This window comes from Hydractinia symbiolongicarpus, chromosome 5 (genome assembly GCF_029227915.1).
Source record: "Hydractinia symbiolongicarpus strain clone_291-10 chromosome 5, HSymV2.1, whole genome shotgun sequence".
NCBI lineage: Eukaryota > Metazoa > Cnidaria > Hydrozoa > Anthoathecata > Hydractiniidae > Hydractinia > Hydractinia symbiolongicarpus.
Genome location: NC_079879.1, coordinates 13,062,055 through 13,123,002, shown reverse-complemented (window position 1 = coordinate 13,123,002; position 60,948 = coordinate 13,062,055). Strand labels below are relative to the sequence as shown.

The following is a 60,948-nucleotide window of genomic DNA, read 5'->3' as shown; positions in this document are numbered from 1 at the left end:
TTTTAAGCTCTCCTTCTCGCGGTTTTGGTATCTTCTCCGCAGATGAATTGTATTTGTAAAAAACAGTGAACGAAACTATACAAATTTTATTCCAGAGGTCACATGCTTTTACATTTTCACCTTGCTCGTGTCAATGTTAAAAATGCAAGAGCTTGGCAACAAGTTGCAGTGAACAGAATCTAAAGTTAAATCGTTGTTGATTTTGCCTGACCCTGATTTCATTTTTCTTCCACAAATATCAGCTAAGCTAAAAGATCTGATGCGTATTTATTTTTGCAGATTGTTCGGAGACGTTTCACTTCGAATCCTATTTTACTTAAACTGCATAAATACCCTAGACTAGAGTCGAGACTAAATGTCAAGCCTCGTCTCCAGTGATTTTTGCCATTAAATTAATCACAATAAGCTATGGTATCCTAGCAACAAACCCTGGAAGATCTTCTTAAATTTGTTTTAAAATATTGTTTAGAATCGCTAAAAACTCCAATAAATTTCATTTTGAAAAGGGCTTAAACTAGGTGTTTGTCTTTCTCTATCTCGAACTCACAAGAGACCTGAAAATTTGTTCGGGTTGGGTTTAGTTCGAGATAAAAAGAGTAAATTATCTTAAAAGAGACAAAATTGAACCAAAGTGCGTCTCTGAGGTACGGGAAATTTAGATTAAGGTGTTCAAGATAGGAAGAAAGTGCATGTTGCTAAATACTAATCAGCTGTTCTGGTATAGCAGATAATTCTTGTATTACGGCGGTTATGCTCTTGTGGAGGTGGTATGGAAAGAAATTTCAACTGGGTAGTCATTTGCACAGATACTATGAATAGGTCTAATCTAAATTTGCAAATAAAAATAAAAAAAAGACAAATACTTTATCTATCACCGATAAAACTCAGTTTATGTTATTCTATCTTGTGCTTAATATTTACAATATTCACTTTCTCAGTTTTTACAAGATTAACCTTCCAAATAATATATTTACGTGAACCTTTTCCAGAAAATAGTTATACTTGATTAGACGACGTGCCAAAGTAGCCGTTGGAGCATTACAGAATTTTTACATTTGAAATTTGACTTGGTGTCCTCTTATGAAGAAGGAAATGAGTGGGGGGAGAACTATACACTAACAAGGGATCACGGTTTTCTTTTGTAGGAGAGGGGGTGTGGGGGCGAAGAGATAAAAATTGATGGCATGAGGGAGAGACTTTTAACTTAAAGGACACCACATCAAAATTCTGATTTTCAAATTAACCTAAGCCAGAATCATATATAAAAATAGGTTCCTTTATCAACCGTGCTAAAAAAATTAAAAATAAGAAAAAAAGCTGTACATTTTTGAATATTTATACCGCGTGTGAATGTACACTATAAATTCCTATAAAAATAATAAATAAGTTAATATTTGATATATTAAGGTTTTATATTAAAATATATGACGTGCCACCTCGGAATTATTGCCTACGTCACACGTCCGTCAAGTCGTATCCACTTGCTATGGAAACAATAAACAACAATCACGATGTCGCGGCACGTTTTTTTTCTTTAAATTTTGAGATCCTTAGATCATAATCATAATATATCTAAGCAAGAGAAATTTTTAACTTCCGTCTTACTCTTTGCCCATCTGAAAGGCGTGCCGTAGCAAATTAAATCGCCGAAATGGGAGGTTGCCATATTTGTTTCCGCTGTGCTTTTTTGAATTTTTACTCACTTTCTATATAGATAACAATCTTTAAATGTTTGAAGGATACACTAGCGAATGATTCCACGGGTTGGCGTTGGGATCCACTCCTGTTTGTTTTCCAGTTGGAAACTGTCCTAACGTCGAAGCAAACGAACTGACGGCGACACTTTGTTGAATAACGTCATCTGGTTTAAGTGGTGCCGTTGTCATTGGAGAGCCGTAATTTAAATGATGTAAAGGCCAGGTATTGTTTTGGATACATGGGTTCATGAAGGGAGGACTAGACTCGCGATAATATGTAGGGCACCCTAACAAAAACAACAATGTCAAATAAATATAGTATTAAAAGTTTGGAATAATAAAACATAATGCCTGAACTTTATTTATTTATCAGGAAGACTAAAAAAAGGAATAATATTTTTACCTCCCATTAAATCCGGTCTTTGATACGGAGACGGGTAGGGCGACGCGCGATGGTTGCGTAGATTGTCACACCCCATCGCGCGCGTGACCGGTGACATCATAGATGGGTAATAACCGTCTAGAAAATCAAATATGCGGCGATAAAGATCATGAGTAACAAAAGGACAAAAAAAGAATAAAAAAAAACAAAAACAAAAAAGAAGTAGTCATTTTGTCATAAGTAAGTTACTCACAGCTTGAAGCTAATTGGTTCAAAGCATCCCTCTCGTACAGCAAATCCTTGTGTTCAGAACTAAAATAAATAAATAAATAAATAATAATCGAGAAGTGATCTTTCTAAGGAAATGTATATTATCAACAAAATTGTACGTTTTTTATTCTAAAATCCCTCAAAAGCCATACTAAATCTTTAAGTAAACTGCGCAAAAGAAAAAAGAAAAACTAATTTTAAGAATGGGATCTGCCAAGTTGAAGTGTAGTTGTCTATTCGTGGGCGGGTGTCCGTTAATAAGGAAGGGTGGGGCATAAGGTGGGAGCGGTAGGAGGGGTGGGTTATAGGATAGGCAGTAGGAAAAAAGATTTCTTAAATAAAGATTAAAAAATCACCAAACGCCGCCATATTTTTGGTACTATTGTATTGACAAGGTAGGATCTCTTTCAAAGAGCGAGGCGGAATTTCTTAATTTAAGTTGTAAAGGTTCAAAAACAATTTACGAACTTCATAAAAGATTTATCTTTGATGTAAAGATTGTTCGATCGCATGTGTTTCTCTGTATCAATTAGTTAGGAATGCGAACAAATTAATAAGTTAATATATAAACATATTGTAAGAAATAATAAAAAAAATATGTTCCTTTTTTTATACTTAAAAATTACAAAGTTGTTTTTTTCTCAACAAACGAAATAGCCGACGCTTTCTTACAATGAGATACAGTTAGATCAATTTCATAAAGTTCATATTTCGGAAATTCGTAAAACCCTTGCCGACAATACGTATTACTTAGAATGGTTAAAGAAAACTTTATAAGGTCTTCATGAGTTGATATAATTAATATCCCCTTTTAATATTATTAAATAAATCCTCTTGATGAATGACGGAAGCATGGATGAATTCAAATCATCATTTCGCTGACTTTAAAGAATAATACACGACTTTCATTTTGTAGAAAGAAATAAGGAAGTCGAAAAATTGACTTTCCTGAATTTTGAAATACCATAGCATTTGATATTAACTAAAGTATGTGAAAATCCAGGGGAATTCACCCCTCACTACTCCCAGCTCAAACAGGAAGGAAAGCTGGATGTTTTTAAAAATAAAAAATTGGAAAAGATGATTTTAATGTTTGCAATGTTAAATCTTAAAAGGCGCTTTTGTGTTTTTGGGAGTGTCATATAAGTTAGTCACTATATTTATTTAATAAAAAAGTTAAAATGATGATTAATAATCCGCATTTTTGTAAAGCAAGCAAAAGAACAAAACCTGCCCAAATTCGTTCACAAAACACACCGCATATCCCGAAATGTGGCAAATAAAAAAAATATGTTTCCCAGACCAATAAATAGGATAGGCGGTATTGCATTTGTAAACGAAATACGTATATACATACAAAAAAGAAAAGTTCTTTTTTTAAAGAAAGAACTTTTTACCGAAATTTCCAAAGAATAGAAACAAAAGCACTTGTAAAATCAACAAGAAAAATTGATTCAAAATAGGTCTTTTTTTTAAAAAGTTAATGAAATTTATTGACACTAAACAATTATAAAATCAACAAACACGAAAGAAACTTTTTTGTATATATTATTTTTCTTTATTTCAACGATATAAACAAATTGCTTAAAACAAAACAATGTGAAAGAATTGCCGACATTTTTTGATCGAGTTCAAAACTCTGGGAAAATGACATTTCGTTGCCATGGTGAACGCGACCAAAGCGAAATAATAATGATAATAAATCAGTCATTCTGTTTTTTGTTTTTTATTACGGAAATATCAAACGATATTATTAGCTAAACCTATGAATAAAAATAGATATTTAATAAGATGCAAATGGCCGAAAGCCTGTTTATCTTCCGTTAGGACAAGATAGATTAAAAACGTAATTACATTACAATCAGAACTCACTCAAGTTCAAAACAAAAATTTAAGGATGATTCTACACTTACCGTTCTTTGGCATCTAGGAAGGCCTTTGCAAAGGGGTTGTATTGGATCTTTAAACCTGTAATCTAAATGTGAAAAATAAAATCCTCTTTTTAGAATGTTTTGGCAAACTCGTGCAGCGATACTCAGGGATTCTAATATCAACTTGGAATTTATGTCCAATATAATGGCCAGAATTATTCAGAAATCTATAGCAAACTTGCTATATACCGACATTTAATTTTTTGAAGTTGGCAATGCAAAATGTTTCTTTTTAACTGTACTTTTAATTCGTTGATGTATTGCACGGTGGCGCTTACCTCCTCATTTTGATAAGCAGTTACAGCTATGAATTGTGTTTCTGGAAAGGTATGGGTACTAATCGTTCTCTCTCCTTCTGGTGCTCCAACTCTGATGATATGAATGCGCGGTTGATATTTATGTAGAGAATTTAGCATGACCTAAATTTAAAACAAAATTGATTAGCCATCTGAGTAAATGACGGTTTACACTTTTTATATTGAATTGTTGAAAAAACGAATATGCTCTTTTTAATGGAAATCACGTAGAAATTGCTATTTATACTTTTTATAATGGGTTGTCCCTAAAAAAAGCTACCAAATTGAGCTTGTTCTTAACGTTCCCTATTTTTTGGTCAAACGCAGTCTAATGTTCTTTAAAGCAAAGTTTAAAATCGAAATCTTTATTCAATAACAAAATATCGTTTATTGGCATTCAATAAAATGATCGTGTGACCTTTTTTATCCAAGAAATTAAAAGTCAAGCAAATAGAAATGGGCAACTCGGAAGTACACTTTAAGAAACTTGCTTCAATCCTTCACAGAAAGGAAATAGCTGATCCCCTTACTCGTGATAAAATATACTATTTCAACACTTGAAATCACAAATAATGAAATCAACTCGCCTGTCCTTCTCCATTCATTTTATTGGTCAGCTTAACCTTAGTAAACGATACAGCACTCTTCATCCAGTGTGTCCCAAAGTTTGGCGAATCAGGGTGAATGTATACAGAACTGGTCGTAGCTGGCTCCGGTTTACCACCTGCTACCCATTCCCCATTAACATACTTCCAGCGGTGATCCTCAACAGCGACGAAGTCGAGCAGTATTGAATACATGGCGTGCGGCTCCAGTCCTCGGATGTTTAATTTCAAGACCGGAAACATTCGTCTAAAATTGAATGGAGATTTGAACATTCACCCAGTCCGTATTATTTCAAGTTGGGTGATATTTTTAATTTTAAACCCTCAGAAAGAAAAAGGGAAATATCATGAAATCTTGTTATTTCTTTGACAAAATAAACAAAATGAACAAAATACATTTTTCGGACTGATTTTCCAAGGCCAAGAGAGGGTTAAATTTATTAACCGTTTTATACATAACGGGGCTCCATGACAAATTTTACGCAAATTCAGAGAACCCAAATGTGATAATGACGCAGAATGACTCATCAATCAAAATGGCGGCATTTCCTTTGAATGATTACAGTGTCATAAGACAACTAAAACAAAGTACAACACCTAACATGGATACGGATTGATTTTTAGGCTTCATTACTTATAATTCCTAATCGTTTAAAATAGATTCTTTCCAAATCTAAAAAGCGCCCTTGGAATTAGACATTTTTATGTCGAAATAAATTGTTTTTGTTGACATAGCGCGCTATACAGTTACTGCGCCGACTGAACAAGTCTTTTCATTATTAATCACACTTCGGAAAAATATTTGAACAAAATGTAATGGAGGAATAAAGAAACAAGAGAGCTTTTATATCAAACGTTATGTTATCTTTAGGATAGCTCGCTAATGCGTCAGGTCAACAAATACTTTTGTTCATATTTTTAGCCTTTACTCCCACCATTTAGAGTTTTGACTTTAAAATATAACCAAGCGTGTAAAAATAAAACAGGACCACAAAAATGTAACTTTTATTACAGCGTCTAACTTAATCTTTAGAATAAATCCCTTTTTCTCTCTCATTTACTACCTTCCCAGGAAATCTCCTCTAGCTTAGGGAACCGATAACACTTTTTTTCTTATCATTCATTCATTATTTTTTCTTCAGCCGCCACACATTAAAAGCTCGCCGCTTCACACCTGCCATAATTAGCACCGAGGACTGTAAATAGAAAGCATCACTCCCCAGGGACAAACTATCGAGTAATTATCCTTTCTGGTGTAAAAAGACGTAATTTTGCGATCCTTGTCATCTTCGTACTCTTTTGTCATCAAAGAAAAATCACAAAAGTCTGAATGACTTGGTTAAGAAAAAAACAAAAGAAATTTGCCTTTAAAAAATCCTTCATTTAATATAAATTTTATATTTTTCTAAAAAAAATCTCAGAGAATTTACCGAAGTTTATTGTTGTTGTTTTTTGTTTTACATATTATAGATATTAATTTTTTTGATCTTGGATACAAATAGCAATTTAGCTTAATCAAATTGCTAAAAAGCTTGGCCGACACTAAAAGTTACCTAAAATATTTAAAACATTCATGGTCACAAACTGTTGGGATTCTACAACGTTTTACTCTCTAACTACTTCGTCATGGCGCACTTTTTACTTTGTTCTACTCTAATATATATTAAAGAATAATATAAGATATAAAGAGAAAAGAAATAATACCTTCCATTTTTGGTGACAATCATTTCATTGGTAAGAGATTTAAACTTCTTCCAAAGTTCAGATTCCTCTAAATTGACGTGTACATGCTTCGCTTCGCTAGAAAGTTCTTCCTTTTTCGGTTTATCATCCTCAATTTTCTTCAGTTCTTCTTTTTTAACTCCACTTTGACGTGTGTCTTCTTCATTGTGTAATTTCTCGCTTTCTATCTGATTCTCAGCCAGCTTTTGTTTCTCATTTGTTAAAATCGTATTCATTGAAAACGAAGTTGGGGTCATATCAGCGTCGTCTAATTTGCAATACATCGAGTAATTGTTATTTCTTTAAATTTGTTAAGCCTTTTTAACTTGATCTAGACGATAAAAATTTGTTATATGAATGAGTTCAAACTATCAGTTGAAGTGAATGTCAGAAATTTCTAACGAAATCTTCCTGTTTGTATATTTGCACAAGTTGTCAATAAACACAAAAGCTGTCCCGGGGTCAGACTTGAATAAAACAAGATAACTTCAATCTTCACTGTCTCCGAACAGTACAAACAACAGAATACAAACCAAACACTGTAGCCGGACTCTTGTTGTTTTTATAATCCCTTCAAATTCAAGTAATGTTTTTCATGTAACCTTTGCGACACTATACAAAACGGATAGACACAGAAGCTCGATCACCTGAAAGCCTTCCAACACGTGCTTTGAACCTAAACAGTTACCAACTCCAAATGAACACTATCAAACACTATGGAATATATATATTACTTTTCTTTCTTTTTTTAATAATGTTTTTGTAATAACTTGAATAATGAAATTTTAAAAAATAAAGGGTATAATTGATTAGTATATAAAGAAAATAATAATTCAATATACTGTATTAAAATTTTTTACAAAAACAAAACAAAACAAAACAACAAAAAACAAAACACAACATAATGCACCGTAAGCAAAACTCGAACTAATAAATTTTAGCGCAGTTTCAAAAAGTCGGTATTTATTCGCGATATCCCTCTGCACTTATTAACTCGTCCGGCGCACATACGTTTAATTATTTGTTCCCAGAACAATGCTTCAATTCAACTCCTTTATCCACATTATTCATATTTCCATTGTTATACTAAAATAAGAGTAATACAGTTCATGCCGACATTTATTGGTATAAATGACGGGTTGCCCTCCTCTTTATTAATGTATTGTTCGAAAATGTAAACAAAGCTTTGTTTGATTTTGCCGACAGCCGATTTTCATGATTATATTACTAACACGAAGTTTAAGCATAGATCCTTAAGGAAGTTACTTAGGAACTGCGATTAAAAGAGAACATTAAAGTCATTAGCATATCGAGCGTAAAAAATGTGATTCATGTACACAAGCCATGATGTTTGCTCCTCGCTAACGAATTCAGTAATTGGGATGAGCCAATCTATGCGAGGATAAAATCCTGTCTAATCTACCGCGTGCTTTTTCGGCTTTATAAACTCTCATGGGAGGTAGCGTTAACGAGTGAATAAAAACTACCCTATCATTATCAGTTATGTTTATTTTATTTTATCACACCTGGCTTCATTCAAATTATTAACGGATAAACTTTCAAAAATTGATACTTCGGTTTTTAATCACGCGTTAAAAAAATAATTATCTCTCAATATTGAAGATTAGACCATATCAGTGAAATAAGGCACGTTATTCGTTCGCCTACTTGGTAGATTCGTTAGGTTTACGAGAACATATAAAAACAAATGTTTAACTTTATGCTATTAATTTCTAACAAGACGGAACATGTCACGCGTAACAAAAATGACGTAAGACAGCTGCCATTTTGTTTTGGTTGCGAATTCATTGCCGTGATAGCTTTCCAGTAGCGACGGGGGTTTAAAGCAACTATGGCAACTGTTGAGTCAGTTGCAAAACTCGAAAATAATATTTAGCAAAAATAGAAAGCGATAGTTTTTAGAATTTGCTCCAAAATATAAATTTACATTATTGAAATTGTGTAGTCAATATAGGAAATTGTACATCGTCGATTTGTTGATTATATATCAAAGAGTATAATTTTCGATATTATGTACACAAAACCAAGCTATCAATTACACCACGCCACATTCATTTTAAAAATTGTCGGTAAAAACAAGAAAAAAGTTATATTTATTTAACTTTAATATTTATTTCTGTATTTTATTTGCATATTTTCGTTCTTTGATAACGTTCTTTTATACAAAGTTTTTATGTATTCTAAAAGTTTTTTTTGTATTGTCGATTAAACACGGTCTTATTTGTACAAGCGCTTTTCATCATTTTCAAGAAAGTCAGTCGAAAGTTTCTTATCTTGAAAAGAGTTTACCGCCTTTTTTTGACCTTTTCTTTATTACGCGGTGTGTCTCAAATCAATTTATAAAATCGATTATTAATTTTTTTTACAAATTAAAACCGCTTCGATTATAGAATACAAAAAATTCTAAATTACGGATTATCTCTATTATACAGAAGTTCAGGAAAAATCAAATAGCAATGATCTTACTCAGCGAATTATTTATCTCCGATAAGTCTTAGTAGGCGGGCTGCGGAAGTAAAAAGTTATTTTGAAATGCGCACGAGAGAATTAATCTCAGATCAATCTAGATAAACTAAACAAAAATTAGATCTATCCTATTTTGAGGGATGTGTACTGATTGAACCAACTAATTGAACTAAATGTCAACAACGCACCATGTTACCCATCAAACTATGAAATTTGGATCATATTTTTCTCATGATATTTGTATTTAACTAGTCGTTAGCCCGTGTAAAATCCACGGGTTCGCCCGTCCTTTTTATACCGCATTGCGTGCTTCTCGCTATTGCGCAGCTAAGCTACCATTTTGCGTGACAGACAGACGGACAGACGTATACGGGCATTATAATATAGATTCTGTTATACTAGCTCACAAGAGGATTCACAGAGCTGCTGCGCCATCTTTGTTAAGTTGTGATTTAGCAACAACAAAGCGTGAAGCATCCCGCGGGAATAGAATTACACGTATTTTTTTATAAGGAATTTTACTTTTAACCTAACTTGCTCAAAAATGCCTAAAGGTTGTTTAAAAAGCTAATTAAAAATTACTAATAGAGCCTGCTCCAATCCGTACATTTCAGTGCAAAGCTGGACAGGATTTCAAAGTTCTGACCATAACCTATTGCACACGCCGTTTCTATCAAAGAAGCATATCTGAACCTTGTATGTCTAAAGACGACTTATCTCAGATTATTTGGTTAGATCCAAAATCTTAAATGGTACTAATTTTTCCTGACTTCAACATGCCTCAATTTCTAAAATTTTTTGCACTTTTCCGGGCCGTGGAGCTGATTGCTTTATAAGGCGGACTTTGTGGAAATTGGAGCGAGCGCATTTTTCACGTTCTTTACTTGGCCTCAGGGTCGAAACTTTGAAGTGTGTGTGAAAGAAATTGAAATCATCAGCCAAAACCAGCTACTTAAAAACTAAACTACCTTTGTTTTTAAAAAATTCAAGCAAGTATTAAATTTTTCACAGCTTCTCGTTGCGAATTTTAATTCCAACATGTTTGGTGAGTTTTTATTTCATCTTTATATAACAAAATGTGATTACTGAAAAAGTGGAGACTAGATTGAGAACAGAACCAGTACAATCCGAAGACATAAGAGTATAAACAAAGAAAAAAGTGTTTTAAAACATATTTTCTTTTTTCTTTTGAACTTATATAAAACATTTTTTTCAATATTGTATAAAAAATAACAAGTAACTGATATTATACAGGTAACTGCATAATCGGCTGCCGGTCGATTTTCTAAATCTTTACCTTCGCCAAAAATCGATCCGCGCCTAGCGATATCAAACTTTCCAGGCTCGATTTCCGTTTCTTAAAGAAAAAAACAAACATTACATTAATAAAATCAATCAATAAGTAAAAAGTATCATTAACGTATTAACTAAACGCACAGCTGATTACAGCCACGGTTAAATAGAAATGTTACAACACAGATAAATAACTTGCTAATTACAGGTTTTTGAGGCGCACCTAGATAAAAGATCAATGACTTGATTAGCACAGCTACCCTAACATTACCCATCTGAAGTTAAGCCATGAACAACGAAGCACGCAGTAAAAAGCAATTCACAAGAAGACATAACGTAATAAAAAGCCAAATGGAGAAATTGGGGCATACTGAAGTCGACAAAAATTAGTACCGTTTAAGATTTTAGATCTAATCAAATGATCTGTTATCATAAGCCGAGGGAATGAAGTATAGTTGAACATTTGCCTTTTGTTAAGGCTGAAATTTTTTTTTGAAAACAGGTCAATACCCTGTACAACTTTTTCAATCAGGTTTTTAATTTCTGTATTGTAAACTAAGAACAACCCCGATTGACTTTTAAACTGATATCGTTCTATCTTTTTGCAAGTTTATTTTTTTTATTTTAAGTACGATATATCGTAATATACCACAGAGTGCTTTCATATACATAATTTTACTTGCTTAGTTAACTCACAGAGTAAGCATTTGAAAAATTAACATATTAAAAGTTTTTTTTGAAATTAAAGAACTTTAAAATATCACTTTCTTGTATACTCAAACCTCAAATGATATTTGAAGTTGCAGCAAAGTTTTAAGAGCAAATTTACAGCTACAGTTCCTATTACAGGCGAATACAAAATGCACAAAATGCTGACCAAAAGTCCCCGTGGTTTCAGATATCCGCTCTATCATCACTATTAAACAAGCCACATCTTCAATCATTCTTATACGCTAACCAACTGAGCAATATATGTTAAACTAGTTCTTTACGAGATCAGTAAATACTTGAAAACTGTCCCATCCAAGCCTAGTAGAATTTATTTCTGGTAAATTAGCAGAAGACATGATGTTTTATCTTTGAAACATGTGTGTAATGATGAAGATATGGACTTGTTATATGCTTTGAGAAGACATTCATCATAAACCTCATCGGTCAAACACATTCCAAATGAATAACTTATTCAAGATTTAAGGTTTCTAAAATTTTTGATACCAAACAAACAAATCAGATGCTGGGTATTGATATTTTTATAGGTGCTAAAATAGCAAGTGACTTTTTCACTACGTTACACAACAGTCAACATATAGGTGGATATTTTCCACACCTTTAAATGACGGTACATATAAATACGAAATTAAGGCTCACTATAATGTATGAAAGCCTGACAATGTATAGGAGCTTTAAGGAAGCCTGATAATGTATAAGGAGCCTTGAGAAAGCTGATAATGGAGCCTTGAGGCAAACTTAAATACATTGCGCAGGTATTTTCGCAAAACGCAACAGCCATGAAATGGTCATGGCTTTGTTAGTAAGTACTTTGGATAGTTAAAGCGAAACTATAGAGAAATCACGAAATGAATAACAAAAACATACTAGTTTTTTCTTTAGTTTCGACGAATCCTAAAACAAACCAAAAAAATTGGCAAAACACATAACGTAGGCACTCGATTTTTGTTTCACCTTTTGAGCTCTTAAAACAATGATTCTTTTCTTTTTAGCACCTCCATTATATTGAATAAGCAGTACGTTATCGGGCCAAATTTTCTTCGAACCGAATTTTCACCTACTCCAAATTTCAAACACCAAATTACCTGATCTATTTTTAACTGGTTACCTTAGGACAAAATATGTTGTTCTCACACAAATATAAAACAATTAACATATCAGTTAATCAAACCTGTGAATCCGGGTGTTTTCTTTTTTTCTGTCTGTCCTTCTGTTTCTCTTGACACGAGGAATTCGTTTCTTTAATAGTTCTATCATTCAACACATTTCGTGACGTTATGCAACCACTCTCTGTATCATTACACTCCACCGTGCTCACTTTTTTATTTTCGGTAGATCCGATCAAGTCAAGTTCGTTGTCACCACTAGTGACAATAATCTCGATATTATCCTCACCTTGCGTGATTAACTTATCAATATCAATGTCTTCTTTTGTAGGGTTTAAAGTATCACTGGATGAACGAGACGACGTTTGAATGGGAGAGACTATTAAATGTGATTGATGATGTGTGTTACTACTGGTTGTATGAGACGTAATAGTCCTCGTTGTTATCGGTGTTAGGTAGCTTTCAACTGGGCTATCGTCGAAAAAATGAACATGTTTTTTTTTTGGAGATTTGAAAGGAAACTTAACTTTAAGTTCGCTTTTATTATGTTTGTTTTTCTTAGGAGACCTGAGTAGCGTATAGTTTGCTTTCTTTGGTGACAATAAAGTCTGATTTTTTCTATTGGTTGTCAATGTTTCGTTACAGTTGAGATCTTGTTGAGTTTTCGATACCGAGGACAAACTCCTCGTGAGGGACCTTCCCTTTTTTAATATCGACGATCGTTGTTGGTTTGAAAAAGTTACAGACAACTTTTTTGTCTCACTGTCTTTAAGAGCATATGACTTCGTAGTCTTTTGCGGACTGAGCGAGGCAATAGAACCACCTGCAATGCGAAACACATTGAAACTGTTATGCGGACGTGTGAGAGTGCGAGGAAGTGTTGACGAAGAATGTTTCATCGGTATAATTTGGGGTGTGGTCGAGATTTCGTTTTGCTTTAATCTTGACAAAATCTTTTGTGAGGGGGTAACTTTAGTTATTATGGGATTATTATTAATAGAAACAGGGCATATGCTGCTGTTACATGCTGCATTGTTTACGTATGGAATATAGTGAGTTGGCACTACGCCCGAAGGAATAGAAGTTTTAACAGATCCAAAGTCAAACATTTTTGTGACAACTTCTTTCTTTTTAACTTTCTTCCCAGCCCTCTTCTTCTTTGTACTTACGAAGTCACACCTTTGAGCTAACTGGTCAGCCAAGGATAAATTTTTGTGTTCGATGTAGTTCTTTGCAGAAACAGTTTCTCCTTGAGAGATACTATATTGCATATCGGGCAGTTTTACAACTGGCCTGGGAAGTATGGGTAAGGAATTAGTGATATGTTTATATGGCTGCTCAAAGAATTCTATTTTATTTTTTTCCTTGGCAACATGCTTTGTCTCGTTATCACTAGGGTACGGTATTCGAGATAGTGCATGCTCATCTGAAACTAAAATTTCTCTGGAACTAACCGCATTATCTGTCACCGTCACATTAAGACTATTTACAGTCGCATGACACTGATCGACGTTACTGACTGCAATGCTTGGTTCAATAAGTGGGTTGGTACCTTGTACATTCTGCGTATGGTTTTCACTTTCCTGCGCCGGTGAGAATGTTCTAAACACGGCTTTGCTCTCAAATTTTGCAGGACTGGTTGAAAGAAGCAAAAGAGCATCGGTAGCTATGGATACTAAACACAAATTAAAAAAACATTAAAAAGATATCAGGATTGTTCTTATAAAACAAAAGAAGTAGTATCTGGAAACTTCTTAGTTGACCTTTTTACCTAATTTTGAAAAATGTCGTAACAAAAACTACAGCGACACCAGTAAACTATTTTCTTAAGGGAGTGATTACATGATCAATTTTTTTTGTTCATCAAATTAAAACGCCAAAATAAATAGTACACTGCTTTCTTCAATTCTCCACACACAAGACATAAATAAATTGAAACGATGTGTATATTTAGAAATCTACTCACCACTGTCCTCATCTCTCTTCTCTTTTGTCTGATGAAAGTTTTCTTCATCCAGAGAAATTTTCCTAGGTGTTTTTACACAATGCGTAGACGGTGAATCTGATGAAGAAACTTGCAGGTACAAATCCTGCGTCTGAAACATGTTTTTTAGCGACCGGCAGAACTGAGATTGTTCATTTTTACTAGCTGACTGGTTTAGCTGCTCGTTTGTTACACTAACTGAATGGTTTGGTTTCTCGTTTGTTATTCTAGTTGGATGGCATAGTTGCTCGTTTATTAGACTAGCTGGAAAGCTCAGTTGCTCGGAGGGAATGCTATTAATGTTGTTTGTGTTTGACTGAAGAGTATTAATTTGGGTGCAAATACTGATTTCGTTATGCAAGTTCCTCACTACATCTTTCTTGCCATCTGAACGTATGTTAAAATGATCTGAAGTGGAGTTGCTTGGAGGAAACAAATTGCTATCATCGTTCAACAAACTCAAGAACGATCGTTGCTGATGCATAGCGTGCCCATTGGAAGTTGTAATGAGTTGAGATGGTGCAGAGAGCGTGTTACTCTCTATTTGCGTTTGAACGGCAGTCTGGACATTTTGGGATTGCATCGTTGAAACTATATGATGTGGTATGGCCTCACTTTGACCGACATGCGATACAGTTTGAACTAAATTCGCACTATCTGACATGATTTCTACTGATGTAATATTATTATTATTATTATTATTCTGTGCTGCATACGATGCAGAACTAAATAAAGAATTTTTGGTCACTGAAACATTACTATCGGCAACACCTTCCACTGGTGGTATATTACACAAGGTGGCAGGAATAGGGCTAGTTTCTATTGAGTTCGAATTGCCAGCCATAGTTTCAAGAACAGGGTTACTTTTACATAAATATTGTTTAGGGTGCGAATCAGCAGTGGTTGCATGTAGTGCAACTGCATCGATTGTTTTCATTGGTATTGAACTTTGAATAGACGAAACTGCATTTGACAGCATATCAACTGACGCAACATCTCTGTGGTAGAAGCCATCATTTATGCATGGCTGATTGCTAAATGTTAGATGAGAAGACAGCTCGTCGAAAGAATTGTTGTCGATCTTTTCACTGGCATTAAACAAACCATGTTGCTGTTGCATATGCAGTGTTTCTTTAGAAGGAAAGAAATAATTCTGTTTGTCTATGTCATCACCATGGTTTAAATCTGAAATTAAAATGAAAACTTGTAAATGAAGCAGATATAATTACTGGTGACAGGACCTTTATTTTCAAAGTTGTATGTGAGTAAACAAAACCTGTGAGCAAAATAGCATCTTCTTGTACCAACCAATTATTTATCACACGAATATGGTAACAACAAAATTTTCAAACAAAGACATTCAAGGAAATTTTTCTAATATTTTAGAGACTGTCTTGTTTCATGCCCCGTAAACAATTTTAAGAAAACGGCATTTTTTAAGTTCTGTATGGCTTGTAAAAAGCTAATTCCATTTACAAAAACTTAAATCAGCTTTATTACTTTCTAGCGTGATTCCAAAAAGTTTAAAATTGTTGTCAAAATTTGCGGATTTTTTAAAACAAACTTTTTTTTTAAAGTTTCTCAAGAAATTCCCAGGATCGTGGTCACCTTGACAAAGCAAAGTGTGAACAAACCTCCAAGCATTGCAAACAACGAGCCGAAATCAGGATCATCCGCAGTAAGTTTGACCACTTCGTTTACCTTGATTGGATCCTGTCAACACAATAGGAAAACATCGATATAAAACAAGGTAGTGTAGAGCATTTGATTTTTCCTTTTAAAAATATATGCAGGTAATAGAAGGAATGTACAAGGTAAACATTAACAACAAGAAGAAAATAGCAAATACACAAAGTTAAAAGATTCGATCCTTCGTCCTATAGCAATTCCTAACGAAAACGGGATCATCATATATTAACGGGCAATAAGTAAAACAACACTGCTAAACATCTTGGTTGACTGGCTGAGAAGATTAAAAAGTAAGATTTCACTATTTAAGAGCCCCTTCCCGTTTTTGGCATATCCTTCCCTCCCTCCAAACGTACGTACTTGTAACTTCACCCAGACCCTCTGCCGAAAATTAAAAAAGCAATGCTATTGTAAGAAAACTTGTTTTTGTATGTAATAAATTTGGGTGGTCATTATTTTGACACATCTAGCCATCAATTTAACCCAATATATGTGTCGAAAAAAATAAAAAATACAGCATAGCTATAAATAATCTTGAAATTGCAAAGGAAAATAGAATAAAAAAATACTTTTTACGAAGCAAACATAAACAAGATCCACTCTTTTCCCCTTGGTCGCATTTGTTTGTTATTACATGCCCTTCCCCCACCCCCTCTCAAGACGAACGTACTTTTTGAATACCGCCTTATTCTAACGCGGCCTTAGCTACCGAAATTGCAGTTAATATATAAGGCTACTAAATTTCCTGTTTGCAAAGGTTATTCTAATTAGATCCGACAGGATACAATTATTACTGCAAAAAAGATATAGGTACACACCTTTTCAACAATATCTGTTTGATTACCGTCACTAAATGAAAATGCATGAGCAACACTCAATATTTCACTCATAAACACAAAGTTTGTTGAACCTAAGTATGTGCCTTATTTATTGCGTACAACAGTACTAAAGTTCTATGCTTAATATTTAATGGTAATAAGCAATGATAAAAAGATTTAAAATGTCAAGGTAAGACCAAAAAGTGAATAAATCTAAAATACTGTACTCCATGGATCTTTATGTTATAGCGCAAAGAACCTGTTTTATTGTTGGTTTTTCAGACACAATGTTACAAAAAATAAAAAAAATCAACAAAAAATAAAAAAGTGCAATAGTAAAAAAAGAAATCAAGCAATAAAAAGTTATACCTTGAAACAACTTTGTTAATATTATCTGCTAACTTTTCTTGCAAAAAATGATTGCCTATTAAGGTTTCAACAATGTGCGTGAATTCTTCATTTAATAATGGCGACACACCAGCAGATCCACTATTGGGTTCGTCAGCTTGGTTTGAAGGAGTTGAATCAACTGTTTGATCTAGCCTACTATTTGATCTCCGTTTAGGATGCAACGACTTTCTTTTCGGAGACTTAAATTCTGTTATAATCGCAGTTTTTAGCTGTTCTTTTCTTGGTGTCACCATTGGATTAAACGCGCCAGGTTCAGATTTTTTAGGTGATTGCTTCTGGTGTGGTAACAAAGATGGCACGTTTACAAGTGAGGTACCATATTCTTTGCTGTTTTGTTGTGAAATGTTTTCAAATTGTTGTTGATCAATCTTTGCCAGAAAATGTTCATTGCTATTACCGTGATTTCCGAACTGCTATAATAATGAAACACTGACAAAGTATACATGAACAGAATTAGTTCAACAATAAAAATTTAAAGCACAAATACTAGGTGTTACCTTTGCTACCAAATAGAAAATAAAAAATATATCGAATGGTAAATCCCACAAAAAGCCCTCTTTCACAAGCAAAAACAAAAACAGATGATAAATTTCACTAAACAAACGACAATATGTTCCGTTTTCTAATTTTTACATAGAAAATATGCTACAAAAAACAGAAATACTATAAATCATGCATCTATTTTATACTTGCTTTTTATATAAAATTAACAAAAATTGAATTTAATTTATAAAAAGCAATAAATTTTATGCTTTTTTTGTATTTTTGTATTTTTATTTTTTAGCCTCTTTCCTGTACTCTCTGAAGCTTTTATGATTTGCTTTTACATTATTGTACTATCAGCCATTTTTAATTATTTTGATTGGACAAAAAATGTTTTTTTTTCAATTTTAAACGTGGGTTGAAATTGTGTTTCTTTCTCTCAAACAGGTAACAAAAATAAATAAAAAAATTAGGAGGAAATTGGAAATAAACAATGTGCATGCTTAAGAAGTTTTTCTCTCAAGATATTTGGGGAAAAATAGTCTGAAATAAGCCCACATTAATACACAGTAAATAATTTCGCTACATCAATTTCTTACCTCGTTTGATATTGGCTTAAATAATTCAGGAGAAGTTTTTCCATTCTCTACTTTTCTACTTGAGACAAAATTGTTAAAACCTATGAGAAAAAAAATACTTTACAACTTCATTAAAAAATTTTCATGGAAGTATAAGCATTGATTACACCTTTTTGAACTCGTAAAAATTTTTAATTGTTTTAGTTATGATGCAAACAGCTCCAAAGACACATTATTTGCCATTCTGACAATCTCTCAAAAATGCAATGCCTAATATTTATGGAGCACTTTATGGGAAGGATAACTTTAGGGTAATTTCTTAAATCATACAAAGACTGCTTAAAAATATTAGGAGAACTAGCCATACGTTAAGTTCATAAAAATAGCTATTACCGTTTTTTTTTGCTTGTGCAAATAATTTTCAAGTTTTGGTAATATATAACTATCGAATTCTTAATAATCTTCCCTACTTAAAACATTGTTTACCTTGCTTAAGATCTGAACACAAATAAAATAAACACGTGTAGGTAAACTTACCATTTCCAAATCTTCTTGCTTTTAAAAACGCTTTTGACTTTTTCTTGCCAAGTGCAATACCCCTATAAAAAATAAAGCTAAACTTCAAAGTCAATAAGAAAGGTTAGGTGACAGATTTTCCTAACGTTCCAAGAAGTTTAAACAAAGGTTATAAAATGCTGAACCTACTATCGAGTGTAAAATATTCTTGATTATCTTGAGTCAAACATCTTATTTTTTGATGTTTACTGGTAAATATATCCAAAACCTACTTATTTTCACCTTATGTAACCATGGAAATTCTATAACATTGTTGCTAGGAAGTATATAAATACTTAGCGGTAAAACAGTTATTTATTTTGTATTATAATAGTTATCTTAGTGGAATTTGGGATTTATAAAATTCTACTCCTGCCTGAAATTTAGTTTGTGGATGCCACCTTTCATTATATATGCATCCAATTTGGGATTCCAAAATAACAGAAAATATATTTTAACATGCGTAAATTGTTTTATTTCCTCTTTCTTTAATACTTTTGAGAATTTAAATTTCACAAGAAAAAAACACACTGTGAAACAAGATTTTTGTACCAACAAAGCTACACTTCTAGGAATCAATTTTTTTGCTAACATTTTGAGCTAAATCCTTTTTATTTTATCTTTCCTTATGTTTAGATTCCCCCTTACTATGCACAATTACAAATGCATGAAAAGGTCACCTAGTATTTTTTAATAAAGATATGCATAATTTTAAAAAAGAACAAGAATTTTCCACCGTAAAAATATTCTATTTAGATCCATTAGAAGTGTAACTGATCAGTAAACTAATTTTAATTAGGCTTCAGTCAAAAAACAATGGAAAAGGTAAAAGAATAACAAGCCATTTTTAACGTAAGATATTAAGCATAGACTGTAAAAAATCAAAAGATTAAAATATGAGAGAAGCTGTTCATAAAAACTATTTACATCATCAGTTTCTATGTACAACTAAATTCTTACAATAAAATCAACCTACTTTTAAACTTTTAACCATCCATAATTATTCGACTTAGAAGTACTTAAAAGCACAATTAATTATGTAAATTTAAGCAATCCCATAAACTTGTGAGTGACAAAGTTAAATGTTTAGAAGGTTTGGATTTTCACTTCGTATCCTCGTGTTCCAACCATCGAGTAGTACAGTTTCTTTCAGTTTAACCAATTTAGGTTTTAACGCAGGAACCCGCTCCTTCATAAATGACACATGATTTGTGAACAATTTTGTCCTTGAGTGGAAATAAAGATCTAATATTGTGTGTTGACCAAATTACAACAAAACGACATTTCCCTTTTGTAAAAATTTCAATTCTTTCAATGAACTTTTTTTAACATGGGATTCGTTACTAGGACAGCAAGGTAGTTTGAAAACAATTTTGAAACGATTATCGAACAACCAACCAAGAATCAAAAGCTCATTGTGCGATTTATTTTGGTAATCTCGAATAACAGAATTTATGAATCCTAACGGAAAAGCAACTTCTTGAAAACGTTGTTTGATTGCATGAATTTCGGTATCAAAGCCTGATGAAATCTCCTCAGCATGATTCAGTTCAACATTAATGGCATTCAGCTTGTAGCGTTCAGGTACTTGGAACACCAGAATGTAGGTAATTTACCAGGTTTTCGATACACTTTTGAGCTAACTGAGCCGTCATGGTTTTCTTGCAATGCAGTGTCTAAAATTTTGGTGGATTTAGTTCGGCAGTCAAATTAATGTTAGGGTGGTGAGAGTTCATTTCTCAAAAACGTATTAACTGCTTCACCCTTCTTGTGCTTAGCCATGATGTCATCGACATAACGTATGTAAAGTTGAGGATTCGTTGGCATAACTACTTCTATCTCCATCCTAGCCATATGGATTCAAGACATAATCACAGAGATTACACCATCCATTGGACAACCATTAATTTGTCTTACCAGTTCTCCATTAACACTAAATACACACCCTTTGGTTAACCTTTCCAATAAACACTTAAAAGTCAACTTTTTACACATAGGTTCAAGTACCTGTTCATCATATATTTCATCCAGGATGTATACAATAAATGGTCAATGAAAAAGGTGATTATATTATATATAGCTGTGTGTCTGATTGGACCATGTGAATTATAGCTTCAATTTCTCTCTGTCCGACATATCGTTTTCATTATAACTCTACTTATTTTTATCATGTATCTCACTTGACAGAAATGTTAAAAAAAAGAATTAATATATTATATATACAAAAACTAAAAGAAGTCAGGGTTAGCAGAGTTTTTTCATGAGATACTAGATCGGACAAATATTATCGCAAATGTCTACCTTACCGTAACTGACTGAGGATGACATCAAGCTGCTTCCACAACATGTACGTTTTGTCACTAGTAGCATCATCTAATAAGAAAACATTTAATGTTTTAAACAGGAAAAAGTCATTATTCAATATATGCAACTGTATTGTAGGTTATTCTTTAGTAATTTTGCTGTAACCTGAGTTTCAAAAAAAAAGTTTTGGTGCAGTTGATAGGCTTGGTCAATAAAACACAGAAATCCATTTAGGCCAGTAATCAATATCAGTAGCACAAGGTAAAAAAATAGTGTTTAATAGTATTTTACAACTACAAAAGAAAAAAAGGAAATGTGCTTTGCCAGCATTAAATCCAACATTCATTCATTATGACTACAATTTTTTTTTAAATAGCTGCAATGTCTTTATTATTTGCAGAAAGAGTATGTACTTTACCAAACAATGGGTGACATGCCTTTTTGTTAGGTGACAGTGGCTTTGGAAACACAAAAAGGAAAAATGTAACTGTGAATATCGGAATGGTAATATAAAAAAACATAATATTTGAGGTTAAGGACAATGGCCAAAAGAAGATTTTCCTTTCACAAATGTTGCAAATGCTACCATATGTTACATTTTACAAACATATCCTAATTACTACCTTCTGTCACAAAAAGTGTTTTTAACTGCACAAAAAGAATTGAATGTAATTGATTTTCTGTTTGCATGTTGCAAGTTAATATTTAGCTAATTTTAATGTACACACCATAAACAACAATATTCCCACGATACAGAGTTCAATCAATCAAAAAATTATGTTATATAATAGCACACCTGTTTCTTGATAGGCAAAATAGTCATCCAATATTTCTTCAAGACTTGGAAGCAGATTCTGATCCTAAGATGATTGTATTTATACTAGAAAGTTCCAGCTTTTAAAATATGATAGGTGTTTATTCAAGAGTGGTATTATTTTCCATTATAGTTGCTTTTAGCTTTTACAGAAAGAGGAAATACATTTCTATGTTGAGTATATATCGAGAAAAATTGGCAAGACTGACTATTTTCTTATAATAAAGCAGATGATGCAATACATAGTCTGTCACTACAAGGAAGTCAATATATAAGCCGCACATGCCAAAAAAGTTCTAGGCATTTTCAAGAGGGTTCCCTGTGTTAAAGAATTCAAGTATTTTCTTTAAATTTTTCACAACTTCAGGAGGTTTGGGAGAATTTAGAAGGTTTTAGTGCCAAAGTTTAGAAAAACACACTTAGGGAATTACACACTTTAGAAAAAAATATAAAACTGCTCCATATTTTAGGCAATTTTGAGAAAATCTTAGGAGGAAATAAACAGTATATGTATATGTTAATCACAATATATACACATAGCACGGGACACTGAAAGAAAATCTGGCACAGCTCAAGCTATATATATATATTCCAACAATGGAAAGCAATGAAGAGTGAATATGTATATATACAGAATACCAGAGATAAGTATAGCTGCATACAAAAAAGTCCTATTTTAAACAACACATTTTCCAACAATCCCTCTATTTTCAATCTCCACCTTTATTCTCTTCTGCCTACATGGTCCTTTTGCAGAATGCTCGAAGTAAATACAGTCAGTGCAGAGTGTGCTTTCAAAAAAAGTCTGAGAATTAGAACAGTCACACATACTCATTAAAATTAAACAAGCAAGTTCTACCTCAAGCTGATTTAAAATTCTTCCTTTGTTGTCAACAGATGTGTTGATATTAAGGGCTTCAGATTCTTTTAGAAAACAATCACTAGTTTCTTTCAATTTCCTACTTGAGAGATAACCTGAAATGAACAAATAAAGTAATAATCATGGAAGGAGGGTTATTTAGAATAATTTTACTTATTTACTGCTGTGAGGCAAACCATGTAGATACCGCTCTGTTAATTCAAATTAAAGGCATGTACCGAGCATTGTGCATGAAACAATGAAGTGAAGGGAAGTTATATAGACAGAAACTTTCAAGTTCTTTCTCCATTAAATGAGTTTAACCAACACAATACGGAAAGTTTATATGTTTCATGCAAAAGCAAATGTTTCTACATTTTCCAGTATCAATTATCTTGGATGCTTTTCCATTAGCAAGTCAAAGTTCCATAGGTAGAGCATTTTTCTGTACACACTTTGCAAAACAGTGCCAAAGCTTTTTTTAATGTAAAGTCCTAAGCTTCACTTTGCCTAAACTTTGCCTTAAAAAAAAAAATGACTTGTTAGAGACTGAGAAGGGATGTTGGAAGGAAAGTGACTTGTAGAGGCAGTTCTGGATGAAAACAGTTTAGAGTATTTCCTTTGTTGGCTAGCAGAGTTGCAACGAAAGGTTTCAGTAACTCCATATAAAAATAGGAAATATATCCATCCCTTTTACTCAACACACCTTGATTCCGGAGAAATCCTTCTTTTATTCAAGGAACATTAAAATTTTTAAACTTCCAAATAATTTAGAAACTCCTGAGACAACTGTTGCCAGCTCCCGCATGGGTATATAACTAAGGAACCCTGGGACTAAAATTACACCAGTTATCTGAGGCTGGAAAAACATAACCATTTTAAAACAAATGGGTTGATCCTGCAAGGTGGACGTCACAAATATTTGGTGTTAGAACCACCCGACAGACCCTAATTTTTGATCAAAGTTTTTGATATACTGAGTCAGAAAAACTAAAATGACAAAAAGATGTTATACACTTGTTGTCTTCCCACAGCAATTACCCACCATTATTGTTGTGCTTCACTTTAAAATGTGAAAAAGGGTTCTGAGAACGGCGAGCAGAAACTCTATTTAAACAAGGTGCCAAAGTTATCATTAAATATCTGCGATTTAATGGCACGCATTAGGCTGGATGATTGGATACTTTTTTTTGAATTTTTGAGTTATTATTCGCCGACCGACCGACCGATTCTATTTTTGGTGCTCAAATGACTCTAACACCAAATATTTGTGACATCCACCCAAATGTCAATAAATCCATACAGGTTGCCAAAATCACAGGATCCTTTATTCTATTTTGACGCCTGTTTCAAGCTCTATGCAATGGAGACAGCTTGTAAGACATTTCTAAAAAATTATTTCTGTTGACAAACCATTAACTATATACCTCATAAAACTTTGCTTTCTTAACCAAGTTTGTTTTTTTGCAGGTCATGATATTTCATTCATTCAAATGAAAAAGGAACAAGCATGAGAATTTAAGAATGTTTTAACTTGAATACAACGAAATACCTTAAGCCTATAAAGCTTAATCGTCAAGTGAATATTTTTATTATGGGTGAAGACATTGGCTAACGCAAGTGATTTATCACTCTTTCGTCAGGTGGAGGATTCTTTTCAATTCCTAAGATCGATGCAGTGTTTACATGTTTGATAAGGAATGGGTACTCCAATACACAAATATAACAGGTGCTTCCCTTTGTCTCCTGGGATTGAATTTGGATCAAATACAGACTTTGTCAGATTGTCACACCCTGACCAACCCTTGCTACAGCAATGTGGTGAAGTAGGTTAATGGTTATAACTCTCGAATTTTGTGCAAGAGACCGGGGTTCCATTCTCCTTAGTAGCAATTCAATATGGGTGAGTGAATGTTATCATAGCCTTGGGTTAACCCAAGCCATGTGAGGGAAATTGGGGAGATGGCACATTCCAGTGTAGTGAATGTTGCATGGAGTTGTGTCTGGTAGAGTGCAGATCCTAATAAGGATTGCGTAGCTAAAATGAGCATTATATATTCTAGCATTTTCCTATCTAAGCCATGGCCCCTACTGGAAATAATAGACCGGGGTATATCTCTATAATAATACGCCAGTTCTGTCTGTGACTTTTGCAAAGTGGATAAAAGTTCTTTGATAAAGTCTATAAAACATCGCCTATAAATTTGTTCTGTAAATTAGCAAACTTTGACGTTAGAGCATTATTGAAGTCAAGAGAAAGTATATTAAGATTAGTGAATCCATTGCATTGCACTTTTAAATTTAAGGCTAAGTAACTTGGAAACGGGTCAAAATAACTGACGTCATCTCCTCCGTGGGTAACTAGGGACTACCTGGGACCAATTTTGGTAAGTTTTCCAAACCTGGGTCACCGAGTCCGTTTCGGAATGGACGGATTAATGACGTCATAAAAAACCTTTAAACCCTAATATCTCTGCATCCGTTTGTCACAAGTACATGATCCTATACATTTTCTTGATCAGCGTTTCAAGATCTATACGATGAAGGCAACAGGCATACACATTTCTGAAAAAAAATTGGTGTTCTGACAGGTCTCTGCTGACGTCAGCAAAATTTAAATGACGGTTGCTTTTCTCTGTTATCCTGCCTGAACATATTTAGCTATTTATCTCTAGCTAGCATTAAAAACGGACGTTGCTAAGTCAAGAAAAGTTAAGATAACAACAAGTAAGTTTAAGAAGTAATATAATAACATAAAAAAATTAAGTTCGTAAATCTTAGCTATACCTAAAACAATTTTTGCTATCAAAATATCTGTCAAAGGAGTCATTTTGCCTTCTCATTTAGTTCCGCCACCATGTTTCCCGCGCATGTAGCGCTTGTTTACTTTCTACACAGCAGTACTCCATGTAGTACGGCACAAAAGGTATTAATAACTTCTCTCTTGCAGGATCGATATAAATTTAGGGGACACGAAACGTGAATTTTGAAAATTATTGCTCCTTATGCAAAAATATTGCTCCTTATGCAATGCAATGCAACATAAATATAAAGGACGTTAAAAAAATACTGGTTAATTTAAAACCGGCTAAATACAGTAAACTCTCGGTATAGCGAACCACGAAAGAAACCGAAGAAAAACGTTATATTGAGAGTTCGTTATACCAAAAAATAAAAAAATAAAAATAAAAAATGGAATTTTGCCTCAATTAATTGAAATCCTGTATTTTTATCACTACAAAAATTTATAGTGTTGAGACTAAAGACTCGAGTAGAACCCTACTGGAATAAAATCCAAAACCTTCCATTTCAACTTTGGCAAGTGGAAAATTGTAACAAATTTACAAACTTAGAGAAAAAAATATTTTTTTGATGATGGGGCAACAGCCAGACTTTTAAGTTGTTCTGAGTTTTAATTTTTTTGTCTGTTTTATCTTAGTCTTTTCTTGATGCAGATTTGTCAGTATATTTTCTTTTTTTTTCTTTTTTTCTTACTCAATTGGACTATGGTAATTTTTACTATACCTATTTTTCGGTTTAATTATTGGTCGTCCTTTACCTTTTTTTCTTTTTTTTTTGTCAGTATACATTTGGTTTAACTCTTGGTTGTTTCCTATTACGAATAGTAGGTTTTTTTATTTTTATTTTTACGTGACGCTTCAATTTATTCCTTAATTTGCATTATCTAGACTACCTAGCCTCCTTAGCATTAATCAATTATAATGGTTCATTTATCCTAATGTCCTTCAATACGTTTTCACAACTCAAGACTTTCGTATGATTATTTGAATGCTTCCTTCGTCTATGCTCTTTTTTTTCATGTTCATTTTGTTTTTATTTCTGATTTAATTTATATTTACGTTTGCACATACATTTAGTATTTACAAATTTCAGCATTAAGAACCATTGTAATTTATGGATGCATGAATTATATGTCGATTACGAATAATAAGAAGAAAAATTCAAAACAAATTTAAAATCCAAGCAACATTTTTAATTTTTTGGTTATTACATTACACGATATGCAACGCTCCGTAAACCTGCAAATTGGTTCTTAAAAGAGATGCGGTTATAACACTTTTTTCATCCATAGCTGATGAAAATGTAATTGACAAGATGATATCTGAAAGTTCAAAATTTGGTTTGTTCTGGTCCTCGCATATTGTACTAATGTTTCAAACTTTTCAAATTGGATGACATTGCATCCTTTTGGTTTATGAAACATAGTATTGATACCGATGCATGCATGAAACTTTAAATGAAGAAAATATTGTCATGTTTCTGTTGTGCCTTGAGCTTGTTATATCGAGTTTTTTTTTAGTTCTGGTCACGAAATATTTGCAGTTCGTTAAATTGAGAGTTTACTATATCGGGGGTTTGTTATTACAAAGAAAGGTTTTACAAGAGTATTTTGAGGCTAAATCCAAGGGTTTTTTTCACCCTGGTACGATTAACAGACCCTGGTACGATTAACAGAGATTAACAGATTAACAGACCGTTATTATAAACACTTTGAAGAAATCCACATATTTCCTGATTGCGTTTTTTAATGCTTTCTGTAAGCCGGTTAAACCAAATCGCTTTAATTAAATTCTTTTTTACCTTCGTGGTAATTTCGTGATCCTTAACTCTAAACCTCGTCCCTAGGACTCTTTACGTCGCAAACTATTATAGGCTTCGTAAAAAAAACACCGGAGACGAGGTTGAGAATGGACATCATTTATATAAAATATAGGGTGTTGATATATTATTGTCTCAACCACTAAGAAGGGGAGTTTCGCAACCTCGTCCCCAGGCCTATTCTAAGCCTATAATATTATGGCCGTCATCATATATCATAGTCGTAGAAAATCCATGCGGAGGAGGTTGATAAATTCGGTTAAAAGCTTTCTGTTGTACCAACACGATGGCATGCCTACAAGTTGCAGAACATCTTTGTCCCCAGGATTTGCTGCCTATTTCAAAACCGCTAGCGCTTGCTTGACTGGGAACGAGGTTGGTTAAAAACGTCTTATAATAGAAAACTACTTCTCGACTCAACATGTTTCATATTCTTGTGCTCGATGTATGGAATGAGATGCACATCCACTGAAATTTTAATTTTGTTTACACGTGTGCTTCACATCGTGACACTAATGTTCATGGTATTTATGAGCAATTCTCATCTTTGTTAATTTTGATTTTGATTATTAATGCAAATTTATCTTGATTTTTATTTGATAAAATAGTAAAAAGGCTATCATGCTTAAGTTCCTGTACCCTATTGATAATAATAAAAAAAAGAAATAATTATGCACTAAAGCAAACAGAAACCGTTGCAAATGCAGATATCACGAAATGCTGATCACTGAAGAGAAGGAATTCTCATAAAGTGTGAAGCCTAAAAGAAATCAGTTCCTTTAGAAAATCAGCTGCGTGTAACTCCTGTTCGCGCATGCCTTCTTTGGTTATGATGCGACCTTTGCCCCTCTCCTTGAAAAAAGAAAGGAGAACGTATCTTTACTATATCCTACGACAGGAAATTACCGAATCACTTTATTGGCAACTCATAAAATTATCCCCGATTTTTGGAAAACTTATAAATGTAATTAAAATATAATGTAATTAAATCTTCATCTAATCATACAAATGGATTTAAATGTCTTGTATGCCATAAAATAACACACTGTTTCAAAAACGCTCTCCAGTCGAGCAAGGTAGATTGAAGATGAGAATGAAAGCGGAAGAGAAAAATCCAGGGGCAGTGGATGTTCTGGAAGTGGCATTTTTAAAAAGTTGTTATCCGGAATATGTCCAATAATCCAAATATTAATTTACCTCGGGTCAAACTAGAAATCGCCCGGCAGAGTTTCTATTTTGCAGGGGGTAAACTGTATAATTCACTGCCACTTGAAATTCGAAAAATCGATAAAATGTCTCTTTTTATGAAGGCGCTCAGAGGGTACTTCTTTTAATAGACGATACCAGCTATTGGGCGATGTGCACTCTCAGCGGCTATCTTAGTCACTGTGCCGTCCAGTCTGCTTCAAGTTTAGCTAAGTGGGATTAATGTTTTGAACTATGCCTATGTCTTATTTAGCTCCCCCATGAAGTCACTTCACACCTTGTATGCATACTGTTGCATTTCTAGTTCATCAATTTTTTGTTTGTTTTTATCGCTTTTACTGTTTTTACTGGTTTTTTCCATTTTTATTCTCAGACAGGACGGACATTGATAGCAGTTTTTTTGTATTTATGTATATATTTGCAAATTACTGAAGTCCTCATCCTGTATAAATATTTTTAAATAAATAAATAAATAAATAAATAAATAAATAAATAAATAAATAAATAAATAAATAAATAAATAAATAAATAAATAAATAAATAAATAAATAAATAAATAAATAAATAAATAAATAAATAAATAAATAAATAAATAAATAAATAAATAAATAAATAAATAAATAAATAAATAAATAAATAAATAAATAAATAAATAAATAAATAAATAAATAAATAAATAAATAAATAAATAAATAAATAAATAAATAAATAAATAAATAAATAAATAAATAAATAAATAAATAAATAAATAAATAAATAAATAAATAAATAAATAAATAAATAAATAAATAAATAAATAAAGCCGTCATTGTTAATCTTTATATCACAAATTTAGAAAGGACAATGGATTTTCCAACCTCGTTCTCAGGGATTGTTTAGTATTTTGTATTTGGATGGACACTTGCAAAAAGACAATTACAATATCAAGGCTGCTTTTTTGAACAGTTTGTGGTCGTCCGGGAGTTTTAATGTTTTTCCGTATACCTGTTTGCTTTTGCTTCGCAGAATTAATCTGATCCCACGACAATAGCTATGGAAAATTTCGAATGATAGATTAAAAGACGGAACATGTCGGTTTCGGCTCCGGTTCTGTTGGAGAAGTTCATCCAGTGAGAACAAAATGCATTTTTGACATGCTATATTCAGAAGTAAAATCTCTTTCCTCTAAAGAGATAAAAATGTAATATACAACTTAAAATGTATAAAGCTATAAATACGCTTAAAAGATATTCATGCAATAGACAAAGAATTTCAATTCACAAAATACATTATTTATGCTGAACTAATCAAATGAGATTATTTTTTTAATCTCTAACTAATTACTTAACTACATCTCATTTACATACTGTGATGTTCGCAGCATTTATAAAAGACGAGGTTAACAGAAGCAGACGCAGGAAATACATAATAAGAAAAGAAAGGTTGTTTTATTTGTTTATAATTTTTTAGGTCTATTTTAGTTTTTATTATTTGTATTTTGGTTATAAAGTTAAAGTAAAAAGGGACAATTTATTTGTGAGAAAAAAGACTATACAGCTATGCGTACAGTTTTACGTGTGGTGTTATGTTGTCGAATGCATTAACTTTTAAGACTCTTTACGTGATCTCTATGTGCAACTTCATTAATCAGCGTCCTCTAGGACTTTTGAGTTTTATCTTCGAAAGGCACCTTGAGGTAGCAGCGGTGTTGTTATATAACAGCAACTTGGCAAACTTATAAAGCTAAACTTTTCGTCGAGGTGCATGTGTTTGTAGTTTTTGTTAAAAGGCGTATTGGTTTAGGAGCGGGCATAAAGGCGTATTGGTTGAGGAGCGGGCGGTAAGGATTCGATGTATTTATTGATCTATCTCCTCTAACTTGAAAAGCTAGCTTTATGGAATAGAATGAAGCGTCCTTAGGGCATTCATGACACCTTTTTACATTCAATAAACACAAAGTTAATCGAAAGGATAATAATTTTTTTTACTTTTGTAAATCGAGAGTAATTATGTCGCGTATTATTTATTGACGATTTTCTTTTCAGCGCTGATCTCGCTTTATAAATTTGACACCGACATTATTACCTCGCCTAATGGCTTTAATATAGTTGTTGACACAAAGTTTGCCAATACAAATATAATTAAACACAACTACTCAATAAAAAAAGTGCTTATGCGACATTCTCGATCACAGAGCTCTTTGAAAATAAAACCTCGAAAGTTTATTTCAAAGAGCTCTAGGGTCGAGAATTCTTATGCACAAGGTGGCTACCTTATGTTGGACAAAAGTATAGTCTGAAAGTATAGTCTTGAGTTGGGTTAACCCTAGTTGGGCCAGGAGAGTGTCCTCCTTAAGGAGATTTTTTTAAAGTCTGTCTAGTACATTCTTCAGGTGGTCTACGTGTTCTCTTTGGATAAGTTTTTCTTGGTTGACGTTGTGGTGGTGGTGGTTCGTTTGTTGGGTTTTCATTTTGTGATTGTTCAGCTAAGATTGTGTCGTCGTCGTCGTCATCCTGACCTGATGACAGGTTGCTCAGAAAATTGTGTATCTTTAGTAACTTTTTTGAAGTGAGATTAACTTCGTTTTCCTCCAAAGTTTAACTAATTTATCGTTGTTTGGCGATTTTGCAGTGACTAAAGATCCTTCCTTGTGCATTACTATATACAGTTCTGGTCGATACATTGATTTTGCTTTGTTTCTTTTTGGTTGTTGTACAATGACTAAATCTGATTCGTCAATTTTTTTTCCAAAGCAACAAGAAATTCTTAGACCGTAAGGACCAAATGTTAATATAACTAATCCTACACACTTTTTATCCTCAAACAACCTGAGAATTGTTTGAGAAACATATTATTGTGGATCTCCATCCAAGCTATTCCCACGCTCACTCATATTGTGTGACAGTGAAATCATTTGAAAATGAACAGATCCTACTTGTGCTATCGCAAAAATACTTCTGAAAACAAATTGACCAACGAAACTTCATTAATGCAGAAGCAAGAGCGCGAAAAAAGTTGTTAACAAAAAAGAACACTAGGAATAAAACTTACGTCCTATGTATGTCAATATTCTTTTGGTTTCTAGACAACCAAAATAATTTATTTTCTGTAAATCTTAGTAGAGTTAAAACAGGACGAGTTGCAGGGAAAATAATAGTCATTAGCCGGTGATAAAGTAACGGAAATTCGCCCGGCAGGGTAAGTCGCATATCATCAGATACCCCCGCGAAATAAAGCGTAGGAAATAACCCGATCATTTTAACGGCGTAATCTTGAGAGTAAAAAGAAGCGATAACGCGGAAACACTTTGAATGGAAATCGACCTTAAAATTCAGGAATGTTGAAAAATAAAAGCGCCATATTATGCAAGACTCCGCGTATGCTCAATTTCATCTCTATCCTCTTTGATCTTGATTAAGTCTTTTAGGTTTTTTTATACATGGACCATTACAATATGAAAAAACCTAAGAATTCCTGGACACGAGGTTGAATACCTCGTCCTACCAAACCTTGTATACGTTCTGAAAGTTTAAAGTAGTGTATATCTAAACGGTTGAGCTGTAGAAAAAACAATGAAAACGATAAAAGAGGAATTGGGAAAAATGTTTTAGCACAACCCAGAAACGTACTCACAGCTTCTTTGTTGGAAGGCTGATAATCAACCTCGTTCCTATTTTTTCTTTCTGACATCTTGGATGGCGAGCCCTGGGGACAAAGTTGGAATGATATTGTGAATTTAATTTAGGGATCTTTTTTTAATTTTTGAAATTGCACCAAGTAAGACGAATTTTAGCTAATAAATCGCATACGTAACTTGACTGTTATGTCTCTAAAGTAGACTTTTGTGTTTAATACTTTGGAAGGTGGTACATCCCGTCTAAGCCCCAATTTTACATAGCTAATGTTGAAATTTATTTTTAATTTTCAAGCTTTAGTGGTTCATTCTTACTAATAAGTCATCATGGAGGACGATATCGAAGATGAAGATGAAATGATCGAGTTATTGGTTGCTCCATTTTATTATACAGATAACGGCACGTCAAAATGGCGAAAGAAAGACGTATGTTCTTATTGCATTACGTCAGTAAAAGCTGTTATCTCCTAAACGTAATTTCAATTTCAATTTAGCTCAATCAATTTTCTTTTCTTTGTCTTTAGAGTATCGCTGGTTTGATTGATACCTGCCGCCATCGAATAAAGGTAAAATTCTCACACTGATAGTACTTTAAATAAGAAATGTTTTTGTCAAACCCCAGTGAGAGATTTAAAAAGCATCGATGTATATTTTCTTTACATGCCTGAAGGATCAAATCGCTGTCAAATACCACTTAAAAAATATGGGATCGTTTATAGAGAGTTTGGAGTTTAATCTGGCTATTTTACAGTCAAGTTTTACAATATTCGCCGTTAAACACAACGGCACAGCAGTTTATGTTATACCCCTTAATTTTACCTTCAATGATGTTGTGGGGTTAATATTACTCTACGTCCTTTTTATTGGTTTATAATTGGAAAATAGTAAATCGATAACATTAAATTTAAAGAGACTGAACCTTGCGAGACTTTTAAAGGGATTTGAGTTTCGGTTACTTTAATAATGTGGCGTCATACAAAAGCCAATGTATTAATTGCGTTGAAAATACTTAGAAACCCTTTCTAGATTGCTGCAAGACTTTACTTTTCCACGCACTGTGGCTTTATCTTAAGAAAGGAAAAATGCCTTAGAAACGAGGCACAATAACAGTTGCAGCTCATACAGGAAACTGCAGCCGCGACTGCAATTTTGTCCCCAAAGCTCTTTCTTCACTTTTTAATATTGGGATGTCAAAAAATGAAAAAGAGCCCCGAGGACGAGGTTGATTGAGGGAAACAAAATGGAGACATCAGCTGGCTAATTTTTGCGGTTTTATCAGCCGGCGGTAATAAATACAGGTTTTTTTTATGTATTATGTTCGTCTCCTCCCTCTGGGCCGCTGGAAAGAGTATCCTGAGAGTGATCCTGATATGTTATTAGCGTTAGGAAAACAAACAACATGGTAGCTGCACACGTGTTCGTTCAGAGTCTATTCAATTCTACTTTTTTACACCTTCTTTTTTAATAGAGTGAGACAATAAAGGAACACGACTTTTGTAAAAAGATATGTACAAAATACGTGCCTGATCCAGATAACCATGGAAAGTAAGTTTAACTATCTTTTTAATTTTTAGACTTCTTGTCTGACAGATATAGCTAGCTAGATAGACAATAGATCAATGTGCATAGCTAGATGGATTCCAGTGTTTACATTTTCACCGGTAAGCTCTTTCAGGGGTTCTAGGTGAAGAAAATTAATTATAAGTCAATTTCGTCGCACGAAAGCATTATTTAGACTTCAAAGGAATTCAAATAAATTGGAAGGCATCAATCTATACACTCTACAAGGTTTCTACGAGAAATAATCCACAGGAAAAGACCTCTTTTTACTAAAACCAAGCATCTTTTTCCTGCCATGCAAATGCAAGAGCAAAAGAACCAAAAAGCCAAAAAAGCTTTTGTCATGCATCATAAACATTTTTTAAAGGTAACCCTCCCTCCATCCAAAAGAAAAAAAACTGTTAAGAATTTAAAGAGTTCAGTACAAAATTTTGGAAGAATTCTGTGATGCATTATGAAAGTTATTTGCCACCATGAGAAGTGTGAAGTGCCTCATTAAGCCTTGAACCATAATTTGAATATGCTGGGGCTACATACAAAAATCAGCACAACTACATGTTTACTTGATTTTTTAAGAAGTATAATCACTGATTGTGAAAATTTGGACTATATCTTTAGATGCAAATGTTTACAAAGCTCTATATAATAGTATACTCCATAGTAATCAAATTGACTATTAACTTTTATTAAGGAATAAAAAACTAAAACGGAACAGAATTGCTTTTTCGCTACCATTTTGCATGACAGACAGACAGATGTATACGGGTATTATAATATAGATATTTTTTTAGTGTATATATACACATAAGGGAGAATGTTTATTCATTCTCTTATTTTACAAAAAAAAATTGTAACATGTGACACCACTTTAGTGTTATGTATTACTATATACTTATTAAATTTAATTACATATATAGCCTAAATTCCTTATCATAGTCAATTTAAATTTAAATTAAGTCAATTTAAACTTAAAATTGATTAAAGACTTGGCAAGAGGTAATAAGGACAGACTTGATGCTGAGGAATTTAAGTTTAGATCTAAAACAGTCTAGATTAGGTTTGAAGCAGGTTGTTAATGTAGCAACCGTATATGCACCTGAATAAAACTGTATATACATAAGATAAATTTTGTTTCTTATGTTTCTTTTGTTAAATTTTTACACAAGTCCTTATATATAAGAATATATGTGGCTGTAGCTGTGAGAAAGTTTTAATTATTTCAGCATTACTTCTTTTTAAATTGGCTTCTTTGTGGGTTGTTGTTTATATTTTCTCCATGTGTACGCATGTTTGCTGATAAAGCATTAACAAATTACTGGGGGCTAGTGAAAAAGGAAGGTTTATTTTATACCTATGTGTGTGTCATAAATTGTAGGTGCGAATGTGGAAGAGAAAGACATAAATCCTGTATTGATGGCATATGGAAAGAGCATCTCGGATCAGATTGGGAGCCAAGACATCACTTGATTGAAGAAGTGACAAATGCATATGGATCTCTTACATTTTATGGAGCCGACAGAAATACAAATTCAAGGGTAGGTTCAGTTTTTATGAACAAAAAATGTCATTGAAAAAATTTTTGAATCAATTTAAAGCAAACTGTATATAGTAAATAATTTTTGTTAAGTGCAGTTATCTTGCTTTAAGAAAAAACTCCTAATGGAATTTGCTTTATTGATCACTGAAACTTCTTGACAAATGTATGATATTCTATAATTCATATTCTGCAGATATAAAACATTTATTCCTTACAGTATATTAGGATCTCAGATGATTCAAGCACAGAAAATGTTGTTGATTTTATGATCAATCGTTGGAAATTTGGAGATGCAACTCAACTACTTATCTCAGTTATTGGTTCTGCAAATGGTTATGTTAAAAATGAAGCATTTGAAACTTTATTTAAAAGAGGGTTGCGTAAGGTAGGGAAATTTTATGTCAAAATATATGTCTGACCTAGGGAAAGCATTAGATTATATATTTACAATAATCTTTAATGACTTCTAAAGCTATGTTGTCAAAGCAATGTAGATTGGGATTAGGGTGTTTTATGTATACAAATTTTCTTTCCAATTTTCCCGAAAATATGGAACTTAAGACACAAAAATTATTTTGACTTACTATCTAAATTGCTGAGTAAGCTGAATCTCTTAGTACAAAAAAAAAACATATATAATTAACAAGAGAAAAATCGTTTTTTACGGTTTCTTACTTTTTACTTTTATGTTTTTTTTATCTGCTTTTGTTTTATAACAAACTTTGGTTTAATTGTTGAAAGAGTGTGCAGATGTTTTTTATTCATTCATATTTTGCTAACAATATAGGCCTTTGTTTTTTTAATTGCGTAGCATCCTCTGATGCATCCAATTCTGTAAAAGAAAATAAGAATAACAATGTTTCTGCGCACCTTTTCATAGCTGCATGATTTACTAGACATGCTACGGAAGTTAAAGCTCGTGCAATCCAGTGCAGTACTATGAAGATAGTCCTAAATTTCTATCTTACACCCCATCTTTTTTCGTAATAACGTTATGTATTTTATCTGCATAATTCTTAACCAACAGATTGATGATGTTGATCAAAAAACCTTTAGCTCACATTTTCTCTCAGGTTGCACATTTTAGTTCACTAGTAATGAGTGAAATTAAAGATGACATAAAGCCGATCTTTTAATTGCATACAATAATTTTTTTAGATAGCCGTTAGTACACATGCATGGGTTATTACAGGTGGAACTAATGTTGGGGTGATGAAACTCGTTGGAGAAGCCTTAAGAGATGTGTCACAATTAGACAGTACTTGTACAAAGTACAATCGCGTTTCTAGAGTGATGTGTATCGGTATTGCACCATGGGGTGTTATTCCAAATCGACAACAATTGACATGTAAAAACAAGAGTCCAAGAAAGTTAAAGTTAAATGCAAAATTTCAAAGGACTAACTTTCTCGACCATAACCATACACATTTTCTTTTGGTTGATAATGGATCTATTGGTGATTTCAATGCAGAAGTTGATTTCAGAAACGATCTTGAAAATTTTATTATGGGGAACATCAGAGAAAGAGTGTTGTCAAACCGTGATGTTGTAAGCAATGTTCAAGACCACAGCAAAGCAGGTATGTAGCCTATCCACAATAAAATGTTGTTTATCTTATATTATTTAGGAAGAATTTCTTTATATTATAATATGTTAGAATAACTTCCTATGGCATTACTTTGATGACAACAAAATAGAAGGGGTAAGCGCCAAAACAACAACTGTTAGTAAAGCTATGGCACACCAGCTACAAATCTGAGGGCAAATAATTCAGGAAAGGCTAGAAGTAACTAATTTTCCGGTGTGGGCAACTAGGGTCCACCTAAGATTAGAATTGGTCCAATTTGTTAACTCTAGGCCAACCCCACTATTTCAGAACTGACAGGTTGATCTGTTTGCCAAAGGGTGATGCTCCTATTTCGATCAGCATTCAATACATTTTGTTTAGTCAAGTCTTTGGTTAGGTTACCAAAACATCTAATGCCAAGTCATGTTTGTATTTTTGCACTGGACATATAGATAGTAAGTAAATGTTTCAACTATGATTTGTTAGCAAATTCAGGATGTCATTGGATGTTGTTATTCAGACCAATTTTGCAAGATTAAATACCCCAAAAGAAATCAAGTATATAATGAATTTTGATTTCTATACGGTTTTTTAGTTTTCGCCATTTTATTTCATATACAATTAGGCAAAACAATTATACTAAAAAACTTTACAATACAGGTGCAGCAAAAAAGATCGCTGCTGTAAAACTTGTGATTGGTGGTGGACCTAACACAATTGGACATGTTTATCAGACCATTATGAATGAAATACCTGTTATTGTTTTCAAAGAGACCTCTCAAGCAGCTGCTCTATTCGCGTATGCATTTGAGTTGCCACCTCTCGAAGTTTGTAACCTTGCTGAAATAGAAGAGCATCAAAAACTCATTGATATGATTGGGCTGGAATATCCTGACTTGACCAGAAGGCAGAAAGCCAAGTATTACAATAAGATAATGAAATGCATGAAACAAAAGAAATATGTATAATAATATTTACTGTTATTAATTATTTTACATTTTTTTAAATTCGTTTATATTAAAAAATCTGAAAAGTCTACATTAACTCTTACAAATGTTACTAAGTTTGATCATTTCTTTAGATATCTGTTTTTAGTCTTAATAATGAATCTGGAGAGACTATGGACAGTGCTATATTAAATGCTTTTTTAAAAACTTGTGAAGGTATGTTATTTTTACCATTTTTGCATCCTCTTAAATAAGCACACTTTGTAGCAATTGAATTGGCACCAGCATATGAGACATCTTTACTATTTCATTCTGCAATAGATGAGTATAAAGAAATGAGACAGAAGTTCAAACATCTCCAATTAACTCCTTATTGACGAAAATCGAAATAAAAATACTGACGATTTTTTTTAACTTGGACGAAGTGACTGACAATAAGGTTTATTAACGGAATAAAAAATACTCTAAATTCATTGTGAGACACTAGAATTATAGGCTCAAATTAACCATTAGCTCTGTGTTTATAAAATTTTTTTAGTCTCTTTGTTTCTTCTTTGTCTTTGTTCTAGTCTTAATTTTTAGAATATCATTAGTTAGTTTGCAATTGATAACCATTAGCTCATACTTGATGATTTTATTTCAGCATTTTTTGTATACCTTTTTAGGAAACTGTTTAAAAACATGTTTCTATTAATTAAAGTTATCATTAATTAGGTGACAAAAAATCAACATTTTTATGTCACCATTATATTCAACCTTGATATTATTCGGTTACTATGACAAATTTTGTTAAAGTGAAAATTTGTGGGCCAAAATTAGCCTAAAAAGCATTTCATAAAGCTAAATTTAAAACAAAAGTCAAGTGCAAATCAGCGTATCGACCTTTTGCATGCTCGGTCTATACTTTTGGCAGGATATCAGAACCCTAAACTTGTAAGATTTCGTGATTGGGATGTGCGAATTAATGTGCACTTGGTTGGTTAAATTTTCTTCTTTATAATGCATGCCTTTTTGCATTTGTTATTCCAGTTGAAAACCAACAATATGTGACTTTCGAACAAATGATGTTTGCAATTAAATGGAACAGAGCTGATTTTGTTGAGATGCGTTTGGAAAAACTTAACCTAAGCGGAGATGATGTATGTTTTTATACATTGTGAAAGTATATCTTGGTGTAGAATGTTTTTCGTGGATTATTTGTTAAACTTTCCAACAATCGACTGAAAATTTCAACAAATCCAATTTGTTAAGTTTCTTTTCTTGATTTATTATATAAAAATGTGTATGAGATATGATGTTGTCTTTTGAAATAAATGTTTATTGACTTAATTTAGAAATTTTTATCAAACAGAATTTAAAATTACATCAAGCCTGTTATTTGTCTTGCTTTTTTTAGGGAAAAGATATGATTCGTGAGTTGTTAATACAAGCTATCATACGAAACAAACCAGCAGTTGTTCAGGTTTTATTGGATGACTTATTAGAGTTGACTGACAGAAGTCAAATCCTTACAGATGATGATTTTGTTCGAATGTACCAAAAGGTTTGTTGATCTTACAGACATCTGTTTTCTTGGTTACTTATAATGCGGTACTAATTATTGAAGGCGTTTGTTTTAAGCAGTTAATTTCCATGAAAAATAAGGAATTGTTGGTTTGAATTCTATTATTAAGAAAATTAAGGTATTCTATTGTTAGATTTCTGCTTTGCATTTTTTTTTTTAAATTTAGGGAAAATCGTAAAAAATAATTCTCAGGAAAATTCTCATGCACCATTTTTTTGCTAATATTTATCTATCTTCATATTACGTCATTTAAATGCAATTTTGTTATTCTTTAATAGAGGTGCAACAAGAAATCTTTAAGCGTTCTGCACTTAGTTATAAAAGACGTGGTAAGACTTGCTTTTCTTATTTGTGGTTTTCTGCTAAAACTGTTTAAATTAATTAATTTTGATTTTTTAATTTTTTGTATATTATTTAATATTTAAAATAGGTGCGTAATGCAATCCTCAAAATAGTGCTCGACTACAATATTAAACCACAGGAACCATATATCAAATGATATCAGTTGATATATATTTTTTTTAAACAGAAAAACAAGGGTAATATTCAAGAAGAGATAATGGATGCTTTGACGAACTTTGGTGATATTTGTGAAAAGGTACAAGCTTTATTGTATGATGTTGTGACTAAGCAAACGCCTTGTGAAACATAGGCCCTCTTATTGAAGCAAGAATTTTAACAAACATTTCTTCTCATCTGGCCGCGGCCATCCCTCTACCCGTTTGTGAAGGGGCTCTTTCTCAAAATCAAGACAGAGGCAATATACTTGAACAAAGGTAAATGAAAACAATTCTAAAGAAAAGAAAAAAGAATAAGGGGAAAGTTATTTTAAGTGTTCGCATTTTTTAAAAGGTGCATATAATTTCAAAAACATAAAATAGTTTTCTTTTTCTTAATAGAACTTTTCAGGCGATCCTATGAAGCATTTGTTTTTGTTTGCTGTTCTGTGTAATATGAAAGAAATGGCGATGCTTTTTCTACATTATGGCGAGCAAATATTAATTGAAGTCCTGCTGGCATGTAAAATGTATCGGAGGATGATAGATTTCTACAAAGATAACACAGAATCTCAAAAGAGGGAATTTTTAGACAGCTTAAACTTAAAACAATCGTAAGTAGTTTTATGTTGAACGAAAGAACTAGTTCTTGTTATTTTTAAATGCTCGTCATTTTTCTTGTCCATCTATCTGTCTCCCTTTAAAATGACATAATTTAATTTTTGGCCATGACAAAAATTTATTTGACAAGAAAGTGAAATCTACAACGAAAAAAACTAATGTTATATGAAAAATGCTTGTTGTAAAGATGTATAATGATCTTTGTTATGTAATGACAGCTATGTATAGCTCATTTTGAATTTAGACAAAATGCTGGTGTGAAGGAGAACGTTAACTTTGCTTCGGTATATTTCTACGTATAGCACTCTTTATTTTAGTCGTTTTAACGAGCTAGCAACGCATTTGGTAACAAGGTGTACACTGAGACAAGAATTACTAACTGGAAGATTGTTAAGACAGTCAGCTCTAGATTATGGTTCAAAAACTTGTTTATGTTTGGCTGCATCTTCAGAACACGTTGAATTTATTGCTCACGAGACTTGCCAATTGATTTTGAATGATGTTATATGGCATGGAAGATTAAAGTTTACTGGAAATACACCCATTCTACATGCCCTTCAGGTTGTTATTTATGTATATATTTATTAATCAGAGGAATTTTCACTATTTCTCTTGTCTTGACTAAAAGAGCACCTTGAATTACATTTTCCCTATAGCTTTTTCCGAGAGATGTGACTACAGTTACGATTACTTTGTAGGTGACGGTATGTTTGTTCCCTCCTCTGTTTCTGATGCTAGATTACAAAACAAGAGACATGGAACAAGCTGAAGGAAAAACCAAGACCGAGCTCTTAACCAATAAGCTTATTACAAAGAACAGGTACGTTGCACAGAGACTCACTAGTTTTGCATTCTATCTCAATCTGTGTCATTCCTACTCCCTTTAAATGATAGTGTTAGTTTCATTTAAGGGGTAGGCCTTAAAAATAACGTCGACGCTTAACGCTGCCCACTAAAAATCGCTAAAAAAGGGACAGTTGCGTTGGTAAAAAATAAACAATTTATGCAAATTCAAGGAGGATTTGAAGAAAAAACTTCCTATGTTTATAACAATCGAAAACTCACAATTTCACAAGCACCGACATCGATAAAAGATGCATTTTTAAGAATGCATTTAAAAAGCACCATAAAAGTCGTAACCTTAAGCTTCCTTCATAAAGAAAGTTTAATGAAGTGGAAGATACGTTAACTATACTTAACTGTATGAATGCTTCTTTATCCATTGTAAACAAGTATACCTGGCAATAAATAGTTTTATGGTATATGTCTTGTATTTTTTCTATGCTTCAGTGTGAGCAAAAGAACTGACGAGGGCAATAAAAGGGTCAGAATAATGCAGTGTTTGAAAGCGTCCTTCTATAAAGCTAAATATTTTTACAATGCTCCTATTGCAAAGTGTGCTTCAAACGTCGTAAGTATGTTTCAGTTAAATGTATTTCTTATAAGAAACCTGTTTATAACAAGAAACTATGAACTTGCACGCAGCACTAGGCTGAAAATTATTTATTGAAAATTTACTGAATCAATTTTTTGAAAAAATCTGCCAGCGTCATTTCTAGTTTCGTTTTCGTGAAGTCACCTTTACAGATATTTAAGAAGAAGATGCGCGAAATTCGCGAAAATAAAGAAGATGCGCGAAATTCGCAAATATAAATAAAGACAAAAAAAATTATTCTCTAAAAATTCGGCGAATCATCTTCTTTTGCAAGTCTAATCATGTTTTGTCGTTTTAGGTCTCTTACTGTGTATTTCTGGCTATCTTTGCATACTACATCACTCACACAATTACTAAAACTATCAAACTTGCAGAAATTTTGTTACTGGTGTATTGGTGTGCCTTGCTATTAGAGGAAATTCGACAGGTGACTTTTTTAATCCTGTTAAGTTCTGACCACATTGTTTAAAAAAAGAAAAACCATTGGAAATACACCTATTCTTTGATAACGGTGCTAGTGTAAACATCTTCATCCACCACTGTATTATTTTGTTGTAACCTGAATCCCTTATCCTTCCCCCCTGGGGAAGAAATTAGTCGGGGAAAATTTTTATCACTTTCCCCCAATAATGTAACAGGAGAATAAATCATATAAATAGTTCTGCATCCAATGGTTTTATACTGCGCCAACAACAGTAGTAGAAGATGGGGAAAGCCTGTTTCTAAATAATGTTTTCTATATTTAAGGTAATTCAAGCTCCCATTGGCAGGAAAATGTCTCAAAAAATACATCAATACAGAACCTCCAAGTGGAATATCTTAGATGCAACTGCACTCCTCCTGTTTCTAATTGCTTTTTCATTCCGACTTCATGATGACACGTTGATAGAGGCACGAGTATTGTTTGCTATCGACATCTTTTTATGGATTATAAGATTATTACATGTATTTTCCATCAGTAAACAGCTTGGACCATATCTTGTGATGATCAACAGAATGGTAAGTGTAATCTGAGTCTGCCGTGCACGTTAGGGTCAGATTGCGTTGTCAAAGAACACATTAAGCCTTGGACTTCTTCTTCTTAAGTCCTGAAGATTTCTTGACACGTTCTTAGAATGGCATAAAACGGATCCCGATGTACTTTAATTTCATTTATATTTGTGACTGGAAATTTCGCAAATTTGCATATATTTTAGCAAAATTAAATTCTAGCAATTTTCAGCTGTAAATCATCTTTCTTAAAATAGTATGGTTTCTGAAATTTTAATTTGTCTTTAGTTACGAAAAAGGCCCAGGGACATCCAATGATCATGTCTGCTCAACGATATTTTATTTTTTAGACTGTCGATCTTGTTTACTTCGTTTTTGTGCTGGCCATCTTTCTTTTCGCGTATGGCATATCAAGATTTGCTATTATATCGCCATACAACGATTCAACCATGGAGGCAATTAAAACAGTTTTGGCTGTACCCTACAAACAAATGTATGCTGATTCTCTTGATGATGCTACAATACAAGGTAAAAATCAAATATAATTGATGACATATGCTAGTTATCTAGATATCGTGCGTGACATTTAATTTTACATAATCTATATTTTCCAAATAATAAATCATACCAGTTTTAATGAAATTTATTTTACACAGGAAGCAATTCATTATTTCATTTCAGCTCCAGAAAATTTAACTGTATTTTCATTTAACTACACTGGCACTGTTCAACCAGCTTTGAAAGTTTCAATGGCAGGATATACACTGCTTGCTGCAGTTCTGTTGATCAATCTACTTATTGCTCGTTTTAGGTAGGTAATTATAGAAAACAATTGCGTCGTTTGTCGCCCAAGTTTTATTTTCTTCTGGAAGAAATAGATAAAACCTGGTTTTCATCTGGCCTATGCAAATTATTTTTTTAGTGCGATTTATGAGAGAGTGCAGTTTAAAGCTGAGAAGATATGGAAATATAATCTTTACTATTTGATTGAAGAATATCAGAACAAATCACCAATTCCCATGCCTTTTTCTATCATCCCAAATATTTACGTCATATGTAGAAGATTGTTTGGATGTTGCAGAGTTCCTGAAGACCAATACAGTACGTAGAATATTTGCCACATAAAATGAAAAAGAATTTGCGTTTAGGAGAGTTTTTAGTCATAGTCTTTGGTTTTAAAAAGATGTTTAAATGCAGCGCAACGCAGGCTTGAAATACCCGCGCGTCCAACTTGCGCTTAGACGCGTTTAAGTGTTTGACGCGAATCATTTAAGAGTCGCGACAGCGCTCGACGATAGAGATAAAACATTTTTGCTGGATGTAAATGAAGTTTTATTAAGTTTTTTTCTTTTTGTTTCTTCTTTTTAAATTCTGAAGATTACCTGTTGTAATCAGTAACAGTACAAAAAGGCATAGGAGAATCTTTATCATGGCGCATCCGTATTTTTTATTTTCAACAGGAAATGTTTCACCTCGATCGTGAATTTGGGGTGAAACATTTAATCGATCATGAAGGGCGAGTATAATCCGTGTAAGACATATTGAAAAAGAACTACTTTTGTTCATCACTAACATATTCAAAAAGGCTCGCGGGATTTAAGTTTGGTTTTGCCCTGTAATGATGTCCATTTAAGAGAGACATCACTGTGAACATCACTTGTTTCAAGTAGCTCTTAGTTTTCGTCAAGTTTTCTACCTTAACAAGTTTTTGCAAGTGCCCTTTTAAATACGTCACACTTCTTCGTTTGACGAGAGGAGTAAATAATTTTCAAGAATGTATTATAAAAAGTATTTTCTTTTTCTTTTTTTTTTTGTATCGGCAAAAAATCATAACAATCTTTCTTGTTTTTAGTTCTTTCAGTTGACGATAAAAACGAATTAGAAGGTTTTGAAAGAGAGAGTCTTATCCATTGTCTCGCTAACACCAGTCCAGATCATATCTGTCGCAAAGAAGATCAAGCAATAAGGTATTTTTCGTACTTAAATATGCTTTTTTTTTATTTCTGTAAAAAATACTGGACAAACTGAATTTGTCCGCGTCAATTGCTTTCGGGTTTTTATTTGTTAGTGATCCCCTCTGAAGGTTTCTATATGATTTTCTGCTATAAGAGAGACGATCTCTACAATGGAGGATACCGGTGCCTTATGTACAGTCACGCCTTATAGTTTTCATCGCCTCATATAGACACCAATGTTATCGTCTGTTTTAAAACTGCATTAATCATTGCTATGTTTTTTACATTGTTATTATAGTAAGAAGCATGAATATGCCAATCAGGACGATGATGAAGAAAATGGCAGACCTATAACATTTGCAAATGATAATTCCACCAAGGTACACCATAACACCGTCTTTATAATTTAGTTTTTGACACCTCGGCAACTAAATGCTGACGAAAACCTCTATAAGCCTATGTCGAGGCTTTTTAACATTGGAATTTGCGTCTTACCGACTTCACAAATGTAGAAACTGAGAAGAATGCTTTGATGAGATAGAAAAATTAATATAATCTCTCTGATATATTGGTCGAAAAATCAACATTCAAAAATTATACTTTTTTAACTTTTTTAAAAAGTTTTATTTATTAAATCTTTGAAGTAAATGATTTTTTGTTTATTAGAATGATCGAATTGGATCAACGTGTTATAAACCTCCAAGTTTATCATCTGTCAAAACCATATTATATTATCCTTTAACAGCCAAGAAAAGATTTGTTGTCCCTAAAGAGTACCTGTCATGGGAGGTGAGCATAACTCTAGTTTATAATTATTTTAGACCCAGCTAAAAACAAATCATGATTCTTTAGGCGACAACGAAAGACATACCGTAATTCTTTTTGAACAAGCAAAAGACAAATCATAATTCTTTTGGAGACAGCTAAGAATTAACTTATAATTCTTTGGAGCTATTTTGAAGTATTTGGCAAAAAATGGATAAATTATTTATAACCCTCATTAAAAATTTGATGAGGTGTGAGTTTTTCATAATCATGCTATACAAATAAATTTCCTGCTACGACAATTTATTCATGTTTTTAAATGTTTGATTCAATGTTATTTGTTAGACAGAATATCCAGAGTACGAACCAAAACAAGTTCCATCGTTTTTTGATGCACCGGATGCGGATCAGACTGCATACAGGTAAAAAAATTATTTTCATTTTATTTTCGCTCTGTTTCCTTTTTCTTTTTGCGAAATCATTGATAAATAAAACCATCCAATAGCATTTGAGTTTGCGAACGTTTTACTTCGTGGTAGGAAAATGCTCTATTTTTAATTACTTCTTGTAGTGTATAATTATTTCCTGATTTCTTCAAAACTTTCAGAAATCCGAACGGTAGAACGGGATTCGTCGGCAATGGTTTATTACCGACCTACGGTGAGAATACAGTGGTTGAAGCTATCATTACAAGGTAAAATCTTTTTTTATTGTCATTGCTTTGTTCAATCTGTCCAAAATAACCGTATGGACTACCAGGGTATTGTTTTATAAAATACATTTGTGCCGTATGAAATGTCAGTTTAATACTTTAGAATATCTTTGGTCTATTTTGTTATGCATTGCCTTTTTTTCTATTAGATGGAAACATGGTTTGATGGGAATTGAAGAAGGTGAAAGTGGTTCAAACATGCTTCAAGTCCTTGTTGTTTGTAATAATAAGCTCTCTAAGATAACTATCCCTTCGGTAAGTTATATTACAGTTTGCAAAAGATTCTATATATATATATTAGCTCCTAATTAAAGCTACAATTATAGATAAGTAATCATACATTGGTGTGCCGTCAGTGCTGTCAGGGCCACTTCTATTAAATACATTGTGTATTGAGTTAAAATTTGTGATTTAACGTTTTGACATGCAGGAACTTTTACAACTGCTATTTAGATAGGATTCAGTATACTTTCGTCTAAATTTTTTTATGGTATTTTTGTTTATAATCTCATTCCATGCGTAAAATAGCCTATCTAGCAGTGTTTCGATTTTCTTTGTGTAATAAAGAACATTCATATTAATCGTATTTTGTATTCCCAATATTTAAACCTTTTAGGGTCCTCAGGCGACGTGGATTAGCTCCTCTGGAATTCCCAGTTGTATTCCACTGGTGTTGTATAAACTGTTCCAAAGTACAAGTTTAAATGATCCGGGTCTGTGGTTGAGTAAAAAACGAAAAGCTGCATATACAAATAACATTGACGACATGATCGATGCTGGAAAAGAGGTTGGAGAAAATCTTCATGATCAACCTTACCTAGTTTCTTTTAAATTAATCTATGTGCTTTTTTGTTTTTACATTTGTTACGCAACCATATTGGAAAACCTTAGATTTAGATACATGTCAAAACTAAAACAAATCTTAAAACAATTTGCCAGGTTAAATTTGAAAAGTTAAGCCATGGAGGGGTAAACCTTGATAATCTAACATACAACCTGCAGACATTTTTTGTACTTATTCGTAATAAAGTGCAAAAATATATTTTTAAACCCACAAGCCGTTTATTGTACTTTATGATCTATTTAATGGCCACTTAACTGTGAGAGTTATAGAATCCTTATCACGTACATAGATCTTCTCTGGTTACGTGGACGATCCACGTAATACGGACAACGCATGGATTGGTAGTTACGTAGCAACGTATCATGATGACATTGGTGAAAACGTCTCTAAGTACCTACAAAGCGTAAGTGGCGATTTACATGTTCTTTTCTAATAAGCTTACATGTTTTTTTAAAAGCAATTGAAATTCCAAAATAAGGCTTAATTGTGCTTTATCAGACTCAAATGATAGGTTATGCATAATGGCAAATAGATTTATTGTAATATGCTTATGAAAAACACATGATCAGCCTTTAAATATGCTTATTTGAAAAAGAAATATTGCATTTAAATTTTGAATATCAGTAATTACAACTTAAATCTCACTACATACTGGTTAAATTAGACAAAAAGAATAAAAAGAAAAACTGCCCACGAAACAAAACTTTTGCAACATTTTCTTAGGCTTCACGTAATGCTTAGCATATGTTAAAAAATGTCCAAATTTAGAATGCTTATAAATGTCATGCTTATGAAAAAATTATTTAGACTCAGACAGAGAAGTGAATCCTTCTAATGTGTTTTTTTAGTATATTAGATATTGTATTTAGACATTTTTTCCTTTTTCACAATAAGACTTAACACTACTATACTGTCTGAATTTGGCGTTGTGTAATTATACCTCTTGTCCTGTTAACGTATATTAAAGCGAAAAAGAGGACAATTAAGTTTTTCAGTAATCTAAACATTCTTTCAGCCTGATAGTGTTTATCGCATAGGTATATTACAGCTAAACTCCGAATATTTAGTTGCATGTATATATAAAAACGTAATGAATTTCCTTTATCACAAAGAATCAGCGGTTTGCTATGTTAAGAAAATCTTGTGCGGACACAACAGAGGGGAGTTTTAACCTTTGCGGTGGACACATAAAATTTAAATTGTATACGGCCTTTTACATCTATGTAAAAGGCCGTATACAAGTTTAGATTTTATCTATATAATCTATATAACTCCAAATATTTTGTCTGATTTTTTCCTACCTAAAGAAATCCAAAGGATTTGGTTCTACCCGTACTTACCTTAAAGTTATGACTTCACAGCAAATAAACAATTGAAATGCTTTGAAAGTTACGGGAAGGTTGCAGGAAAGAGGGCCAAATGCCAACGATAGTAACCACAAGTAATTGGGAACGCTGTCACACACACTCTGAACTTATTCGCTTTTCAATGTTACCAGTGGATTTAGGAGTGAGTTTGGATTCGAAATTTTAAACGGTACTGATTTTAAGTGATCCATGCGGGAAGGGTGAAAAGTGCAGTTAACGCATAACGCAAGTTGTTTACTTGGCCTACATATCTAAAGTAAAACTTTTGCAGCTTACAGGTTGAAGAATACTGACCAAATGATGATCTTTGATCATTTCTAGAAGAAACCAAAAGTAGTCATTTCCACAAATATTTTGTCAAGAGTTAACGGTGCGCCACAAAGTTTCGGGGAAGATAATTAAGAAAAATTACTTTTCCTGCTTAATTTTAAGTAATTTCTTTTTTCAAATTTCTCTGAAAAAGAAACTAATGCACTCTTACTTTTTTATTGTTACATAAGTATTATAGGCTGAAATCTGTATAAAAAGTAGATAGTACAATAGTAGGTTCGAGTACCCACACCGGCGCTCTTTAAATGTAATGGTTTTAAACTGTTTGGGGTCATTTACGGAGACGAGCTGTCCTGTGTGGCAGACAAGCAAGTTTTGAGTAATGTTATACGGATCTTTAGTGGTAATGTAGCAGTCGGAGGGGTTACAGTCAAAGGGATATGGGAAGAGTATGGGAAGCCCCAACGATCTTTCTTTACTTACTACTCACTAAATTTGAGGAAAATTACAATTCATGTGCATGCGTTTGTGATTTCCGATGTTTTCTTCTGTGTATCAAAAAATATTGACCCAAGTTCTGTTTTTATCTCTAGGAAAATGCCAAAGAGTTGAATCTTGTTTGGTTTGATGTGTCGAAAAACATGATGTTGCCAAAGAGACAGTTGGGTTACTTGAGAGACATAGCTGCAAAATATGACGCACATTTTTAAAGGAATTCGATGTTTCAGTATTTGCAAAATTATATGTGTTACGGTAACTGAACAGTTTTGTGCCTTGTCAAATCTTAGCAAACTGAGGAGTTTATAAAATCAGAATGATTTTGACCTGGGTTTGTCTATTTTTTGTCAAAGCTGTTTGATAGAATTAAAGTGAGCAAGTGTTGTTTTTTATACTGCAAAGTTTGTGTCTGTCATAATTTATAATTTTTTAAAATCTTTTATTTTAAAATTGATAAAAAGCTAAAAATTTATTTTTTAACACCAATAACTACTTTTTATGACAGTAGTCGCAAGTCGAAACATTTAATTCACCGTTCCCATGAATAGTGAGATGCGCAATGCATTGTGATACTTGAAGTCAAGAAAAAAAGCCGAAATTAAAAAAAATTGCTTGCGTATAACAATTAAATAACCGTAGCAATATATTGTGGAGAATAATCATGTTTTGTTATAAAATAATTATCTCCATGATCATAGCTCTTTGTAAACACTTTATCTCTGTAATAGATTAATCAAGTGTTTTACAAAACAAAGTAGAAAAAGGCTTATTTGAGGGAAGGATAGTGAAACGCCAACTTATAATGGATATTAATGGATATTTTTAACCGGTGTAGGTGCTATAGCTTTTGGTACAATCGTTGGAATATTGTTCATGTACGTTTTTTTACCACCTTCAAAATGAGCAGAGCATACTCTATGGCCTGATGTTGGTTTAAAGTTTTTCCTACTTATTTTTGAAAGCCAAGTCTTTCTTAAACCTTCATCTTTTGGAATGACGTAAAACGACAATTCTCTGTTTCTTTTTGAGTTGTTGTAACATAAAGGTACACAACATGTAAATCCTCCCCCAGCTGCAGCGTTTGTTGTTGAAGTTCCTGGCAAATTCCCAATGTTTGTAGCATTCTCTACGGTGAAATCTGTAGATAAATTGTCTAAGGAAACTTCGATGTTGTTTGGTGAAGTAAAGCTTTGAAAAAAGCTGTTTTTAGGTGTTGAACAAGCTGATAAAATATCTGTATTAAGTGTTTTTTCTCCTGACGCCTCCATGATTGTTTATGTTTTTGACTACATTTACCACAATGCATTGCAAAAACTCTCTTTTACGGGAACGGTGAATTGCAAATCTGGATAAATTTATAGATTGTCTACACAAAAAAATTATGAACAACATTTCGATATATTAAGACTTGTGCACTTTTAACATTCTTATTTGGTTTATTTGGTTCATTTTAAAATCCCCTTTTCTTAATTTCTTGTAATTCCAGGTCTACACTAGGTATTGTTATTAACCAACGCTGCTTATGTGACCTACATTGCGTACAGGCCATTAAGTATGTTACCATAGTTTATGTTAGGAAATCGAAACTATCCTGTTAGTTAGTTTTAGTTTTGATATTTGTTTCTCTTTGCAAAAAGATGTCTTTATAAAGAAACTGGAAAATCTGAAACGACCAAATTTGCGACAGTAGCGGATTCCTTAAAAAATAAGCACATTTTTAATAAATAAAACAGTCAAAATATATTTGTTTCTTAAACATAGTGGTACCACAGTGGTGTGTTTTTTGTTTTACTTTATCTTGAGACAATATACTACTGTTGCTTATGGTACCGTAAAATCTTGTACGCACAAAAAACTTGTGTATATTAGCAGATTTTGTAGCTATATCTTTAATATTATTAAGTGTTTTCATTTTTCATTTTTTCATCGAATGAAAAGGTTTTTATTCAAATCCAACCCCAACCAATTTCTATGATTGAAGTTCAAAAATGGGATCAACCTGTCTACGCTTATTGGTCCTAAATCGTTTCGAAACTTCCTAAGAAAAGTATTTTCTATTTTTTTTTATTTCTTAATGTTTTTTTAGTAAATTTGTAAATTTTCTTTTTTAAAAAAAAAAAAAAATTCAATATTTGTATTTTTGTACCGCCACCATACTACTAACTAAAATCAAGGTGAAGAACACTGCTCAGCAAGTGGAAAAAGCTGATTTAGAAAATTATCCATTTAAGAAATAGTACTAGAAAAGAGACCTTGTTAATAATCTTAGAAAAAAAAAACTTCGAAAACTCTCTATCCATACTTTCTTTCTTCCTCATGTTGAAAGCTGCCTCTAATGATCAAGTGGAATTTCCCGAGTACTGGATTATAATCGATTAGATTTATCTTTTATTTTTAATTCATTATACATGTTGTTACAATCCTTAAAAATTGCAAATCTTAGATAATTTGTCTGAGAAAGTCCTGGAATTTTGTTTTCGAAATATGCTGGCCATCCTGTCTCATTGCACTTAAACTTAACCATTTAGTTAAGTAGAACAAATGATTTTTTCTTTATAATTGGAGAAATGCTGGACGAAAAGAATTACAACTTAAACACGCGACGTAAATCTAATACGCTTCTTGCTATTTTAATAATTCCCCGTTCCCTCTATACGGCTAATTCGCAATGCATTATGGTAGTTGTATTCTACAGTTTTCCCTCCCAGAAGCGAGAGTTTGTAAATAAATAACAGCATTCTTTTTATTGTGGCGATAATAACAAAAAGCCGTTATTGTTTGTGATAATTTTCAAATCTCCTCAAGAAAATCATTATCTCCCTTATCCAAAACCCGTGTTATTGATGTAAACATTTAAATATTGTTAGTTAGTGAGGTTTTAGGAGTGAAAGAAGTCGAAATGGAAGTAATAAATAAGGATACAGATTTAGATATAATTTTAAGCTCTACAGATCTTGGGCCTAGCTTTTCTCAAAGCTCTTGTGTGGTACCAAGACCTGTTTTTAAAGAATTAACAAATGCCGAGAGGGACGAAGAAGTGGAGGAAAGAACACACGAAGATATAAGTCAATGGTCAACTGATCTTGCAGCTATGCCTTCGATCACCCAGGAGAAAATTCACCAATATTTAGTTCTTGGAAATAGCTGTGATAGCAAGCCGAAGGGTGCTACAAAGCATAAAATTCTTGGATACCAACTATTCAAGGAGAGCTACGTGAAGAAAGTGAGAGTTAAAAGTAATGTTATGGCTGAAAAATTAACTTTTCTTGTGAAATGTTTTGTAGCTGCTTCCATGAAAAGAGAAAAATATTCTGTTTATGTCCACCTGTGTCAAAGAAGTGGTGATATTTTGTATGCGAAATGTTTATGTAAAGCTGGAGCAGGAGGATGCTGTAAGCATGTCGCAGCAGTTCTATTTCAATTGGTTGAATACAAACAGTTGGACTTAAAAATTGTCGTATATACCACTATCTTTTGTTATTCGTTTATCCGAAAAGCGTCCACCATACAAATCAGAGACAAATGTCACTGATCCATCAGGAGCTATTCCGACTAATCCTTTTGCTGTATTATGGTGTTTGTAATTTGAAAAGGTACTGGACTGTGTGCGATATGACGTAGGCATTTCCACAAATACTTCTGTACAATCTAATATGACACGGGTATTTGGGTAACTTTTTTGAAAACATTTCGGCATTCTATTTTGTACTGTTTCTTTTGAAGCCCATATTGGAAGCATACGGAATTGTGAATGTAAAAAATCTGTCCATGTAATCAATATTCTGCTTATGTGACTTGTCGACATATTAAATCGAACAGCCATATCTTCTAACAAAAGTCCACATCGAATTCGAACCAGTATCATAAAGAATTCTTCTTCTGCGCTCAATGATCGTGATCGGCCTCGTTTTGTAGAGTTTATATTTTTTGTATTTTCAGTGTTAGTATTTGAACCCCAATATATTAGTTTATTTGCAGCTGGTTGTAAATATTCTAAAACTGCTTTGAATAATTTATAAGATTCGAATCCGGTATAAAACTTAAAGTGTGCTTCATTGTGTTTAAACCGGTCAATTGAAAATGCTATGTCACTTATAGTGGCTTGTTGTTTTTCAATAGTTTGATCAAGTTCCTTTTCATGAATTCTCATACAACTAATTTCGGCTCTCAATTTTTCCAACTCTTGTTTTAACTCTTCCTCCACAGATAATTCTGCAGCAATGTCATTTGTCGTAGCCCTCACAGGAGAAAATAGTTGCAATTTACAGTTTGTACTGTTGAGAGTTTTTCTTGGTTTGCTAGCTGTTGGTTTGATAGTTTTTGGGACTATTGTGGGAACATTGTTCATATATGTCTTCTTTCCACCAGTGAAATGAACAGAGCAAACTCTATGCGATGTAGAAGGTACAAAATCCTTTCTACTGATCATAAAAAGCCATTTCTTTCGAAGCTCTGAGTCTTTAGGAATGACATAAAAAGATAAGTCTGGATTCTTCTTTGAGTTGTTTTGACAGAGAGGTACACAGCAAGTTATCCCTCCTCCTTTACTTTTAGCTTGCAATAAAAAGCTTGAACTTGATGAAAAGTTTGAGCCAATGCTTGCAGGAGAGCCCAAGTTTTGAAAAAAACTGTTGTCTTGATTAGAATTTTGTATATCGCTTTGGTTTTGAGTAGAATTAAGGATGAAGTGTACTTGTTCGGCCATTTTTGTTACTACGAATGGTTTGTTTACGTTTTCGCGGAATACAACTACCATAATGCATTGCGAATTAGCCGTATAGAGGGAACGGGGAATTGTAAGCAGTTTTATTGTTGTAAAATGGAGGAGGACAATGCGAGGAAAATTAAAAGTCGTGCTTTTTCAAAATTTACTTTGTTTTTATTTTTACCGTATGTAAATTCATCCACCTCTCTGAAGTTTCGATGGCAACCAGCATTACTATCAAAAACACGGTTCAAATGAAAGCACTCGTATGTATTGTTGCGTCCGACACATCGCGTTTTGCAGTTCACATAAATTATTGTATGTTCTATAATCGTCGGCACAGATGGGGATATATGATGGCGGACAATTTAAAATCTTGCAGTCTGATAAGATTACATTTCCTGAAAAAAAAGTAGAAAATTAAATTTAAAAATGACGGTGTGTAAGGAGCAACATCATCCCCAGGGGTTCTTGCCTTTTGGAATCGAGGCCGTCAAGTAAGCGCTAGCGACTTTGATATCAGGCAACAAAACCCTGGGAACAAGGATGTCTACGGAGGTTTAAAATCATATGTACTATACCTCTTTACGTTTGGACCAAAAAATATCGTTACCTCTGGCCTCTTGGTTTTTTTAGGTCGGAAAAGGGAGCCCGAAAACTCACTTAAAGCGCACTATTTTTCTATTAAAATCGAAACATTCTCACAATGTCGGGTGAGCGTTTTCTAAATGTATGTTCGATATAAAAATAGGTATATGTATGCTATTTCTTGTTGTTCTTTTTTATTGTGTTTGATTATGCATCATTTATTTATATTCGTGCCTATCAGTGTAATCAGAGCTATAACACACCAAACATTAGTAATTTACCAAACAGGAGATGTTTAATCACAGTCATGGAATGAATTTGGTGGCCACCTTCAACTTCAAAAATCTCGAGAACTAATGTTTAAGTATGTACACAGCTTATATTTACGCTTTAATGAACAATTTAAACCCAATTTTTTTATTAATTGTTAGTTCTTTATAAGTACTAGGTAAATTTAAATCATACAGAAAATATTTTATACTTGTCATTTCTACACCTTACAGGTGCGTATGTTTAAGTACTTGTAAATACGTTCATGTCCCAGGCTTTGAAAAACCATGGTAGTGTCAAAATTTAGGATTGAAAAAAATGATGTGAGTCAATAGGTAGATAGGTAAAACCAAGGATAATCTAAAAGGTTACGAAATCTTTTTTTCTAACAAGATCTCCGACAAAACAAAAAAGAAATACTTACTTCTAGTAATATGTCTTCCTTGCACAAACAGAGATGATAAAACGAGGATCAAAATGAAGCGAAGAAGATTATTCATATCTATAAAATCCACGCCAAACTTTGACAACTATTTTGATGTCTAAACCTTTTCAATTAATATGAAAAACTAAATTGATAAGTCTACCTATATCTTATATAGTCTCCGTTCTCATACGGTCCTCTTTAATGCCGACCCGGTGAGGTGTATGTAAATAATATTTCCCTTTCCGCTTTTGAATAGCAGATGGTGCAAAGTTTAAATACATCATATTGTGGAATCCGGATGTAATTTGTGATAGAATACGTCACTTCTTATGGTTTCCCATGCTTTACTTTGTTTTGTTTTTCCTTTTGATTCACAAATTCACAGCCCATTAAATTGTTTGCCAAGCTTTTTTAGCAAAACGACATGTGTGCATAAAAAGAAGGAAACGAAAACATATGCTGGTTTTACATGTTACAAGCAGCTGCAAAGTTTTAGCGAATAGCAAGTTTGTGTTAACAATCTTCTGTCTCTCTTTATACTTCACATGGTCAATGTATTTTGTGCAATACGAAAGAGGTTTTATTCATATAACCCATTTTCGTTCCCAGGGGATCTCTTTACCGCGCAAATAGTTGTTTTCTAATCTTGCTGTTTTATGATGAGTACAAACACATTTTTTTATTTAAGTTTTCCTTTGGCTTCCCTTAAGTTAGCCTTGGCTTCCAAATCACTCTTTAATGCTAAAGGATGCATTGTTATCAAAATTTAAATAACGGTTATTTTTTATTGTTATCCTGTCTAAGTGGATTTTTCCACGGGCTTTATCGACTAGTTGTTAATAAAAAAACTGTAACAGCCGGATAAAGGCGTTGGCAAAGGGGCAGTAACTGCCTCCTGCCTTCTAATAATATAAAAAATTTAAAAAAAGAAGAAAAAGAAAACCACAACAAATCGCAAAATTTCATCGTTTAAAGATGGTCTCAACAGTCCTTTTTCTATTTTTACAAAACGTTCTAGCAGACCTTCCAGCTATTTCAAGTAACTGTGTGAGTAGCTATAAACTAGATATAAAAGCGCCACCCATAAATGGATGTTGAAAAGCCTCTCTATACCAGAAACCCTGTGCCCGATGCTCACATTTTAAGTATTTTTGTTCTCCTGATGTATTCTGGGACAAAAAGAATGTGAGTATAAAAAGTTTATCTTAACATGTTAAAGCCTTTAACCTAGGAACTTGTGCAAGTTTTACAACTTTTTTAGTTGACTTACAGATAATTAATTAACCATTTAAGCAATATGGGATCAGTTGATACTGCTAAATCTTCAATCTTCAATTCAATATGTTTTTATTTTCAGTTGCTAAACGTTTTAGAAGGAAAAAACTGAAAATATTAAAGCATGAAGACTAGAAGATGCAACTGGCAAAGTTGTTATTGAAATAATTGCCTTAAAGACAAAAAAATAAACTAACAACAAAGGCTTGCATACCAAAGCACAATATTTTTCACAAACCAGTCTCTGGTACTACTTTTTTTCCCTTTCTGTCATAAAATATCCTTTGTATCCTACAATTCGGTTACGTTTTAAACAGCAAAAAAATTGAAAACTTATAAATAACACAAAATCGCCAAAGTTTATCTCTTGCAAAAATATCTCTATTTCTCCTATATATATACATATATATAAATACAATATATACGTATAAACAAAGACCTCTACAATACGTATTTATTCTTGAGTATTATAAATGACGAGATTATTGTGGTACTGTTCAGAAAGATGGATTTGTTGTGTTTAAAATATTTCAACTTAATTCGACTTTAGAAGAAGCGGTTACACAGGCGTGTACATCGTAGTTAAAATCTTCATTTTTCCGGTTTACCATTCCATGCTTTGTTTTCAAGAAGAGATTTGAATAACAAAAATAAGATGAATTTTTTACGCTATGTAAAAGTTAAAATAAAAACCTGAGACGTACTAAAGAAAGCACATACGAGAAAGGTGTAGTAGTAAATGTTAACGTTTGAACGGGATGCACCTCATCATAATAAATTACTTGGAGTTCATTAAAATAAATATAATGATTGCAAAGAAAAATGTCGAACATAACTCAACCAAAAATACATCAATTGATACACGTTTTTTTGTAATGGTGTTTCGTTTTAATACGAATGAACTTTTGGATAAAAACCATCCAGGCTTATCATATTCTTAGCGCGGTTAAAGTTAAAAGATTTGAGAATGTAAACCGGTGTAAAAATCACCCCTGAGGTGCTTTTGTTAAAGCTTCCTTATTCAACTGGCAGACTAGATTTTGTATGAAAAAATCACCTCACATGAAAATAAAGAAAATACATTTTACTTCAATGACAGGATACAAGTTTATCATTTTTTTTTGAGTATATTTAGAATGCAAGCAAAATTCCAAGAAAAACATATTCTTAGGATATTTTTAACTTTTTGTCTAATTTCATGTTGGATATTCTCATAATTCTTTTAAAAAAGTGCGCAGCTTCCATATAGTATGCTCCAATTGGACTTATTAATCCTTGTGATGCATATCTATAAAAAAACTCGTGGAGCCTGTGTTTATTTGAGAATTGAGAAACTTGTTTTTACCTTTAAATCCAGAATTGCACCTATCAAGAAAAAAACAATATCTCATTAAGACTAGGTTCTGGTGTTAAAGATTAGATACATATTACACTTGCTTTTTATCAGCAATACAAATCATTTAATAAAAGTATAGTCAATATTATACCTGAAATATTACAAGATGAACAGCGGAGACTAAGAAATACTAAAAAAGCTCTACTATCATCTCCATTTTTTCTTGTAATCCTTCTTGTACATTTATCGCAAAGGATGCGGAAAGCATGCCCAATTAGAACGTAGATATTAGCTTTGTAGCTGCGCTAGTCTGGCACCCTAAATGGTGCGACGTCGCTTAGCACCCTTGCGGTATGTATGAAAAATACGCTATTTAGGGAGTGCGTACAAGGACTTTTCCGCAGCACCCTAAATGGTGTTAGTATGGCACCTCTAAAACTGTCTGTGCAGTTACAACAAAGTTATTTCTAGTTTATTGGACTCAGTTTTAAGTTCTACCTAAAAATCTCTAGCCAAAGGTTTTTTTGAATGAAGACACCAGACATTTAACTTGCAACTTACCTTTCTTTTCACTTCTTCCCAGCAATGGGTGATTAAGGTATTCTCGCCTCGTTGGCTTGGCAAAGCACATATACAATACACTGAGGGGTAAAAGAGCTTAAGTCTGTAGGCTGCTATAGAAATGTCCAAACGTTTCTTTTTGCTATCTTTTATGTATCTGTCTTTGACAGTGCTGCTAGGGGACCAGCGACGTGCTTCCCTATTAATCGCTCGGTAACTCCATTGTTAGCAGCTGCGGAAGCTCCCCCTGATCTTGAAGAGTACAATCCATATTGGCCACAATCATGAAATGATTCGCTTAGGTGTTTGACGAATGTTTTTCGAGCAGCACTGTATGAAATTGCTTTATTCCCTATCGCGTTATGACCATGCTGCAGATCAAAAAAGACTCCGGATCTGAAATTTTTGACACCTTTAAGTACTTGTGTAGCCAATATAATGGACAAGCAGTGCTGTCAGTTTTTGCAATATAGACAGTGTTGCCATCTCTCAACTGATCTGTTTTTGACTTTTCAATGAAAATTTGGGCAGAATCCTTTTCTAATTTTAAGTGTTTCAGTCTAATGTTCAGGAGTTCACTTCGCGAAGCCAAAAATACATAAAATTATAAATCTTAGATGCATCAAATTTTCGGACTTTTCATACTTAGCCACCAATGTCTTAATCATTTCCGCAGTAAATGGTTCTTTACGATTTGTACTATTTTTTGAAAGTAGCCGTTTAGCTCCTTCGAATGCTAACTTTTCGATTGGGCTGTCGTCTGTAGGCGATTCAAAACCTGTATTTAGGTGTCCCCATCGAATTCCACAAAAAGCCGAAATGACTGTACTGACAGAACTCTTTTCTACGACTAAATCGTTTAGAAAAATGCAAACGAAGAACGGGTCAGCCGGACAGTGTAAAACTTCAAGATAGTTACTGGTCCATTTCACCCACCTATGCCATGCCCTACGATATTTACTGATTGTCCCTGGAGCAAAGGCTGCGTTGAAAAGAGCTGGTAGGTTAGCAGCTTTTTGTCGTAAAGACTCGTCCCTAATAGAATCTAGTTTCTTCCAGATCCCAATGTTGAGGTGATCTGTCAAAGAAGAACAACTAGTTGATTAACTAATACAAAGTTTGCGTAATCAACATGTAAATTCTACATTACATCTTAGAAATTATAGAAATAAGTTTCCAGTAATGTTCTTAAACTATAAGCGCGCAAACTTTACTGAGCACGGAAAGCACCTATTACAAGTCTTCCAGCTATATAATTTGAGGTATCGTGAAATTATTGACAAAAAATAAAAATAAATTAATCAAGTTTTTCGTCTGTAGTCGTGAAGTCGGAGGTAGTGGGATATCGTGAACAAATTATTCCCCGAGCCTTGTTCTGCTATATATCATATAAATTTCACTTCTCAAGCCCTGTGCGGCGAGATTACATCAATATTTCACTGCTCAAGCCCTGTGCGGCGAGATAACAAACAATTTAAGTTTTACTCATGTGGCGTTGTGCTGAAAACAGTCAATTGATTGCTATAATTAAGTTTGTTCACGATATTCTATGGGAATCGAAGTAACATTGCTATTGCATAAAAATTAGCAAAACCGTTAACAGATTTACAACCTGTGTTATTAATGTAAAATGGGTCCAGCAGTATAAACGACTTTACAAATGAATCAAAGAATTCCCCGTCGGAAGATAATAATGGCCAAAAATAAGACGATGTCCACAAAGGGACCAATAATACGCCATCAGCTCTGCACAATTTCGCGTGTTTTAAAGTATCACCAACCATACTAATAGGTGGACAAAACCAATTAAATTCTCCTGAACAATCGCAAGAAAATGCATTAACGCTTTTTGAGCCGGAACAAAAATATTTTGAATTGAACCTATTACACTTTTGGTCGTCGACATATCGATCTATTGTAAATTTTTCGAACTCTTTTGTATGAAAAGAAATGACTCTGTGTCTATGCTCCAATTATCTGTATCCTGAATTTTGGAAAGAAAATCGGCTGTCGAGTTTTGTTCGCGAGGGATCCACGAGGCAAATAATTTTATATTGGAACGAACGCAAATTCCATAGATATCAATAGCCAAAAGATGCAAATGTTCCTTAGTGCTACCAACTTCGATTATTCGAGCGACGTTGACATTATCCGAAAACCATTGAACGTTTTCGTTCGCAAGTTTGCTTTCCAATGCCTCGAGAA

The 60,948-nt window shown here is 33.0% G+C and overlaps 4 protein-coding genes across 6 annotated transcripts; 1 reads left to right on the top strand and 3 right to left on the bottom strand.

The window, feature by feature from the left end:
* Positions 1 to 863: 863 nt before the first annotated feature.
* LOC130644875 (T-box transcription factor T homolog 1-like) lies at positions 864 to 7,627 on the bottom strand. Its single transcript, XM_057450650.1, has 7 exons — positions 6,886 to 7,627; positions 5,164 to 5,428; positions 4,559 to 4,699; positions 4,263 to 4,324; positions 2,333 to 2,391; positions 2,101 to 2,217; positions 864 to 1,984 (listed from the first exon to the last, which is right to left on the bottom strand). Exons 1-7 carry the CDS (start codon positions 7,185 to 7,187, stop codon positions 1,725 to 1,727), a joined length of 1,206 nt encoding a protein of 401 aa, XP_057306633.1. The 5' UTR covers positions 7,188 to 7,627; the 3' UTR covers positions 864 to 1,724.
* Positions 7,628 to 10,547: 2,920 nt separating this feature from the next.
* On the bottom strand, positions 10,548 to 25,920 carry LOC130644867 (uncharacterized). Of its 3 annotated transcripts, none has more exons than XM_057450637.1 (13): positions 25,801 to 25,920; positions 23,014 to 23,129; positions 22,137 to 22,200; positions 21,343 to 21,409; positions 19,019 to 19,080; positions 18,503 to 18,582; positions 17,379 to 17,833; positions 17,010 to 17,040; positions 16,137 to 16,215; positions 14,485 to 15,687; positions 12,584 to 14,193; positions 12,280 to 12,306; positions 10,548 to 10,747 (listed from the first exon to the last, which is right to left on the bottom strand). In XM_057450637.1, the coding sequence occupies exons 1-13, from the start codon at positions 25,841 to 25,843 to the stop codon at positions 10,676 to 10,678; spliced, it is 3,909 nt and encodes a 1,302-aa protein (XP_057306620.1). In that variant the 5' UTR covers positions 25,844 to 25,920; the 3' UTR covers positions 10,548 to 10,675. The 3 variants fall into 3 exon arrangements, with proteins under 3 accessions (XP_057306620.1, XP_057306621.1, XP_057306622.1); XM_057450638.1 differs by having other exon boundaries at positions 17,379 to 17,830; XM_057450639.1 differs by lacking the exon at positions 12,280 to 12,306.
* A 3,999-nt stretch (positions 25,921 to 29,919) lies between these two features.
* On the top strand, positions 29,920 to 53,620 carry LOC130644865 (transient receptor potential cation channel subfamily M member 1-like). Its single transcript, XM_057450636.1, has 31 exons — positions 29,920 to 30,260; positions 32,748 to 32,878; positions 32,977 to 33,018; positions 33,921 to 33,997; positions 35,388 to 35,547; positions 35,767 to 35,934; positions 36,708 to 37,128; positions 37,777 to 38,078; positions 38,198 to 38,279; positions 39,093 to 39,202; positions 39,460 to 39,606; positions 39,906 to 39,956; positions 40,157 to 40,225; positions 40,527 to 40,738; positions 41,063 to 41,306; positions 41,444 to 41,565; positions 42,036 to 42,156; positions 42,479 to 42,607; positions 42,928 to 43,179; positions 43,521 to 43,698; positions 43,852 to 43,981; positions 44,093 to 44,271; positions 45,023 to 45,137; positions 45,424 to 45,505; positions 45,792 to 45,914; positions 46,236 to 46,312; positions 46,498 to 46,584; positions 46,752 to 46,857; positions 47,219 to 47,389; positions 47,736 to 47,849; positions 49,677 to 53,620. The coding sequence occupies exons 2-31, from the start codon at positions 32,780 to 32,782 to the stop codon at positions 49,791 to 49,793; spliced, it is 4,287 nt and encodes a 1,428-aa protein (XP_057306619.1). The 5' UTR covers positions 29,920 to 30,260; positions 32,748 to 32,779; the 3' UTR covers positions 49,794 to 53,620.
* Positions 53,621 to 54,438: 818 nt separating this feature from the next.
* Positions 54,439 to 56,012, bottom strand: LOC130644876 (follistatin-related protein 5-like). Its single transcript, XM_057450651.1, has 2 exons — positions 55,569 to 56,012; positions 54,439 to 54,687 (listed from the first exon to the last, which is right to left on the bottom strand). Exons 1-2 carry the CDS (start codon positions 55,642 to 55,644, stop codon positions 54,524 to 54,526), a joined length of 240 nt encoding a protein of 79 aa, XP_057306634.1. The 5' UTR covers positions 55,645 to 56,012; the 3' UTR covers positions 54,439 to 54,523.
* Between the last annotated feature and the right edge of the window lie 4,936 nt (positions 56,013 to 60,948).

Excerpts from the sequence above, each read along its gene's own strand:
- LOC130644875 (XM_057450650.1), bottom strand. The coding sequence starts at position 7,187 with ATGTATTGCAAATTAGACGACGCTGATATGACCCCAACTTCGTTTTCA. Across the intron at positions 5,429-6,885 it reads ATTGTCACCAAAAATGGAAG|ACGAATGTTTCCGGTCTTGA; the intron begins GTATTATTTCTT and ends ATTCAATTTTAG. Across the intron at positions 1,985-2,100 it reads AAGACCGGATTTAATGGGAG|GGTGCCCTACATATTATCGC; the intron begins GTAAAAATATTA and ends TGTTTTTGTTAG.
- LOC130644865 (XM_057450636.1), top strand. The coding sequence starts at position 32,780 with ATGGAGGACGATATCGAAGATGAAGATGAAATGATCGAGTTATTGGTT. Across the intron at positions 43,180-43,520 it reads TTGTGATGATCAACAGAATG|ACTGTCGATCTTGTTTACTT; the intron begins GTAAGTGTAATC and ends TTTATTTTTTAG. Across the intron at positions 45,506-45,791 it reads CAAATGATAATTCCACCAAG|AATGATCGAATTGGATCAAC; the intron begins GTACACCATAAC and ends TTTGTTTATTAG.
- LOC130644867 (XM_057450637.1), bottom strand. The coding sequence starts at position 25,843 with ATGACTCCTTTGACAGATATTTTGATAGCAAAAATTGTTTTAG. Across the intron at positions 19,081-21,342 it reads GTCATCCTCAGTCAGTTACG|GGGTATTGCACTTGGCAAGA; the intron begins GTAAGGTAGACA and ends TATTTTTTATAG. Across the intron at positions 10,748-12,279 it reads CGAAACTAAAGAAAAAACTA|AAACGGAAATCGAGCCTGGA; the intron begins GTATGTTTTTGT and ends TTTTTCTTTAAG.
- LOC130644876 (XM_057450651.1), bottom strand. The coding sequence starts at position 55,644 with ATGAATAATCTTCTTCGCTTCATTTTGATCCTCGTTTTATCATCTCTG. Across the intron at positions 54,688-55,568 it reads AGGAAGACATATTACTAGAA|GAAATGTAATCTTATCAGAC; the intron begins GTAAGTATTTCT and ends CTTTTTTTTCAG.